Below are 70,511 nucleotides of genomic sequence, written 5' to 3'. Positions count from 1 at the left end.
TTTGATAAACGATTACAGAGCAAAATGATTTTGTCTTGTTTTAACATGAAACTGGTCCTTGGGTCCCCATTTGGTCCACATTTTGCTCTATGTATTGTGTGTTGGGATGCTGAAAATTTATGGAGTATTTATGGACACACCCGAAATGAAGTTAATTTGAACAGTTCTTATGCTAGTTAGCTAAATGTGGCTAGTTAAATTTGACTACTCTTGACCACTGTAGCAACAGACAGTGATTTCTTTATTGAGTTTTATTAGCTAAACAACAAGCTTTCACCACGCATATGGTTAGATGGCTAGCTATCTAGGTGCATGGTTTAGGCTAACTTGTGGTGCTTTGATTAGCTAGCTAACTTGAGGCATGTGGAATAGCTAGTGAGCTATGTCAATGTTGGAAGCTACAGTAGTTAAGAGTAGTAAAGAGGTTCACTGACCACATTTGGCTAGTTAGCCTAAGAGCTTTCCAAGCCAACATGATTTCAAATGATGTTTGTCCACAAAACATGATGGCACTTTTGTTTTTTTGTTTTGTTTTGTTTTTTGGGTAGACTTCTTTTCAGTTATCTAGAGGGTACTAGAATGTCATTCTGGATCATCCCAGCCAAATATATACCCCGAATTTGTGTGTAAACTTTCTATTTTCTTACTTTTGCCCCTCGTCCTGCTCCTCCATATCTGACGATGGCGATGGTGCCCCTGAGGTCAATTGTTCTGTTCAAATGTTCGTAGTCACTCACTTTCCCCTGGTTAGCATACACCAGCCTTCCCTGAGTACAACACAGAATTATAATAGTAAAGTAGTAGTGCAAGATAAATTGATAGATGACCAAATCAAAGGTCTTGGTCTTGGTCATAAGGTTTTATGAGCTGTGATAATCATACAAGCCAAATAAACATTACAATACATTATTTTTACCCCCATAACAACTTGCAGTAACATAAACTAGGTAGAGGTTAGATGAGTGAGGTTGATTTTATTGTACTGTTATAAATTGTGAATTACAGTACAGATGTAATAACTTCCAAGGTCTCTCAGGACATTCCAGAAAACAATAGTGTCTAGTAAAGTCTGTTATCATCCTGCTATCTCTTATTCAATAGCTTGAGTTACACTGAAAGTGTCTCTTATGGTGGAAAGGTCAGAACGTGAAGTTTCATAAGAATTGTTCAAAGACACAACATGGTAGATAAGATGAATGACTAAAGAAACAGTGAGAAAGATGACTTAACATAAAATAACATCCATTTATGCCTTCATGTAGAAACTAGGGATGAATGACATGGGCGAAATATAATACTGGAGTTTAGTGGCTGTACGGTGTCCTCCACAAATAGTGGCAACCTGAGTAAACATCCTTTTGAACCTTTATTCAAAATACTAACGAAAACCTAATCTTTATTTCTAGAAAAAATATCACAAAATAAATAATCTCTCAAATCTATGTAAGCACAATTGTTGGCAGTCCTTCATTTGATACTTTATACAGCCTTCCTTTGCAAAGATAACAGCTCTGAGTCTTCTGGTGTACGTATGGCAAAAGATCTGAGACCATTCCTCCATACAGAACCTCTCCAGAACCAACAGATTCTGAGGTCCACAATGTGGACTCCCCTCTTCAGCTCATTTCACAGGTTCTCTATGGGGTTCAGCTTAGGGGACCTAGCTGGTCATGGGAAAACCTTGTTTCTTTGTCACTGAACCATTTCTGTGTGATTTTGAGGTGTGTTTTGGATCATTGTCCTGCTGGAAGATCCAAAGACGGTTTGTGTGTCCTGGCTCAGACAGGCAGGTTTTGATTTAATATCTGCTGGTATCTGATGGAGTCCATGATACATTGTATCTCAACAAGTTGACCAGGAGCCTTGGAAGAAAAACAGTTCCACAACATCACATGTCCACCACCATACTTCACAGTGAGGATAGGGTACTTTTCTGTCTACGCCAAACTCATTTCCAATGTTTGGTGCCAAAAAGCTCTATTTTGACCATAGAACCCAGTCCACTGACAGGTCCAGTAACATCTGGCAATTGCTTGAGTTTGTTGGTCCTTGACAGCAGTGGATTACATCTGGCAACTCCCCCAGCTTGTGGTTATGTAGGTGGCATCTGATTGTAGCTTGGGAAATATTCTAACCCCATGACCTAACTAATATCTGCAATTCCCCATCTGTGAACCTCAGAGATTCTTTGTCCACTTGACCAATCCTCCTCACTGTGCGTGGGTCAGTACAGACATACCTCCTCCAGTTGTCTCCATCTTTAGTTGTTTCAAACGCCTTAATTGCTGCCCTAATACTAGAAGCTGTGAAGCAAGAGCTAAGGCTAAATCCCATTATGCATTTATGCTTATTTTTATTCATAACTTCCAGTAAATTATTATGGGCAATTTCACCACTACATATTGGGGCCGTTTACTGATTCACAGACAGTAAAACTCCACTGCCTGTGAGTGAAACTGTCCCTAATACAAACACAACTGCCAGCTCTTTCCAACTGACTTACATCACATTAATATTAATATAACATTAGGTCTACATACAGCCTAGGAAGGGTACCTTGGCATGTCCAGCAGGTCCATAGGCAGCGTATGGCTGCACCACCTCCGGGTCATCCTGCTCTGGATAGTATGCCTTCTCTTTCTCCTGCACTGTGTGCAGCACAGCATCATCAGGATTCACTAAATTTTGAATAAATAAAAAGACCCATTAGAATTTTTTTACAACCCCTATTCCAATGAAGTTGGGACATTGTGTAAAACATAAATAAAAACAGAACACTATGATTTGCAAATCCTTTTCAACCTATATTCAGTTGAATACACTACAAAGACAAGATATTTAATGTTCAAATGGATAAACTTTATTGTTTTTTGCAAATGTTCATTCATTTTAAATTTGATGCCTGCAACACATTCCAAAGAAGTTGGGACAGGGGCAACAAAAGACTGGGAAGGTTGAGGAATGCTCAACATGGAACATTCCACAGGTGAACAGGTTAATTGGAAACAGGTGAGTGTCATGATTGGTATAAGGGAGCATCCCTGAAAGGCTCAGTTGTTCACAAGCAAGGATGGGGCTTAGTGAACAACTGCATGAGCAAATGGTCAAACAGTTTAAGAATGTTCCTCAACGTGCAATTGCAAGAAATTTAGGGATTTCATCATCTACAGTTCATAATATCATCAAAAGATTCAGAAAATCTGGAGAAATCTCTGCAAGGCAGAAAACCAACACTGAATGCCCGTGACCTTCGATCCCTCAGGTGGCACTGCATTAAAAACCGACATCATTCTGTAACGGATATTCCCACATGGGCTCAACACTTCAGAAAACCATTGTCAGTGAACACAGTTCGTCGCTCCATCTACAAGTGCAAGTTAAAACTCTACCATGCCGCCGGCTTCTCTGGGCCTGAGCTCATCTGAGATGGACTGACGCAAAGTGGAAAAGTGTCCTATGGTCTGACGAGTCCACATTTCAAATTGTTTTTGGAAATCATGGACGTCGTGTCCTCCGGGCCAAAGAGGAAAAGGACTGTCCGGATTTTTATCAGCGCAAAGTTCAAAGCCAGCATCTCTGATGGTACGGGGGTGTGTTAGTGCCCATGGCATGGGTAATATGCACATCTGTGAAGGCACCATTAATGCTGAAAGGTACATACAGGTTTTGGAGCAACATCTGCTGCCATCCAAGCAACGTCTTTTTCAGGGACGTCCCTGTTTATTTCAGCAAGACAATGCCAAGCCACATACTGCACGTGTTACAACAGCGTGGCTTCATAGTAAAAGAGTGCAGGTGCTAGACTGGCCTGCCTGCAGTCCAGACCTGTCTCCCATTGAAAATGTGTGGCGCATTATGAAGCGCAAAATACGACAGCGGAGACCCCGGACTGCTGAGCAACTGAAGTTGTACATCAAGCAAGAATGGGAAAGAATTCCACCTACAAAGCTTCAACAATTAGTGTCTTCAGTTCCCAAATGCTTATTGAGTGTTGTTAAAAGGAAAGGTGATGTAACACAGTGGGAAACACGCCCCTGTTCCAACTTCTTTGGAACGTGTTGCAGGCATCAAATTCAAAATGAGTGAATATTTGCAAAAAACAATAAAGTTTATCCGTTTGAATATTAAATATCTTTTCTTTGTAGTGTATTCAATTGAATATAAATTTAAAATGATTTGCAAATCATCGTATTCTGTTTTTCTTTATGTTTTACACAACATCTCAACTTCATTGGAATTGGGGTTGTACATCATTTTCTATGAGATTACTACTCAGGGACATACTTTGTCAGCCAGTTTTCCTCAGATTAGCCCAGCCCTGGAGACACTTTCATTTACGCAAAACTTTGGTCAAATTACATGATTTGTTGGGTGATGTGAAAATAAGTTAACATGTCATAATAAACATGATATATATTTAATAAAATAATATGTACATAATAAAACATAAAATATACCATTTTGGAGTTTTTTTCTGGGTATTCCTTTAAAGGACTCACATCATGGAAAACCAAATTTTCTTAACTATTTTTGAAACAACACATTTTGTTGTAGTATGTAAACACAGTTTCAACGCCTACTACTGACCTCCCAGGCCATACAGTCCATATGTGTGCAAAAACAGCATATCGCTGATACAAAACCTTGTATCTCCAACATGGTAACTTTACAGGACAAAGAAAAAACCTACTTTATTTTTAATGTAAGTCAATTTCAATGTAAGAGTGGAGGGAGGTGCACACAGGTGGATTATATCCTTAGCAGGAGATGCCACCTAAAGGAGATTGGAGATTGTAAAGTGGTACCAGGGGAAAGTGTAGCAAGGCAGCATAGGGTGGTTGTCTGTAGAATGAGATTAGAAACAAAGACGAGGAAGAGAGTGAAGACAGAGCCAAAGATTAGATGGTGGAAGCTGAAGGAGGAGGATGGTTGCAGGCAGTTCAGGGAAAAATTGCAACAGGCCCTTGGGGGCAGTGAGGAGCTACCTGAGGACTGGGAAACAGCTAAGTTGGTGAGAGAAACTGGCAAAAATGTGTTGGTTGTTTCATCTGGTCAGAGGAAAGAAGACAAGGAAAGTTGGTGGTGGAATGAGGAAGTCCAGGAGAGTATTCAGAAGAAGAAGGCAGCTAAGAAAAAGTGGGATAACCAGAGAGATGAAGGAAGTAGGCAGGAGTACCGTGAGGCTAGTCGCATAGCGAAAAGAATGGTGGCAAAGGCAAAGGCTCAGGCCTATGATGAGCTGTATGAGAGGCTGGACAGTAAAGAAGGAGTAAAGGACTTGTATCGTTTGGCTAAACAGAGAGATAGAGCTGGAAAGGATGTACAGCAGGTTAGGCTGATAAAGGATAGAGAGGGAAATGTACTAGTGAGTGAACAGAGAGTGTTGAGTAGATGGAAGGAGTACTTTGAAGAACTAATGAATGAGGAAAACGAGAGAGAGAGGAGGACAACGGGGGGAGAGATAGTGGATCAGGAAGTGCAGAGAATTAGTAAGGTGGAAGTGAGGGCAGCTTTAAAAAGGATGAAGAATGGAAAGTCAGTTGGTCCAGATGACATACCTGTGGAGGTATGGAGATGTTTAGGAGAGGATGCAGTGGACTTTTTAACCAAGTTGTTTAACAAAATCCTGGAGAGTGAGAGGATGCCTGATGAGTGGAGAAGCAGTGTACTGGTCCCCATTTTTAAGAACAAGGGTGATGTGCAGAGCTGCAGTAACTACAGAGGTATAAAGTTGATGAGCCACACCATGAAGGTATGGGAAAGAGTTGTTGAAGCAAGGCTAAGGCGAGAGGTTCAGATCAGTGAGCAGCAGTTTAGTTTCATGCCCAGAAAGAGTATCACAGATGCAATTTTTGCATTGAGTGTATTGGTAGAGAAGTACAGAGAAGGTCAGAAGGAGCTACATTGTGTCTTTGGGGATCTAGAGAAGGCATATGATAGGGTGACAAGAGAGGAACTGTGGTACTGTATGAGGAAGTCAGGTGTAGCTGAAAAGTATGTTAGGGTGGTGCAGGACATGTATGAGGATAGTGAGACCGGGGTGAGGTGTGCCGTTGGAGTGACAAATGGTTTCAAGGTGAAGGTGGGGTTACATCAGGGATCAGCTTTGAGCCCCTTCTTGTTTGCAATAGTGATGGAAAGGTTGACAGATGAGGTCAGGCAGGAGGCTCCATGGACCATGATGTTTGCAGATGACATTGTAATCTGTGGTGAGAGTAGAGAGCAGGTGGAAGAGAATCTGGAGAGGTGGAGGTTTGCACTGGAGAGGAGAGGAATGAAGGTCAGTAGAGACAAGACGGAATACATGTGTGTGAATGAGAGGGAGGCAGGGAAAGGTGAAGATGCAAGGAGTAGAGGTCATAAAGGTGGATGACTTCAAATATCTTGGGTCAACCATCCAGAGCAATGGACAGTGTAGAAAAGAGGTGAAGAAGAAGGTGCAGGCAGGATGGAGTGGGTGGAGACAGGTGTCAGGACTGATGTGTGACAGAAGGATAGCAGCAAGATTGAAAGGGAAGGTTTACAAGACAGCAGTGAGTCCTGCTATGATGTATGGTTGGAGACTGTGGCTCTGTCTAAAAGACAGGAGGCTGAGCTGGAGGTGGCGGAGATGAAGATGCTGAGATTTTTGTTGGGAGTGACAAGGATGGACAAGATTAGAAATGAGCAGATCAGAGGGACAGTGAAGGTGGAGCAATTTGGAGAAAAAGCCAGAGAGGCCAGGTTGAGATGGTTTGGACATGTGTTGAGGAGGAATAGTGGATATATTGGTCAAAGATTGTTGGAGATGGAGCTGCCGGGTAGAAGAAGAAGAGGTAGACCTCAGAGAAGGTTTATGGATGTAGTGAAGGTGGACATGGAGATGGTTGGTGTAAGAGTAGAGGAGGCAGTGGATAGGGCAAAATGGAGGCAGATGATCCGCTGTGGCTACCCCTAAAGGGAGCAGCCGAAAGAAGAAGAAGGTCATTTCTTTTGATCCATTCATCATGAAATTTACACTCAATGTGAAAACCAACAACTGAAAAATGTCAAAAATGGAGATGAAAGGTTTTCTTCCCGACAATAACGATATACTGAATTCTTTGATTTTGTGATGTCATGAAAAAAAAATTATTTACATATAACGATCACTTTAGACTATAGTACTTTAGCTCCGCCCACTCATGCTGAAGTGTTTCAGCCTGAACAGCTTTTTGAATGAGGCAGCCGATCAGAACAAGGGTTATTTACATACATTAGGCACAGCAAGAAAACACACACACTTTCTACGCTGCTTATCCTTTAGGGTCACAGGGGGAGCTGGAGCCTCCTGCAGTCACTGGGCAGAAGGCCAGAAACACCCTGAACAGGTAGCCAGTCAGTAACAAAACAGGCTGTTAAGTAAATTTCATTTAAAGGATACAGAAAGGGTGGAAAATGGTGAAGCTTCAATGAATTACAACTGTTTTTGGTGCATAAAACAAGACTATGTGCCCTTTAAGGTTTACAGTGCAACTGGACAGTAGCTTAAAGGGCCCATATCCTACTTTTTTCTTGTATTCAAATTTTCCCGCTGACTTTACTTTGTAATGCTTTTGAGGTTTTATGTATGACAGCCAAACAGTCATAAATCACTTTTACAAGGCCATTCCAACCTCTCTTTGTTACTGACTGGTATATGTAAATGAGCTGTGCTCTGATTAGCTTCAGTGTGAATGGGCGGAGTTAAACCACTGTAGGCAGAATGGGCAGATATAGGGAAATGCATTCATGGCATCACAAAGACAAATTCAAAGCAGGCTGTTTTTGCAGCTTAATTATCATATATAGACGGTATGGAGTGGGGGGGTGAATGATACTGTTAAAGTTATTTTCATATAACATCAAACTTTTTCAAAGCCAAAAAAGGAAGAAAAAATCAGTTCTTCTCAATATCGAGGCCTTTAATTTTTCTATTTCTCTGTTACTGTGCAAATTAACTAAGGATTAACAGGTTAAAGCTGTGATTTGAGAGTATGTACATCTATATAATTGTCTAATCTATGATCTATAATTGTTAATCCAAACAGGAAATACAGACCATTTTATACATAATCCCTAATTTCAAGGCACTAGACACTAATTGGACTGTTGTTTCTCAGCCTGCTGTTTGTTGATGCCTCGTTGGTTCATGCCCAAGAGCGTTAAGGCCAAGAGTTGATTCTAGATGTGCTGTTTGCCAAATATCAAAGACTACCATGAAGAGATAAAGAACAATAACAACTGATTTCTGGACTAGTAGCATTAAACTCAGGACTCACCCACAGTGACCTTATTAGGCGTATCCTTGTTAGGAAAGGACAGATAGACCCTGTAATCCTCCCTCCATGCAGCGTCCAGACCACTATCCTTATCCTGCCACCTTCTCAACATGAACTGAACTGTAGCTTCATCCCCGGCAGTTGTGGCCATGTGGGGCACCTTGGTTAGCTCCCTATACGAAAAGAAGCATTCTTAGCTTGTCAGAGTCATGTTGCTATATTAAAGATGACTCCCACCAATTATTCAAAATATCTGTAGAATTTAATCATGAATATGTAAACAAAGTCATTCGGAGTGGTTTGATGTGAAGTGCTGCATTGTAGAGAAGCTTATTGACTCTTTACAGTAGTGGTGATGGGAACCAGACATTATGTTGTCTACAACTCAATATAGTAATTTTATTCACTATCCAGAACCACCATTGAACCTACACGTGCCTTTTAAGTTTTTATATGGAATGTTGATGTTGGTAAAATATTGGTACGTTACATAAATATGCTTTCTTTGGTCTTAAAACCACCTGTATGCACCTATCTGCCATGAATGGATAAAAAAAATATGTTTTAGGCCAAAACGTGGTCTCAAATCTTATGTAAAACAAACAAGCAGGCACCAGGAAACCTATTCATTCTGGCACTAAATTTCTGTGAGGGAGCTTTTTGAGGCATTAAACTCCTCTGTCTGGTTCCTATCACCACCACTGTAAACAATGCGGACTCAAGCTCTCTAGAATGGAGCATTTCATATCAAGCCACTCTGAATGACTTTGATAACATATTAATGATTTAATAATGCCAAAATTTTCCAAAATCCATGCAATTCCCATTTAATTTAAAAGACACTTGAGGTAGCAATCATCTGGTCTACCTTGGCGTCCATCAGTTTTGGCATTCATGCTATTTATTTAAACCCATTGACCTTCTGCCATGCATAATCACTACAGCACACCCTGATGAGCATTACTTTGAATTCATTCACTTGAATGACCATTTAATTGGGAACTAATTCCCAACTTAATACTCACTTCAGGTTCTCCTCAATCCTCATGTTGTCCACCTCAGCGATGAACTTCTGGATGAAGTCCTCATCCACATCATGAGACAGTTCCTGCACCCACTCGGGTGCTGAGCTGCCCTTCTGGATGCCAAAGTGGCCGATCAGGATCCCCACGGTGAGGACGGCCAAGCCTGCGAAACCAAACAACAGCAGCTTCTTCAGCATCCTGGAGGTTCCTCACCACGGCGCTGCCAAGGAGTTACCACGTCTGCTGTGAGCACGGATTTGTGCCCCTCCAAACAGAGCCTGGTGCTTCTATGCTGGAAGGTAGTGTTGAAAGAGTGACGTATGGAATGTCGTGGTTATGGTCAAGGTCAAGTGTCAAGGGAGGGTGAAAGGTATGATGAACAGGTGATCCTAAAAAGCTCATCCACGATAAGGATCAATCTGGCCAGGTCATAAAGTTTACTAATTAACAGAGGGGGGTTAAACTGCATAAACTCATGTTCAAGTGTAAGTCTGGTTACAATGAAACCATGGCTTGAGTAGAGTTATATCATAGGGTCTTAAACTCACTGACCTCTTTATAGTGGTGGTGATGGAACCAGGGGCGTGATGTCTACAACACAAATACAGCCATTATAGCCACCAGTGAACCTACTGAGTTTATACAGAATGTTGATGGTAAAACTTTGGTAAATCTGCAAAAAAAAAACCAAAACATTCTAGGAACCATATCTGCATAAAGGTAATGTGATTAAATATCGACTCAAACAAATGCAAAGATAGCTATGAATAACAACCTGAGGGAAAATGTACCAGGTTCTCAAGTACAGAGTTCCCTATAGACTTGCAGTCCAACTCCTCAGAACATTCAGTACATCTATCTACACTGAACTTAAGTTTATGTTTTATTCTCCTTTTTAGGGGTCATTTTAGTCTAAAACAAAATACTAAGCTTAAAATTTAGAGGTAACTACAACAATAAAGCAGAACAGAATAACATTAAATACATTAATGAAAACCAAGGAAAAGGTAGATTCATTTCATCACCAAGAAGTGGAATTATTATTTGAAAATTCCCAGAATTCCCAGAAAGTCCCTCAAACTACATTCAGGTGTATGAAACTGAGGAAATGCACTTACTGTCCTCCTCTGTGGACTTTTAAGTTGGACTTTACCCCCTGAAAACACAGACAGGGTGAAAATACACACCAGCTCTGTTCAAGCAGATGGCAGCCTTTACAGCCTGAGGACATAAACAAACCGTCTCCTTCTCTTTTAGCGTTTTATGGCTTTTAAAATGAGCATATTTTTGCACATTTCTGGGAGTGTAAACATGTTCTTAGGGGTCTGCATTTTCCCAGAGGTCACATCGTGGCACACATGCCCTTTGTGAATAATTGCTTCGCTTTTGTTGTCGCTAGCTATCTAACACTTAGCTTGCTAACTAGCTAGGCAGCAGAGCTCCAACTAGAGGTTTACTGCAGAAGGCCAAGTTTGAATGTATTGTCTAAGCTGGTCTGAGCTAGTTTATGCTGGTCTGTTGCTGGTTTAACTGATCACCCTGCATGGTCATGCTGGTTTACCAGTATAATAATTTCCATTGCTGCTGACCAGCATACTGACATCCAAAGGACAACATATCGCTGTTGTAGGAAGAAAACCTTGTATCTCCAAAATGATGACTTTGCAGGCGAAGGAAAAACCTACTTTACTTTTAATATAAGTCAACGGAGCCAGACGGAGCCTTTCAATCATTGTGAAAGTTTGACACAATTTAAAGGAGAGAAGGTAGTTTCAAATAGAAAATGACAAACATGGAAGTACAAGGTTTTGTTCCGACAACAGCGATATGCTGGCTTTGTTGGGAACCAGGCATGCTGGTCTATGTTGTTATGCTGGCAGGGATGTAATGGACAAAATTGGTGCTTGATCAAATTTCTGCTCCTAAAGTCTGTAGTTACATCTACTCATCCCTTAGTGCTCCAGAGAGTCAATTAATGCTAATACAGTAATGGAACAGCCCCTAAGATAACATCGGGAATCTTTCAAAAGTAAGTGGTACATTGACAAGGCCTTTAAAAAACTGTGCTAAAATAAAAACACTAAACCGTCGTCTTTTATTGAAATGTACAACCAGTGTCTTTTAATAAGCAAATGTATTTGGAAGAAGCATAGATGAAAAACAGTTTATGGTATTATCTAATTTACATATCATCACTGTCCAAAACACACACACACAGATATATATATATATATTTCTTGGGAGATGACTGGAGACTCCACACCCTCCTGGTATTTTGTTTAGACCGTGTGGATCACCAGGATGGATGCAATTTGGGGGAAGGGGTGTCTGTGTGGTGTCTGCCACAGGCCCCGCATGGCCGTGAGGAGCTTAGAGGGTGTAGCCATACGAAGTAGCTCTCTGAGCGTGTCATTCACCCAGTTTGTTGTGACTGTTGTTGTCGCTGGGTGGTTTAGTTTGTAGTTAATTAGAGTAAATGTGTGGTTGGTAGGTGGTTGGTTAGTGTAGTGGCTAACACCTTTGCCTTCTACACTGTAGACTGGGGTTCAATCCCCACTTGGGTAAACACCCTACACTACACCAATAAGGGTCCTTGGGCAAGACTCCTAACACCACCTTGGCCCCCCCTGTGTAAAATGATCAAGTTGTAAGTTGCTCTGGATAAGAGCGTCAGCAAAATGCCGTAAATGAAATGAAATGTAACTGAGGCTGGGCTACAGTGTCTATTCCCACGGATGTCATGTCCTTCCATGTTACCCCCCTCTCTGTATTTCATGCTGGGCTGGGCATTTCTTGCGGCATGTTGAAATACCTGTTATTTAAAAGAGCATTTGCCCGTATGCCCAATGTTTTCTGCATCTTCCGCAGGTTAAACGCTAATCTCCGCATCACTTTGGCCCAGAAGGTCCCCAGTTTAACATGCCTGCTCTACACCTATGCTACATTATTGACATTATCTAGATTTTTTATGGCCAAATACAGGATTGAGTGTTCAGAAAAGTGAAGTAAAACTTCCATCTAAACTCCCAAAGTATAACCATAACGCGAATTACTTTACATCTAAATCCCTGAACTGTCAGAAAGTAATTTAGTCAGTTTGAGACTTTTATTTTGAAAGCCAACATGCCGCCATTGCTTCTTACGCTTATTTTTAAACGCACAGCGCGATTCTGCTGTAATATTTTCACATTTCTTTAGTAAAAAATGACTTAACCTAGAATGAAGTGCTGCAGATAATTTAATATTCATTTATAGTTTTGAATGTTTTGTCCTCCTATGATGTAAAAGCTCAGCGCTGTTTGCGGTTTTGGACCGTCAGCTCTCACTTCACCTCCAGCTCCCAGACGAACTGCAGTGAGTGATATCGATTCATTTTTACCATATTTCTCTAGTTATGGTCTATAATTGAACAGGTAGAGCAGCTGGTCTGAGATTATGTCCGCAAAAAGCCCTTCATGTGTGAAATGTAGGCAGCTTTGCTGTCATTGTGGCTGTTGAGTTCAGTCAGGCAGCTCTTCCATATGGCACATCCAAATTTTAGTCACTTTGAAAAAAGCATTGCATGTATACACTGTTTAAATGTTTCAATACCATTCAGCCCCAGTCCATATATGAAAACTCAGCTACACACTGAATAATTGTTTTGTGATGTCATGAAAAGCGACACCTTTATTGCTTTATTTTATATACCTGCCTGCTCAATCTATAGCAAATTAGCCCCGCCCATTTATGCTGAAGAAGTGTTTCAGCCTGGACTTCTTTCTGAACTAGGCACTGTTCAGGTCAGCCAGTCAAAACCAAGCTCATTTACATGTACATTACATGTGCAGTAATAAAAATAGCCTGTTTGATTCTAAGAGTAAGTAGAGGTTGGCAAATAGTCATCCTGTATGCTAATGCTAATGCTAAAGAAAGCATGTCTACCCATCTGAAATTGGAGATTAGTACAAAAATTTGACAGCATATAATGTTAATGTAGCATTAGCCTACTTAAATAAGGAATTCAATGTATCGAAAGTTTTCCATACATTGTGCACCACTAATTTTCGTCTTTGTTTGTGTTTCTTTCTGGTCTCAGCAGTTCCTCACAGTCTCCCTGTAGACCATGTGCCTCTTGGCTCTCCTTGTGTGGGTTACAACAGCTTTAGCTGGAGTTCCACATGCCAGCAGAGAAGATGGGCCTTTGTTTCCACAAGCAACCAATGGACAGCCATTCCCATGGAACAAGATGAGGCTTCCACAGGCTGCCTCGCCCCTTCATTACGACCTCCTCATCCACCCCAATCTCACTAGCTTAGACTTTGCTGGAAGTGTGAAGATCCAAGTGGAGGCCCATGAGGAAACCAACACCATTGTACTCCACAGCAAAGATCTTAACATTACCAAGGCAGCACTGCTGGCTTCAGCTGAAGGTGAAGGTCAGATTGTGAAAGTGCTGGAGTATCCGGCCTACCAGCAAATCGCTCTTGTCAGCGATAGCACAGTGCTGAAGAAAGGTGGCATTTACTTTATCGAGCTGGAGTTTGTAGCCAAACTCTCTGACAGCTTCAACGGGTTTTACAGAAGCACATACCGGACCAGGGAAGGGGAAGAGAGGTAAGGAGCCTTACACACCAACATGGCCCTATCAAAAGAATGAGTGAGTGGGTATGGATCCTAATATAGAGTGCTTTCTAGGAATTAATGATACATACATTCTCAGTTTTTTGGGGAGATTTTTGATGCTGCGGTTTTCACTGTTTTCTGTGTTAACAATATTTTGGTTCTACAGAGGTCTAATCATGTATTACATAATAGGTTTGATATGTCTTGGTTTCCTAAAAGGTATTTATAATGATTTTCTCTTTTCAAACCCAAAAGCAAAGGTGTGTGTAACTGCTGTAATTACATACAACTTCATCACCTTTGTCTGCTAATTGGCTAGTCTGTTCCATGCTGTCCACTCCTTTTCTGCCACGAGTGGCCTTTTTTTGTAGCATAGTTATAACATCCATCCAAGTAGTAAGTTGAAGTGGATGAGTACATGTTTAAAAGGAACTGAAACTGGGCCGTGTTCTCCGACCACAATAATTACACATTTTTATTACACTGATGCTCGTGTTTGTAGGATTCTGGCCACCACCCAGTTTGAGCCGACCAGCGCTCGTGCTGCTTTCCCCTGTTTCGATGAGCCAACCTTCAAAGCTAACTTCTCCATCCGCATCCGCCGAGAGAGCAGACACATCTCCATTTCCAACATGCCAAAGGTACGACTCATGAACATCATTACCACCTGCTACTGTCATGATGGAAAATTAGTATAATTGCTATATTATATTCAGTATCTATAATGAAACTAATATATAAAGTATGTAAATTCAACAGTGAGCAATTGAAATCTGGAACCACCCACAATTCCTTGTTTAAGGGTTTAGTATTAGCTGATGCAGTTAGACTATATGACGCTCCAGCCACACTAGGAAAACTCTCTTCTGATAATGTACTTTGAAGTTGGGAGGAAGTTTTGAAAAGTTTTGAAAAACAGCTTCAGGGTGGATTTTTGACAGCTGTACAGGAAGCTCACTGGTGCTGCTTTTGTGTATATAACGTCAGATTTTTTTACATTTTTCAGTTTTTGGCATAATTGGAAAATGCCTGTTGTCCTTTACATTGTATGTAAATTTCATGATGAACGGACCAACAGAAATGGCCCAAAATGACGTCTGTTGACTTACATTAAAAGTGAAGTATGTTTTTTTCCTTCTCCTGTAAAGTTACCATTTTGGAGATACAAGGTTTTCTTCCGACACCAGCGATATGTTTTGTTTTTGTTTATTGTTTTGTTTTTTTTTTGCTAGCTGGTGAACTTAGAAAGGAGTTGGAGTTAATGTTAATGTTATAAAGATAGCGAACACACTTCAAACAGCCCACCCCAAAAATCCCAAGCAGTTGAAGGTTTTCAAAACTTATTCACCTTTTGATACATCTTCAGAAGGTTCCTTTAATAGGAAATATTAGCTTTATAGTGCATGAAGCTTTGTAATAAGATATATAATATAATGAGAGATGGGTTTGAATCCTGCTCTGTATCTGTAAGGTTTTATTTTCTCTCAGCTGAGGACGCTGGCACTTCCTGACAGCCTAGTTGAGGACCAGTTTGACGTCACTGTGAAGATGAGCACATACCTGGTTGCCTTCATCGTGTGTGACTTCCTTTCCATCAGCAAGAACACCGAGCATGGGGTCAAGGTCTGAACTGCTTCAGCAAATCTCTCCGTTTCAGAAACGCTATAGCAGTGGTCACCAACCCTCCAACCCTAATAAACCCCACATCAACCATCTAATCTCTGCCTTCAAGCAATTAGAAATCCTTGATTAGCTGAAGGAGATGTGGTAGATTTGGAGGTGAAACCTGCAGGTCGGTAGGTCTTCAGGAGGAGGGTTGATGACTAGTGCATTCCACAGTTTGATTTTGCTAACACAGATGAATCCTTTCAGTGTCCTACCCTAAAAAACTTCAGAATTTTTAGAATTTGTTTTGTGGTGGAAATCGTGACAAAAAATGAATTTGAGCCTCTGAGTCTTTATCAAAGTGAGTAACAGGTTTATTAAAAAGCGAACATGACAAAAAATGGATTCTCTCTCCCTTTCCTACATCTTTCCTAGCTGTGTGTTGTGCTTCTTATACCCTTCTGTCATTCCCCCGCCCTTACGTTCCTTTCATGGCAGTAAGCATTAGTCAGCATTATTCTCAATTGTACACCATTCTCTTACATGTTTATCTTATACGAACTGTTTACAGCGAGCAGCCAAGCAAAACATCCAGATTCGACCCGTAGCCTTATGGCTAGGCGCCACTGCCTTGCTGCCTCTATCTTCACACTCTGCTTCTGTTCTCATAGCGAGGTCACTTCCACTTATCTCCTGAGACACAAAACAATCCCGCTACCTCTCGGCCACTGTGACATTTAGAATCATCCTTAAGCATAATAGCTCAAAAGGCATATTTCAACACTATTAAATACATTTCCATGACAGTTTCTATGCTCATTGTCCATTTTATCAGCTCCACTTACTATATAGGAGCACTTTGTAGTTCTACAATTACAGACTGGCAGCATCCTGTGACCACTGATGAAGGACTGGAGGATGACCAACACAAACTGTGCAGCAGTAACGTCTGTGTTACTGCAGTGCTGAGAGTGATACACTACCCAAATAGTACCTGCTCTGTGAGGGTCCATGTGGGTCCTGACCACTGAAGAACAGGGTTAAAAGGGGCTAACAAAGTATCAGAGAAACAGATGGACTACAGTCTGCAACTGTAGAACTACAAATTGCTCCTATATAGTAAATGGAGCTGGTAAAGTGGACAGTGAGTGTAGAAACAAAGAGATGGTCATAATGTTATGCCTGATTGGTGTATAATCATACATTCTTAAAAATAAAGATACCAAAAGTGGTTTGGAGTGATGGCAAAGAACAGTCCACATTTCTGCCCCAATCCCAGTGTCTGGGATTTTTGCAACGCAGTCCAAAAACAAAAACATCTCATCATTGAAACCACCGTTTTGTAATTTAGACAAAGGAAAATTATTATGCAAAAATAGAAAAATTATTATGCAAAAATTGTACTATACTGCCTACAGCTGTCACCTAAAATCAATAGAAATGCACAGTTAAAACAAGTTGAGACACCACTGGGTTTGTCCTAAAGTTAGGACAGTATTTAATATATGTTTTCTAGTTAGAATGTTTCTATAATACTGTTTTCTTATTTGGATTAAAATAATGAACTTCAGAACTGTAATCATCATCATCGTTGACCGCTTAATCCAGATAGGGTCGTGGTAGAAGTTGGGAGAGCAGAGAATTGCAGATGACCCTGTCCCCTGCAACTTCCTCCAGCTCATTCCCAGGGACCCCAAGCCACTCCCAGGCCAACTTCAAGATTCAAGATTCAAGAGTTTTATTGTCATGTGCACAGCAGAACAGGCAGTTGCACTGTACAATGAACACATGCGTATGTGCAAATATGTAGAGCAGCTGTTCATAAAGTACATCAAAGAACAGATGTAAACAGTAAACAATGTTGTTCTGTGCAGGTAATAGATGTAAACAGTAAACAATGTTGTTCTGTGCAGTAATAGATGTAAACAGTATTGTTCTAACAGCAGCAGTACAGTGTAGGTAAGGTGTAGTTGTTGAGTGCAAGGTTAAATCAGTTCAGAATAGGAAGGGGAAAGTGGTAGTAAGTGAGGTATTCACCAGCCTGATGGCTTATGAATAGGAACTTTTGGTCAGTCTAGTTGTCCTGGACTTCACACTCCTGTAATGTCTGCCTGAAGGTAGGAGTGTGAAGAGTCTGTGCTGGGGGTGTGCACTGTCCCTGATGATGTTTTGTGCCCTTCTGATGACCCTGGTGTGATAAATGTCCTGTAGTGAGGGGAAGGCTGCTCCTGAGATGGACTGTGCAGTTTTGATCACACGCTGGAGAGCCTTCCTGTCCTGAGCAGTGCAGTTTCCATACCAGACTGTGATGGAGCTGGTAAGAACACTCTTGATCGTATTCCTGTAGAACAGTCACTGCTGGGACTTGCTGATGATGAGGTGTGTATTGTGAGACCAGGTGAGATCCTCACTGATGTGGATGCCGAGGAATTTGAAGGTTTTCACCCTCCCCAACTCTGTCTCACCAACATACAGGGGTGTGTGTAGCTCCCGCTTCCTCCTTGGATCATTTCCTTGGTTTTGTCTGCATTCAAGGAAAGATTGTTGTTATCATACCATGCCACCAGCTCAGCCACCTCCTTCCTGTATGCTGACTCATCCCCACCAGTGATCAGTCCAACGGCTGTATCATCAGCAAACTTGATGATGCTGGTGTTGTTCTGGGAGGCCACGCAGTCATATGTGAAGAGTGTGTACAGAAGGGGGCTCAGCACACAGCACTCTGTGCTCACTGTTCTTGTGCTGGATGTGTGGCTGCCGACTCTGACTTACTGGGGTCTATCTGATAGAAAGTTCAGCACCCAGTTACAGAGGGCAGGTGTCAGTCCGAGGGTGAGGAGCTTTTCTGAGAGTTTATGTGTGATGACCCTCCAGCCTCCACACACAATGCCCTCCTGACCTTGGCTACACCTTGACACCCTGTCCATGAATATCACGAACAGGAGTGGAGACAGGGCACAACCCTGTTGGAGTCCGACGGTAACACTGAAAGGGTCCGACTTAATGCTGAGTATACGAACACAGCTCTTACTCTGGGAGTATAGAGATCAAATGGCCTGGAGTAGTAGCCACAGTACCCTATACTGCCGGAGGACTTCCCACAAGATATCTCAGGGAACCTGGTCGTAAGCCTTCTCCAAATCCACAAATCACATATAGACTGGGTTGGCAAACACCCATGCCCCCTCAACAATCCGCGAGAGGGTGAAAAGCTGGTCCATTGTTCCACAGCCAGGACGGAATCCGCATTGTTCCTCCTCAATCTGAGGTTCAACTATCGGTCGGAGTCTCCTTTCCAGCACCTTAGCATAGACTTTCCCAGGGAGGCTGAGCAGTGTGATACCCCTATAGTTGGTACACACCCTCCGGTCCCCTTTTTTAAAAATGGGGACCATCACCCCGCTCTGCCAGTCTAAGGGTACTGTTCCTGAGGTCCATGCAATATTGCAGAGGCACCTCAGCCACGACAGCCCCACAATATCCAGAGCCTTAAGCATCTCTGGACAAATCTCATCCACCCCCGGTGCCTTGCCACTGAAGAGCTTTCCAACTACCTCAGTGACCTCCACCAGGGAAATGGAGCTTGACATGCCAGAGGCCTCCGGCCCTGACTCCTGAGAGGGAGGCATATCTCCCGGATTAAGGAGTTCTTCAAAGTGCTCTTTCCACTGACTGACAATATCCTCATTTGAAGTCAGAGTTTCTCCACCCTTGCCAAATACAGCTTGGGCGCAGTCACCCCGACCACTCCTGAGTCGCCGGACAGTTGTTCAGAACCTCCTTGAAGCTGACCGAAAGTCTTTTTCCATGGCTTCACCAAATTCCTCCCACGCCATGGATTTTGCTTTTGCCACCGTTGCGGCTGTCACTTTTTTTGCCTCTCTGTACCTCTCTGCTGAGTCGGGAGTCCTTCAGGCCATCCAGTCCCTAAAGGCCTATTTCTTCAGCTTGACGGCCCCCCTCACCTACGTTGTCCACCAGGGGGTTCTGGGTTTACCGCCCCCACAGGCACCCACAAGCTTTTGGCCACAGCTATGGCTAGCAGCTTCCACAGTGGAGGTTTTGAACAGGGTCCATTCAGACTACATGTCCCCTACCGCCCCCAGGACATGAGAAAAACTCTCCTGGAGGTGGGAGTTGAAATCATTCTGATCAGGGGCCTCTGACAGTCATTCCCAGCACACCCTCACTATTCGCTTGGGCCTACCGGGTCTGACCATCAGTTTTCCTTGCCATATGATCCATCTCACCACCAGATGGTGATCAGTTGACAGCTCAGCACCTCTCTCTACCCGAGTGTGCAGAACATATGGTCCCAACATATAGTCCAATAACAATTCACCATTCGGGTTTAGATCGGGCAGGCCGTTCTTCCCAATCACGCCTCTCCAGGTCTCCCAGTCATTGCCAACATGAGCATTGAAGTCTCCCAGTAAGACTATGGAGTTTGTAGGCAGGACCCTTTCCAGAACCCTGCCTACTTGCTCCAAGAAGGCTGAATACTCTGACATGTTGTGTAGTGCATAAGCACACACTACAGTCAGATTTTTCCTCTCTGCAATTTTAATTCGCATTGAGGCAACCCTCTCGTCCACCCGGATTAACTCCTACTGCATGGCCGCCACCCGGGGACTCGTGAGTATCCCCATACCCGCCCAGCGCCTCTCACCCTGTGCAACCCCTTAGTAGCAGAGGGACCAACCCCTATCAAGGAGTTTGGTTCCAGAGCCGACACTGTGGGTGGAGGTGAGCCCAACTATATCTAGTTGGTACCTCTCAACCTCCCACAGAAGCTCCGGCTCCTTCCCCCCCAGTGAGGTTATGTTCCACATGCCAAGATCCAGTTTCTGCCACAAGGGCCTAGGCCGCCAAGGGCCCCCCTGCCTGTGCAGCACTGCACAACTCCCCCATGCTGGACCTTGCAGGTGGTGGGCCCATATGGTCCCCCCACATTGCCTCTTCGGGCTGAGCCTGGCCAGGTTACATGGGCTGCCCGGCCACCAGGCGCTCGCCGGAAGACACTACCCCCAGGCCTGGCTCCAGGGGTAGGTCCCAGTGACCCTACCCAGGCAGGGTACACATTGTTCTGTGCCTGTTTTTCATGGTGGGTTTTTTGGATCGTGTTAGTCTGGGTCTTCGCTCCAGACCTGTTCGCCCTGGGAGACCCTACCAGGAGCATATTGCTCCCGACGGCTTAGCTCTGAAGATCCCTAGACCACACAAGCCCTTCCGCCACAACAAGGCCCCAATCCAGGAAGGGAACTGTAATAATATTATTGTAATAATATTAGCCTAAATTCAGTCCTAACTGAAGGTGTCATGGTGATTAAACAGATAAGATTTCAGAGTGAAAATGTTTGTATAATATGGGCCCAGTTTTGTAAATTAGATGTGTGTGAAGACCTTTTAAAAGTTTAAAGATCCTCCATAAAATGTAAAGATTCTAAAGTTTGTCCTGCAACCATTTATCCAAGCTGAATTCAATTTAGGAACTGACTATGGGTCAGATTAACAAGCCTGTTTTATGAAGTATTTTCATCATTACAGAATCCTTCAGCCCAGAACAAGGCATAATCAGTGCTGAGAAAGCAAGACTCAACCAATTTTTAGATAAAGACTGAACAAAGGTTTGGAACAACTTATACTTTCATTAGAAACTCGCCACTGATAATCTAGAAGGCTTGAAATTGAGGCCTCCTTGTGGGTGTTCCTGAAACAAAGGCAAAGTGTCCTTACAGTTCTGCACTTTTATCAGCATCTATATGTGCTGGATATTTAGCAGTATTGTTGATTTGCTGTTTTGATGTGGCTGTGGTCAGATCTCAGTGTACACCGTACCAGAGAAGATAGACCAGGCGGAGTTGGCACTGGATGCTGCAGTAAGGCTGCTGGACTTCTATGATGATTATTTTGATGTTCCCTACCCTCTCCCTAAACTAGGTAAATATATGTAGAGCTGTCTCAGATGTATTATTATCAGCTATGTTATTATTTTATTCAAGCTTTTACTTATGTTTTTGTTGTAGCTACGAATTGTGGGTATAAGAATTGTGGGTATATGCTGTTGTATATACACTATATTGCCAAAAGTATTTGCTCGTCTGCCTTCACACACCTATGAACTACAGTGACATCCCATTCTTAATCCATAGGGTTTAATATGGATTATTAATATGGCTCACACTCTCCGCTCTAATTCATCCCAAAGGTCAGGACTTGACTGGTGCCAGTCAGTCAAGTTCTTCCACATCAAACTCGCTCATCCATGTCTTTATGGACCTTGCTTTGTGCACTGGTGTGCAGTCATGTTGGAATAGAAAGGGGCCATCCCCAAACTGTTCCCACAAAGTTGGGAACTTGAAATTATCCAAAATCTCTTGGTCTGCTGAAGCATTAAGAATTCCTTTCACTGGAACAAAGGGGCCAAGCCCAACTCCTGAAAAACAACCCCACACCATAATCCCCCCTTCACCAAACTTTACACTTGGCTCAATGCAGTCAGACAAGTACTGCTCCCCTGGCAACCGCCTAACCCAGACTCATCCATCAGATTGCCAGGTGGAGAAGCGTGATTCGTCACTCCAGAAAACACAAGTGCTTTACACCACTGCGTTCAACGCTTTGATTTGTACTTGGTGATGTAAGGCTTGAATGCATCTGCTCGGCCATGGAAACCCATTCCATGAAGCTCTCTATACTGTTCTTAAGCTCTGAAGGCCAATGAAGTGTGGCCCAGTTTGAAACCAGAGTGAGACTTTAGCCATTTTCTCCTATTTCTCAAATTTGGCTCCTGAGAAATAAAACTCAGATTTTCTCATGTTGTCACACATGTAGCTTAGCTCTTTAGTGTCTGACTTGTCTCAGTCCAGTCTTAGCTAAGTAATATCTCCATAAGAAAAGTGTAAGATCTTATTATCATCAGTGCAGAATGAGAACTCCTGCTTTTCTCATTCATCAGATCCGTTTGTCTCTTTTTTCTCCTAGATCTTGTTGCAATCCCAGACTTCCAGTCTGGTGCTATGGAGAACTGGGGACTGACCACTTACAGAGAGTCTGCCCTGCTGTTCGACCCCCACAAGTCCTCCGCCTCTGACAAGCTGGACATTACCACAGTCATAGCACATGAGCTCGCCCACCAGGTTAGAACCATAAACCTGTCCAGGGCCCAGTGTCCCAAATGCATTTTAATGTTAAGATCATCTTAACTGGTAGAGAGAATGTTCAGTGTGACGTTCGCTCTACCATTCAAGAATCACCAAAGAAGCTTTCGGTTTGGTGCCATAAAATGTTTTAAAAAAGGGCTGTGTGGTATTGTCAGTGGTTTGGAAACCTGGTGACGATGGAGTGGTGGAATGATCTCTGGCTAAATGAGGGATTCGCCAACTTCATGGAGTTTGTATCTGTTAACTTCACCAACCCTGAGCTGCAAGTGGTGAGGCATCTTTTATTTGTTCTTTTTAAACCACAGTACCTGTTTGCTTCGACCATAAACATTAGAATTTGAATTGCAGTTATTGATGGCTATGACAAGAACAAGCATCTCATTCTATATTACTTAGTTCTCACTTGTGGCTCATTGAAAGATTGAAATTTTGTCAAAAGTGCAGTTTCAAAACTTTCAATCTGTAACACCTTGGTGTTATGTAAATAACTTTGTAATTTGTGTAATTTATGAAGGAAACTCAAAAACTTGTACATGTACATATAATTCATTACACAGCTGATGAGGTCATTATATCATTATGTAATGAATTACATTACAAAGTGAACATCATTGTCGCTTTTTTTTTTTCCCACCTATAATTGCATTGTCGCTGTTCTGAGGTCAGCTGAGCTGATTGGGTTGCTGTTTACACATTAAATTTTATAAAAATGCCAAGGACCTCTGTGTTGGACATGCTAGTAACATGATGGTTGCTGACAACAAACTGAAGGCTTGAAGCAATGGTGGATAGCAGCAGTTGCTAAGCAGTGACTAGAAGAACATAGATAAGGTCGGAGCTTGCAAAAGATTTTGTTTGGCCGTAGAGACAGAGACACTGAATGATGATTTATGCTATGGCTTTTGAATGAAAGCCTCTTTTGTCTGTCTATCTGTTTGTTCACGCGTTCCAGGAGAACTATTTCTTGGGAACGTGCTTTGTGGCGATGGAGGTGGATTCTTTAAGCTCCTCCCACCCTGTGTCCACCCCTGTGGAGAACCCGTCTCAGATCCAGGAAATGTTTGATGGCGTTTCTTATGAAAAGGTACAACAGCAGAAGAAAATGGTTCTTTTAAAGTGATACTTCAACCAAAAATCACATTTACACAGTTTTCTAATTTAGCCAAATTGAGGTTGATCAGCCAAAACATGTTTGGTGTCTGAAGTTTGCTTCTTTAGTTATGAGGCAAATGTAGCTAGGGCTGGGTAATGTTAAAATATTTTTGATATCTATTGTAAAACCAGTACATTACTTTTGATACCATTTTGTGAACGCTGTGTTTACTTCCACAAATAATGGTAGTCTGTATCCACCACTTAGTGGTGTACACTAATACAAACAGCTTGCAACCTATTTTGTCATTTTTCAGGGTGCTTGTATTCTGCACATGCTGAGGGAGTTTCTGACCCCAGACCACTTTAAATCTGGCATCGTTAGGTATCTAAAACAATACAGCTACCAAAACACGGTCAACACTCACCTGTGGGAAAGTCTGATCACTGTAAGTGCATGTTTAGTCTAATTTATTACACTTTTAACACTTGCTTGGCGAGTTTAAAGGGATTTTCAAGCCTGACATTTGCACTTAATGTTATTAGTCATGTCATGCAGTGTTCAGTAGTTCCTCAGCCCCCTCAGGTTTGACAGAATTCCTGATTTTGTGTCATTTGCCTGTTTTCATATACACCACACAATCATTGGGAATCCCTGTCGTATCAACTGGTCCTAACTGCTATAGCAGGACCATGAGGGTCATTACGGTTCACCTGGTTCTGTGCATGGTTTCTAGGCCACGGTGCTGTTTATATCATGGTTCTGAATAGAAATATTTAACTTTGAACCTCAGATTTTCTTTTATTGCACATAACTTTAAGTGTATGTTTAATGAAAGATGTGTAAAAAAAAAAAAAAACTGATCAGTTGTTTTGCCTGTGCTGTCGGCAGTTTGTACAGATGGCTTGACTAAGCCTGCATGTTCTGTAATCAAATAAGGAACTGCACACGCTACAAGACAAATAAATATTTGCGCTTTTGCATTGTGTGTTTTGTGAACTGAACCATAGGCTGTCAAACCCCTGTTTTAGTTCATAACAGCTACACCTTCAGGATACATAATCAGAGTCTCAATCTACAAACTACCACATCACTAATGTAACATGAGATTAGGCAGAAGCAGTTAAATAAAGCAATTTTTTGCAGCTGGAAGCCTTTTGTCAGATCTACCTATGGTACTAAAATGCTTTATATTTAACACACTATCATTTTCGGCAAACTGATCATCGCAGAAATTTTGCTTTATCTGTTTAACCCTTTATAATCCCAGGCTTATTACATACTAAAGCTTAAAATTCAGTAACTAACTTCAGTGAAAACTGCCTGAGCTATTCTTAGGTTATAGAAGTTGTGTAATATAACTTTGGGCCCACCGGTGAGCACTGTCCATTTAAGGAGTTAACAATGTAGATAATGTAGTTAACATCTGTATCACAAATTGTCATTTCCTTTGTTTTGCTTTTCCTTAGACATAAAATTGACAGAACATACAGATTAATGTTGGACCATTTGTTATTATTCATATCTCTTAGTCAATTGTTAACATTTTGCTTTTAATAACGCCCCAGATTTTGGATCTAACAAAGCCAAAGACACGTTGTCATGTGTTGGCAAATTTGCCTATTGGCAGGTCAGCTGATGGGAATGTTGGATCACCACTGTAAGCAACATGTGGTGAAATATTGCATGTAGGATTGCTCAGTCATTATGGTTTTGTAGCAAGGCTCTATAAACTGCTATCTTATCAGATATGATAATCACATATGCACAGTATCTCCTGTGGAGATGATTGTCTTTGTTACGTAAAATGACATAGTAATTTATTAAATTTAATGTCTTCTGCCAGAAGCAGCACTCTGAGGAAAAGCTGGATGTCAAGGCGATGATGGAGACGTGGACACTGCAAGAAGGCTTCCCCCTGGTCACAGTGGAGGTCAAAGGTCACCAAGTGCGCCTACGTCAGGAGCGGTACCTGAAGTGTGAGGACCCCTCCCAAACCTCAGGGTGAATATAGCAGATTTGCTGGATATTTTGCTGGACAGTTTGTATAATAAAATGCCTGGAATATGCTGCCATAGTCTTGGATACAGGTCTCTGTTTAGTCAGGGTGTGTTTGTTTGTTATAGTGCTGTAGTAACTGATCTTGTTTTGGAAACAGGTTTCTTTGGCACATCCCGCTGACCTACATCACCAGTAACTCAGCAGCCATCCATCGCTTTCTGCTAAAGACTAAGACAGGTGTGTACAGAAGTTTCTGCTTAATAACACAAACGCTACATTTTAACATTTCTAAATAGTTCAGCAAAGAAAATGGACAAAAGTAGAGGCTTTATTTTAGCTCTGCTATGCTAATGTACTTTTGTGTAATACATAAATAAAAACAGAATACAATGATTTGCAAATCATTTTCAACCTATATTCAATTGAATACACTACAAAGACAAGATATTTAATGTTCAAACAGATAAACTTTATTGTTTTTTGCAAATATTCACTCATTTTGAATTTGATGCCTGCAACACGTTCCAAAGAAGTTGGGACAGGGGCAACAAAAGACACATATCAACAACACCCAGAAACGCCGCCGGCTTCTCTGGGCCCGAGCTCATCTGAGATGGACTGACGGAAAGTGGAAAAATGTCCTGTGGTCTGACGAGTCCACATTTCAAAGTGTTTTTGGAAATCATGGATGTCGTGTCCTCCGGGCCAAAGAGGAAAAGGACTGTTCGGATTGTTATCAGCGCAAAGTTCAAAAGCCAGCATCTCTGATGATTTGCAAATCATATTTTGTTTGTATTTATTTTTTACACAATGTCCCAACTTCATTGGAATTGGGGTTGTAACAACAACTCAACATGGTTTGTGGCAAATGTGCGATGTTAGGCACTGTGCTCTTTAGTGCAGCATAAGCTTCCATACTTCTTAGTTGGGAAAACTATCAAACAATTTAAAATCAACTTCAACTAAATGTAATCACTTTTTGTTCAAATAAAGGTGCCAAAATGTTAGGTTATTAATAAAAAATGTGTCTTGCTGCTCTCAGATGTGCTGTACCTGCCTGAAGAAGTGGACTGGGTGAAGTTTAACGTGGGCATGAGCGGATATTACATCATCCACTATGAGGGGTCGGGCTGGGACGACCTCATCACTCTGCTCAAACACAACCACACCGCCCTCAGCAGCAACGACCTGGCCAGCCTCGTCAATAATGTCTTCCAGTTGGTCAGGTTAGCCATCTGCTGGGCTTTGCTTGGCCAGGTGTTCTTGGATGCAAATATAATCTGTGTTCCTGATCCTGTGGTTGAATTAATTTCTCTGGGTTTCTCTTGATAAAACTTGTGAAGATTTGTCTAGTCTAATCTAATAAACTGTATCAAGATGAAATATTTTGAGATACCCTTTGCTCTTGTTGGTCAGTGTGGGGAAGCTGCCACTGGACAAAGCTCTGGACCTGTCGCTGTATCTGTGCCATGAAACTGAGATCATGCCTGTGATGCAGGGCTTCAGTGAACTTGTCCCGCTCTACAAACTGATAGAGAAAAGGGACATGGAGGCGCTGGAGAACCAGATGAAGGTCAGACATGGGAAGAATAGTTTTAGATTAAAATTCATTTCCTACTTTCATTAATTACTATTAGTATTTATTGATATTATTTTCTAGTCGCAGCTCATTGAAATAATTAAGCAGGTTTGAGTATTTCTTTAACTGCACAACTCCTGGGATTTTCATGCACAACAGTCTCTAGAGTTTACTCAGAAAAAGGACAAACATACAGTAGGTGGCATTTCTGTGGACGGAAACAACTTGTTGATGATAGAAGAGGAAAAATGGTGAATGGACAGACTGGATTGACTTGACAGAAAGGCTACAGTAACTCAGATAACTACTCCATACAATTTTGGTGAGCATTTCAGAATGCACAACACCTCAAACCTTGAGGTGTATGGGCTACAACAGGAGAAGACCACGTCAGGTTCCACTTCTGTCAGCAAAAAACAAAAAGCTAAGGCTGTGGTGGGCACAAACTCACCAAAACTGGACAGTTGAAGATTGGAGAAACGTAGCCTGGTTAGATTAATCTGAATTTCTGCTGAAGTAGTGTCAGAATTTGGCACCAACAGCCTTGTGTCAACAATCCAGGCTGATGGAGGTGGTGTAATGGTGTGGGGAATGCTGTCTTGGTACACTTTGGGTCTTTTATTACCAATCAATCATTGCTTGAATGCCACAGCTTATGGATGTGTCTCAAAACCTAGTGAGCTCTCCACACTGACAGCATTTTACCTCACAATATGCACAATCCTGACAAGTAGGCTGTCCCAGTTCTTAGATACCTCAAATATGCTGCCTACTAAGGTACCTTATTTTGGCTGAATATCGAAAGAGCATCAGGATGTTTCCTTAGCTGCTAAGGCAATTCCGTGATGCAACTTGGCGCAACTTTCATTGGAAGGTGGTAGATGGAATCGATTCGGCAAATAGTGAAGTCATTTTTAAATGTAAGTTATTCTGATTTTCTGTGGTATTTTATTTGTTTTCTTGTCATACATTTGCATAAATGGTCAATTTTTGCTATTTGTGTTCGTTAGTGAGCATTTTCCAGTTTTCAGAACACCAAAAAAAAAAAAAAAACACCAGCCAGCATGCCAACGGATTTTGAAGCATCAGGATATTGTATTCAGTAGCCAGCTGGCTAACAAACTTGCTGGCTAACAACTTAGCAGGAGGTTTTGTCAAACGTTAATGAAGAGATAGCGCTATTATTATTATTATTATTATTATTAATAGTTTTACTGGCCGTGTTTAAAGGAAAGTTTACCTCAGAGAAACTTTGTAACTATGTAAATCTTGCCTGTTCAAGAGCAGCAAGTAGCACTTGTCTTAAATTTCGTCGTCTGACCACAGCGCATCAAAATTCCTGTCTATTCCGTTGTAAGTAAACATCGGTGGCATGCAGTGGGTGGGAATCATAGCTGCCTTACTAGAGGATCTCATTTATCTGTCTTATAAGAATAGATGGCAGTTGGAACGCTGCCAATTCAGGCAGTTGCCTATGTAGACAGCGGCTACTTAGAGAGCTCACTAGGTTTTTTTGGAACACACCCTGTTTGAGTGTTGTTGTACATCCCTCCATGGCCACAATTTACCATCATCAAATGACTGTTTCCAGCATGATAATGCACCATGGCACAAAACTAAAGTCTCAAACTTTTATGAACATGACAATGGGTTCAGTATTCTTCACTTTTGGGATGTAGTAGAAGAGGAGATTTGCAGAATTAAAGTGCACCTAAAAAATCTGCAGGAACTGCATGATGCAGACATGGCAACCTGGACCAGAATCTCAAAAGAATGTTTCCAACATCTTGAGAAATCTATGCCATGAAGAACTGAGAATGATTTGAGAACAAAGGGAGGCTCTAGCCAGTGTTAGTATAGTGCTCCTAACAAAGGGGTCAGTGAGTGTAAATGAGGGTTTAAAAGTATTGACTGTTTATTATTTTCTTAACAACTCTGTTCAGGGCTACATCATGCACCTGTTCCATGAGCTCATAGATGGGCAGGCATGGACTGACGATGGTTCAGTGTCTGAGAGGATGCTGCGCAGCTACCTGCTCCTCTTCGCCTGCTTGAGGGGTCACCCGCACTGCGTCTCCACCGCCACCCAGCTCTTCAACAAGTGGAAGGAGTCTAACGGCAACATGAGGTCAGACATCAGCTTTTACAATATGATCCTTATACCTTTAACTCTTTAACGCTTGTTTATAATTAGGGCTGTAATGGTACACAAGTCATGGTTCAGTTCACACCACAGTTTGGACATCGCAGTTTGGTATAATGGCCTTGAGCGCAGCATTGCATTCCTTAGCGTCATCAGTTTGACATTCGCCATTTCTTTTCATCAATTAGTATTCTCTCCATACAGTACTCAGCATGCACTGCAGGAAGAGAAGCATTTGAGAAGCATCGGCTCATGATGAATGCTGACTATTTATTGGCTCCCTACCAAAAATCTGATTGAATCAGGCTGTGCTTTATGTAAATGAGATGTGAAGGAGGTACTGTTACATTGAAACAAAATGGTTGCTTTATATTTACTTGATTCAGATCTGTACTTCGGCTCCACATGAATGAAATATGTCACGTTGACATAATTACTAAGTATTTTCTTTATCTACTCTTTTTAAGCCGATGTAATGTAACTGTTATTACTACCTGGTGTTGAACAGAAGAGGATCGGTTCGGATCGATTTTTAAGCTTGGGTTGAGTTTTTCCTTGCCATGGTCACTCTGACGATTTTCACTGGGACTCGGACCTGGATTTTCTGAGAATATGTACACATTTAAGTCACTTAAAGTCATAAAAAAAATTTTGCAGTTTAGATCGGCACTTGATTTCATGCACTGAATCTGGTTGAAGCTGAAGCTGATTGCATAGATAGATACTTTATTGATGCAGACAGAAATTTAGCAAAGAGAAAAAGTAAGAAAAAAGTGCAAAAACAGTACACAAAACAAAGAGCTACTGGAAAGGCTGCCACTCACAGTGGTGCCGGAATTATTTATCAACTCTTTGATCTCCACTCATTTCCATGTCGTACATCAGTTTTCAAAATCAGATGCAGTAGAGTTCATATGTCATTAACCACGGTCAATTTTGCTCAACATCACTGTCTGGAATGATGATGTTGTGTTTGTTTTTCCTTCACAGTCTCCCTAACGACGTCAGCCGTGCAGTGTTCACGGTTGGTGCTCGCACTGAGGAGGGCTGGGACTTCCTGTTCAAGAAGTACCGCGAGTCCCTTTCTACGTCACTAAAGAGCCGAATCAAATCTGCCCTGTCCTCCTCTCCGCTCACTCACAAACTCAAATGGTGAGACAGTTGAGTAAGCTGGTAAGAAGTCCCATAGTCTTGTTAGCATCATATTCCCGTAACTCTGTACAACCTTCCTCTTTTCTCCTCACTGTAGGATGATGGAGCAGAGCTTGGAGGGCTCGGTGATGAAGATGCAGGATCTTCCGTATGTTGTGACGTCAGTCAGCAACAACCCTAAAGGCTATAAACACGCATGGGACTTCCTGAGGGCCAACTGGCGCTTGCTGGTAAAGAAGTGAGTGGATGCTATAGAGCGCATGTGTCAGGCTCTAGCCGTCGTGGCACAAAACACTGCAGACTGCCTCATTAAATTCAGCTCTACAACTAATTAGCAAGACCTCCAGGAACTGAATTCAGAGTGTTAGATCAGGGTAAATGCTAATCTCCGAAGCACTTTGGCCTGGAAGTTCTCTAGTTTGACATACTTGGTATATAGTATCAGAAACCACTAAAGTAGGTCTATTTGGTATTACAACTTGAACGACTGAACATGGTTTAAGGAAAGTATGTGATGATTTAGGCACACAGTTTGAATGATGTGCTATATGCTTGCATTACTTGTTGGCTACATTAGGTCTAATGTAAAGAAACAAACTTCAGACGCTAAACATGTCTAGGCTGCTTGTTTTGAGGAAAAGTAGAAAAATGCTTAAATTAGAATTTTCGTGAAACCATTTCTTTTCAGTGACGTCCTCATGGGCTTTTACAGGCTATGAATTATGTGAAAAGTCTGCTAATGTCCCTCCACATTACCTTTGTCTCCAGGTTTGACCTCGGTTCTCACTCCATTGCACACATGGTAACAGGTGTGACCAGTCAGTACTCCACCAGAGAGATGCTGGAAGAGGTGCGCATCACAATGTTTGGTGTCAATTGTGGATTGCTGTTGTATGTATTTCCTATGCTAGATAAAAAAAAGAACTTTTAGTGTAATATAGAAGTACCGAAATTATCTGTCTACTAGAGAACAAAAATGAGAAGAAATTTCAACACTTATAGTACAGCTATCTAGCTAATTCTCCTAATGCTGCCCTCATTTGCTCATATCCCTGATAGCAGAGAATAGTGCATCACTGTTGGCCCACTGATGGCAAAGCTGGTGATCCCCTGGCATTTTGCGAAGCGTTTTACTGGTGGCACACAAGTGGTTAAGCAGAGTTTTCACCCACAGTTCAATTTACTGATTTTTTTTTCTTCATACCTTTTTTAATTATACTTTGTAAATGACTTTAATAAATAATTTTATTCATTTTTATATCAGGACTAGTTTTTTTTCAGTTGATTGTAATGTTTGTCTTTTATTTTGCTTATTTTCTAAAATAAAAGCATTGCTTAAAATCTGTTTGAGGAGATTAAAAACTAGGTAGTGTTTGTATGCAGGACAGTAGTCTGGGTGGTCTGAGGGGGCACCAGCAGTGGCAAACAGTAACAAGTCATAAACTCAGTGAACCAAGTTGTTTCCAAAGATTTCCCTTGTAATCACACCTATAACGGACATTCATGTACAACCCCATTTCCAAAAAAGTTGGGACGCTGTGCAAAATGTAAATAAAAACAAATTGCAATGATGTGCAAACCATTTAAACACTATTTCATTGAAAACAGTATAAAGGCAACACATTAAATGTTGAAACCGAGAAACTAATCCTTTTTGAAAAATATTTGCACATTTTGAATTTGATGCCAACAACACGTTCCAAAAAAGTTAGGACAGGGGCAATAAATGGCTGGTAATGTTGTGTAATGCTGAAAAAAAATCATCTGGTGGTTGATTGGCAACAGGTCAGTAACATGATAATAACATTAAAAGATTCAGAGAATCTGGAGAAAACTCTGTATGTGTAAGGGTCAAAGCCAAAAACCAGTATTTGCTGGCTGTGATCTTTGGGCCCTCAGGCAGCACTGCATTAAAACCAGACATGATTCTGTAGTGGAAATCACTGCATGCACTCAGAAACACTTCTCAAAACCACTGTCTGTGAAAGCAGACACTGCATCCACAAATGCAAGTTAAAACTCTAAAACACAAAGAAGAAAGCAGATATAAACAGGATCCAGAAATGCTGCCACCTTCTCTGGACCTGGGCTCATTTAAAATAGACTGAGGGGAAGTGGAAAAGTGTCCTGTGGTCCAATGAATCAACAACTGAAATTCTTTTTGGAAATCCTGGATACTGTGTCCTCCAGGCTAAAGACCACTCAGCTTGCTATCAGTGCACAGTTCAAAAGCCAGTATTCATGATGGTTTAGGGGGGCATTAGTGCACATGATGTGGGTTACATGCTCATCTGTGAAGGCACCATTAATGCTGAACGATATATACATGTTTTGGCAACATATGCTGCCGTCCAGATGAGGTTTTTTCAGGGAAGGCCTTGATTATTTCAGTAAGATGTTAAACCACATTCTGCATGTATTACAGCAGCATTTCTCCATATTAAGAGTCCGGCCGCTGGACTGGCCTGACTGTAGTCCAGACCTGTCACCCACTGAGAACGTTTGGTTCATTATGAAATGAAAAATAATAAATGAGCCCCCGAAACTGATGAGCAGCTGAAATCCTGTAAAAAACCAGATCAGGAAAAGATTTCACTTTCAAAACTACAGCAGTGTCTCCTCAGTTCCCAAACACTTACAGAGTGTTAAAAGAATTGATGAAAGACAGCGGTAAACGGGTCCCCGTCCCAACTTTTTTGGAACATGTTGGCACTGAATTCATAATGGGCAAAAGTTTTTCAAAAAACAATAAAATTCCTCAGTTTCAACATTTGATTTGTTGTCTTTGTAGCTTTTCCTTTAAAAATATGATTTACATGATTTACACATCATTGCATTCTATTTTAATTTACATTCTGCAGCGTCCCAACATTTTTGGAAATGGGGTTGTACAACTGAGACACATATTTACTGTAATTTGTGTTATTTTGTTCTGTTACAAGTGAATGGCCAGACTTCTGCGATTTCCAGGTAAAAGGTGCACAGTGCCACCTAGTGTACTGAAACAGGAGTTGCTCAAAACTCAATCATTTGCTGATATCAGATCAAGAAACAGAGCTGCATAATCAAAATATCTGAAACATGCATTTTTAATATTGAAGATTTTAGTAATTATGATTATATTAGCCACACTGTGCTACACGCTACATGCCATAATGCATGTGTTTCTCTTCCGTCCATCAGATTCGGGAATTTTTCGGTTCCTTAACTACTGAGACAGGCATTGAGCTGCGCTGCATCCAGCAGGCTCTGGAGAACGTGGAGCAGAACATTCGCTGGATGGACAAGAACCTCCCTCTGCTCCAAGCCTGGCTGGACAAGAAACATCCAGAACCAGCACAGCTAGATGACCAGTGCCAACACTCTGAGCTATGAAACCCTTGACTGTACAAGACCCGACCTGACCTGAGCCAAGAACTTGTACCGAATGACTGAACCAAGAAGCTACAAACACTGTGCTCCATTTGTTTGAGAAATAGTACCTGCTGAATGGTGAAGTTTGCTAAATTATGTGATTGGTTTGAAGGACACACTGCTGTTTCATTATTTCTTTCACAATAGCTGCATAATTGAAGATGTAAACAAAATCAACCAGAGTGGTTTGGTGTGAAATTCTCTGTTCTACAGGAACTTACAGTAAAAATTGTTTACAGTGGTGGTGATGGGAACCAGACGTCCACCTCTAACAGCTCCCTCACACAAGGTTATTATATTAAACGCTTAATTGTGCATTCACACAGTAGACTAGCGTAGGTGGGTCATGACACTGTATGACAGATTGCTGGACAAAGGTAGGGGGCTTGTGCTACTCTTTGTAGCTATGCTAACCTACTTTTGTCCATTTTTATAGATAGCAGTGTGTAGAAGACTGTTAGAGGTTACTGAACAACAACACACAGTTTGAGGCCAGTTTAAAATTATTTAGACATGCAGTTTGTACATGATGCTAAAGGGTTAATTACAGATAAGCCTCTGTTGCTTGTTAGCTACATTAGCCTCATAGCTCCAGTGAAAAATAAGCAAAATTCAGACACTTCATTGTGATATAAGTGGAAAATAATGTAAATGTTGTTATTTCACCAGCTGTCCTTGGTTTTCTCACCTTGTCTGTGAAATGAAGGCCTTTAAAATCCACTTTCTGGAGGAGGGTGGGCTAGAAAAGTCTCTTGTGGTACACCATATGTACTGTTCCTCATTTGAGGGCGATTATTGTTCAGGGTAATGCTGTGTTGTAGAAAAGGTAGTTCTAGGTATCTTTTATTATTTAATTTTTTTGTTTATTTTTTTGTCATACTTCTCTAAGACGCGCCAACATCAACTACTGCTTTTTGCTTGTTTGTGTGTTGAGGGTTTAATTTTTCTTAAAGTTTTCATGATTTATCTGTTTTAAAAGCACCTTCTGGAATGTGAATCTTTATGCTGAGATATTAAATAAAACATTTGGATGGGTTAATATTTGTAAAATATTTGGATATCTTACTCATAAAAATGAACAGATACCAACATCGAATACCAGGTGATATCACGCGATGTAAGCTGAGTGTTTGTTGCCGTGCTAATAAACTACGACTCAAGCTGGCAGTGAACGAAGGTCTGCTCTCACAGTGAATAATGGCTCACATCGCAGTCAGACAGAAAATCCCTTTAAATATTCCATCTTGGCAGATTCCTGTCAGATATAGCCTGTTTTTAAACACAATTACAATCACAGCCACTTCCCCAAATGAGTGGAGACATGTAGGCTAACAAAACAAATAAAAAAAGTCAGTGATTGCTACTAAAATCTGTAAATGCATACACCCTTTCTTTGGGCCATATCTTCTTCGCTGTCCGCCTTTTTAGTTTGTTGATGCGCTGCTTGACTTCTTCCAACACGGTGGCCACATCCCACTTCTGACACTAATGTAGTGTCAGCATAGAAGAAGACGCGGAAAACTTTGTGCATACAGACAAATACTCTTTTAATTTGCACAGGCACTTCAACAGGCAGCAAGAAATGCCCAGCCCAGTACTCCTCCAACACATTATACAGGGAGGGATAATATAGGAAGACAGGACATCCAAGGAGCGTAAACACTTCCAACACATGGTAATCCACCCTCAGTTGCAGTTAATCTAAATACAAACTAAACCAGCCACAACAACAACAGCCATAACAAACTGACCAGCTGCCACATTATTATTATAATTAATATTATCATCATGTTGTAATATAAGACTATATAGTCTTTTAAATATACTACGTAAGTAAGGATGTTAGTTTTATTTTTCTTGTTGGGGGAAACTTGATTAAGGCAACTTGGGGCTAAATCGAGAAGCCATTAGAACATTGTAGAATTGTATCCGAATATTTCAGTAAGGGAATATGTCAGTAAGGGGGATGTTTCCAACTAATATTAATAGAGCATATGTTTTTTTCAGAACAGTGTAGTAAAACGTGTTCCATCTTAAGTCCCAAAGCATAGCCATAACTCTAAATATTTTACATTTAAATACCTGAGCTGTATTGTAGTCAAATTCTGACTTTTATTTTGAAAGACCAAAACGGCGCCTTCGCTTTTGACGTTCACTTTTTAAACGCACAATGCACAGATTCTGCTGTAATATTGTAATATTTTACTAGAAAAATGAATTCGTGTATGACACAGTGCTGCATATTAATTTAATATTAATTTATATTTCATGTTTTTTTCCTCCCATGATGCTCAGCGGTGTTCTTATTTTCACTTTCACTGTTTTCCACCATCAGCTCCATTTCCAGCTCCCAGACAAACTGCAGTGAGTAATTTTAATGTGTTTTTCCATATTTCTGCAAATTGAACCTGTAGAGCAGTTGGTCTGAGATCAGGTCCGCAAAACAAGCCCTTCATGTTTAAAATAAGACAGTTGACTGTCGCTGTGTCTGTCAGTCAGTCAGCCGACTTGCATGAGTATCTAATTTACATGGCTTGTAAAGTCATTTTATCACAAAATTGCAATCAAGAAATGACAGAAAAGAGGAGGTTAAGCATGAGATGATTTACCAACGCTAAGTCTGTATGTTTCTCACAGTTGGAAAACCTGTAATGGTGTGTTTAGAGGAAGAACACGTGCAGTAACTCGGTGCTCGTGCAGTTATGATACTACAGTGAATCATTAAAGGGCTCATATCACATGTAAAAATAAATAATAAAAGAATAAAAATAGCCATGTGATATGGTGTTCCATGTGAACAGTTTCGATTTCAAATCATACCGTTCATTTCCATATAAGCAACCTAAGCTCCAAAAACAGCCCATACTGCGTAAGTATTTGTGATGTCATGAAAAGTAACACGTTCACATATGCTCAGCCTATAGCGATTTAGCTCCGCCCATTCATGCTGAAGTTATAAAGTGTTACAGCCTTGACTGCTTTCCGAACAAGGCACAGTACAGGGCAGCCAATCAGAGCAGAGCTCATTTGCATATGCATCTTAAAGGCAGTAACAGAAAACAACCTGTTTGATTCTTAGAGTAAGGTTGGAAAAGGTCATGCTCTATGCTAATGCTAATGCTAAGAAGCGCACCCCTGCCCATCTGATTCGGAATGCAATGTTGATGTAAGGAACAGAATGTAAGCATATTGACAAAGCATTGAATTTTCCATACATTGTGCACTACTAACTGTCTTTGTTTGTGTCTCTTTCTGGTCTCAGCAGTTCCTCATAGTCTCCCTGTAGGCCATGTGCCTCTTGGCTCTCCTTGTGTGGGTTACAACAGCTTTAGCTGGAGTTCCACATGCCAGCAGAGAAGATGGGCCTTTGTTTCCACAGGCAACCAATGGACAGCCATTCCCATGGAACAAGATGAGACTTCCACAGGCTGCTTCCCCCCTCCACTACGACCTCCTCATCCACCCCAATCTCACTAGCTTAGACTTTGCTGGAAGTGTGAAGATCCAAGTGGAGGCCCATGAGGAAACCAACACCATTGTACTCCACAGCAAAGATCTTAACATTACCAAGGCAGCACTGCTGGCTTCACCTGAAGGTGAAGGTCAGATTGTGAAAGTGCTGGAGTATCCGGCCTACCAGCAAATCGCTCTTGTCAGCGATAGCACAGTGCTGAAGAAGGGTGGCGTTTACTTTATCGAGCTGGAGTTTGTAGCCAAACTCTCTGACAGCTTCAACGGGTTTTACAAAAGCACATACCAGACCAGGGAAGGGGAAGAGAGGTAAGGAGCCTTACACACCAACATGGCCCTATCAAAAGAATGAGTGAATGGGTATGGATCCTAATATAGAGTGCTTTCTAGGAATTAATGATACATACATTCTCAGATTTTCAGTGTTTTGTGTTAACATTATTTTGGTTCTACAGAGGTCTAATCATGTCCTACATAATAGGTTCGACACTTCAAAGGCATTTATACCATATATCTCGAATGCCACTAGCATTGTGGACGACCCCGTCCATCCCTCACATTGACTTTTTTCACCGCTGCCGTCTGGCAGAAGGTACTATTTGAATAGTCCACTCCTCGCTGTCCACTCCTCTCCACTAGTGCCCAATTGTTTAGCATGTTGGGCAAAATACATCATAGTGTGATGGCTGAATATATTGTCCTAAATGTATTCAGGAATGTATGTACGTAAAAAAGTAACACATTCAAAATCCATTTAGGATATATCTCAATTAAGCAGACGGGAAAAACTCTGCTGTTGTCGTTTTTATTTTATTAAAACCACAGTCCAGTACTAAGTCCAGTACTAAGCTTATTGTTGTTGAGCATGTGAGGAAACTGTTTAGTTCCATCACTCCTCAAAAGACTTTAGTAATGCTGAGACTAATAACTGTCTCATCTGTTTGGTTTGTCGGTCTACTCAGGCTTTAGCAGAAATTTAGTGTTTGTAAAGAAGCTATTTTTTGAGTTCATCTTTCCTCTGTGTGGTGATTTAAAAATATAAATGAACAAGTATTTGTGGTGTTTTTCCTAAGGATGGTGAATATTTTTTAAATTTAGTGGGTAAGTATTCTAAAAGTATTGTTCTACAAAATGTGAAAAGTAACTGTATTGTGAATATTGCCTGGATACTGGAGACAGTATCTGGTACTTTCTGTATTACATATTTTCATTACACTGATGCTCGTGTTTGTAGGATTCTGGCCTCCACCCAGTTTGAGGCGACCAGTGCTCGTTTAGCTTTCCCCTGTTTCGATGAGCCAGCCTTCAAAGCTAACTTCTCCATCCGCATCCGCCGAGAGAGCAGACACATCTCCATCTCCAACATGCCAAAGGTACGACCCATAAACATTGGCAGATGCTGGATATCTTACTTGGGGATCGTGCATTGCAGAAAAACTTACCGACTCAGATATCTTTACAGTGTTGGTGATAGGACAAATACATCTTAATGATGTAATTATGCAGAAATAAAAAAACAACAAAACATCTGTTTTAACCAAAGATGTATTACCCAGTAAATGCTAGAAATGACTGAATATCTATTATGAAACTAATATGTAAATTTTGTAGTTACAGAAATGTGTAACTGAAGTCTGGAACTACCCACAATTTCTTGTTTAAGGAGTTATTGATAACTGATTCATTTATGCAACACAGATTTTAAAAAATTATTCAATCCTTACGATACATGAAGCTCTGTAATATAAAGTAATAAGATATATAGTAAGATACTGGTTTGAATCCTGCTCTGTATCTGTTATTTTCTCTCAGCTGAGGACACTGGCACTTCCTGATGGCCTGTTTGAGGACCAGTTTGACGTCACTGTGAAGATGAGCACGTACCTGGTGGCCTTCATCGTGTGTGACTTCCTTTCCATCAGCAAGAACACCGAGCATGGGGTCAAGGTCTGAACTGCCTCAGCAAATCTCTCCATTTCAGAAACACTATAGCAGTGGTCACCAACCCTCCAACCCTAATCAACCCCACATCAACCATCTAATCTCTGCCTTCAGAAGTCTTTAATTAGCTGAAGGAAATATGCTAGATTTGACACCTGCAGGTCACCAGGAGGAGGGTTGGTGATTATGGCACTATAGGGTGATTTTCCTAACACAGATAAATCTTTACCTGTCTTATCCTAAAAAACATTTTAAAACATTTTCTACAATTAGATTTGAGTTATGAACAGAAAGCAGAACAAATGTGACCCTGTGTTCTTAAAAATAAAGAAGTGGTTTGGAGTGATGTCAAAGAACAGTCCACGTTTCTGCTCTTACCCAGCTCCCAACACACATGAACCAGGTATTCAGTGTTCTTAATAGCTTAGTTAGGACCTGAGATAGAGGAAATATGTGGACCGTCTGACTCTGAGGACTGGTAGGAACATCTTGTGATTCCCGAAAGGACCTTTCAGAGGATGGTTCTTTAAAGAATCAGTTTTGTGCATGATTTGTGCAAATGTGAAGAACCTTTTTAATTACTTGAACAACCTCCCCAAAATATAAAGATTGTAGGGGGGCTGCCGAATAGTGCAGCCATTTAAGCGTTGACCCTGCAGGAGATGCCTGGTGGTGCCACAGCCATCTGTGGCTGGGAGTCCAAGGACCACAATTGGCCTTACTCTCCCTGGGTGTATAGGATGCCCCCCGTCTCCCCCCATCCTCCAGCATAATGCTAGCCAACTAAGGCTTCTCTCAGCTGACATAACAGATCTGGCAGTTGTCGTTTTCCTCCGAGTGCATTTGGCTGTCCAATGACGTTGTGTTAATGCCAAGAAGTGCTGGTGGTATCGTGTGATTGGGGAAGTCCTAACTAGTAAGTGGAACTGGATACGATAAATTGGGGCAAATAAAAAACAAAAGATTGTTGTCCAAGAACTAAGTGGGAACCTTTATGACTGAATGGGTCAGTTTACCAGACTAAAGAAAGACTTGTCACTGAAAATCTAGAAGGCTTTATATTATTTTATATTGAGGCCTCTTTGTGGCCATTCTTGAAAAGAAGGCAAAGTGTCCTTACAGTTCTGCACTTTCATCAATATGACTTTGGTTCTCTGGATATTTAGCTGTCTTGTTTACTTGCTGTGTTGTTGATGTGGCTGTGGTCAGATCTCAGTGTACACCGTACCAGAGAAGATAGACCAGGCCGAGTTTGCGCTGGATGCTGCAGTGAGGCTGCTGGACTTCTATGATGATTACTTTGACATTCCCTATCCTCTCCCTAAGCAAGGTTAGGAGTTATCTCAGACTGCTATCTTATTTGTTTATTTTTATTATACCTATTATTTGTGTTGTTGTTACAGCTACAGTGAATTGTGGGCTATGTGCCATAGTACTGAGCTAAATTTATTCTACAGTAATAAAATTTGTTGTTACTAAAGAATGAACTTTATTGTAACTTTACCCACACATTATTTTGTCTTGAACTGTTTTTTTTTCTTGTTCACCTTTTGTAATGAATATCAGGCAATTATATATTCATTCAGATCACTCTGCATTTGCTTTAACACTGTGTATCCCTTTCTTCTCTTAGATCTTGCTGCAGTCCCAGACTTCCAGGCTGGAGCTATGGAGAACTGGGGACTGACGACTTATAGAGAGTCCGCCCTGCTCTTCGACCTCCAGAAGTCCTCTGCCTCCAACAAGCTGGCCATCACTACTATCATAGCGCATGAGCTTGCCCATCAGGTTAGAATCAAAAAACCTGTCCTGAGCCTAGTTTCCCTAATGCATTTTAATGTTAAGATCATCTTAGCTGGTAGAGAGAGTGCTCAATGTGATACTCACTCTACTATTTAAGAATCAGCAAAGAAGCTTTTAGGAAACCTAGCAATAGCCCATGAGCTGTTCTGTGATTAGTGAAGTGTTGGGCATTATGGGAAATAACATCACGGCACTTGAATGGATAAAACACACCAGTGTGTGGTTTTGACAGTGGTTTGGAAACCTGGTGACGATGCAGTGGTGGAATGATCTCTGGCTGAAGGAGGGATTCGCCAAGTTCATGGAATTTGTGTCTGTTAACATCACCAACCCTGAGCTGCAAGTGGTGAGGCACCTTTTACTTATTCGTTTTAAACCATAGCATCTGTTTGCTTTGCCCTTAAACCTTAGAATTTGCGGTTACTGCTGGCAAAGCACGCATCTCATTTTAAATGAATTTTTTCTCACTTATGAACTATGAACTCTCAACTATGGCGCCTTTGTGTTATGTAATTAACTTTGTAATTAACTGTGGTATAGCACATGGTATAGCAACAAAAAACAGCAATAACAATAGAATTCTAAAGCCTAAATAGCACTAGATGTCTGGAGTTCGTGTCACTTTGTGAAATAAGAATGATCAATACTGGACTAGAAAATCAGCAAATGAACTAAACTATTTTGGTGCAGTTAGCCATCTAGCTGACTTCCCAACCATCTACAGTAACACAAAAGTTAATTCTACCAGACAGCTGTACACTCTCCGAGCATTTTAATAAGAACTCATTCATATTCCTACACATTCATGCAGTGATCTAATTAGCCAACGGTGTAATCATATAGATATGGGCCTATTCGTTTCAGGGAAGGTTCACATCAATCATCAGAATGGGGATTTCAGTGATTCTGACTGTGATATGATCGTTGGTGCCAGACGGGCTGGTTTTAGTAATTCTCTAACTGCTGATCTCCTGTGATTTTCACATACAAAGGTCTCTGAAATTTACTCATAATGGTGCAATAAAGAAAAAACATCCAGTGAGTGGCAATTCTGTGGACAGAAACACCTTCTTGATGAGAGGTCAACAAAGAATGGCCAGACTTCGAGCTGACAGAAAGGCTACAGTAACTTCGATAACCACTCTGTACCATTGTGATGAGCAGAAAAGCATCTCAGAATGCACAACATGTCAAACCTTGAGGTGGATGGGCTACAACAGTAAAAGACCGTGTTGGGTTCCACTTCTGTCAGCCAAGAATGGAAAGCTGAGACTGCATGGGCACAGGCTCACCAGAATTAGACAGCTGAAGATTGGAAAAATGTAGCCCAGTCAAGGAAATCTCGATTTCTGCACACAGTTGGCAGAGGCACACAGTTGGCAGGGTCAGAACTTGGCACCAACAGCGCGAATCAATAGTCACTTGTCAACAGGCTGCTGAAGGTGGTGTAATGGTGTGGCAAACTTTGGGCCCATTAATACCAATGAGTCATGGCTTGAATGATGCAGTTTATCCAGTTTCTACTGGCTACTAAAATCTGCCATAATTGCATGATGCAATCATGGCAACTTGGCCATGAATCTCAAAGGTATATGTCCAACATCTTGTGGAATCCATGCCACAAAGGATTGAGGCTGTTTTGAGCGCAAAGGGAGGCCCCACCCAATATAAGTGTATAATTCCTAATAAAGTGCTCAGTGAGGGTGTATTTACATAGCGTGGATAATTGGTGCAGTTGGTGGAATTGGGGTGAATGATGTGTTTCTGCATCGCATCGTCAAGGAACTAGCATAGCAGTTAGCAATCTCGCTAATCACTAATATAGCCAGCTACAGAGCTTAAAATTAGCAGTTACTGGAGCTAATCTAAAGCATGCTAACTTAACTTAAAAAACAAATTATGTAGTTTGCATTTCACAAGCATAATCTGTTTAGTGTCTTCCTTTCTCTTAAGCATCCGTCAGCTCATTCCTTGAGGAATCCAGTGGTGGAGGAAAGCGCTGAACTGTTCATGCAGCAGCTTCATGAACCTTTCTGAGGACAACTGTCAACCAAATGTTTGAATAGTAATTTGCATGATGATATGCAGCTGAATAAGTGCTGTGGTTTCTGAATGAAAGTCCCTCTTGTCCATCTGTCTGTATGTCTATGTTCACGCGCTCCAGGAGGACTCTTTCCTGCGAAAGTGCTTTGAGGCGATGGAAGTGGATTCTTTAAGCTCCTCCCACCCTGTGTCCACCCCTGTGGAGAACCCGGCTCAGATCCAGGAAATGTTCGATGATGTGTCTTATGAAAAGGTATGAGAGCAGAAGACCAAAAGTGGGTGTGTCTTAAGCCAGAAATGGGTCTGAGGTGCTTTTGATATGTGTAGAATCATTAACACATATATTTACTTCCGCAAATAATGGAAGTCAGCCACCTCTTAGCATTTTCCAAATAGACTGCAACCTATTTTGTCATTTTTCAGGGTGCTTGCATTCTGCACATGCTGAGGGAGTTTCTGACCCCGGACCACTTTACATCTGGCATCGTTCACTATCTGAAACAATACAGCTACCAAAACACGGTCAACACTCACCTGTGGGAAAGTCTGACCACTGTAAGTGCATGTTTTGTCTAATTTATTGCACTTTAACACTTGAACAACACTTAAAAGGACTTTCCAGCCTGAAACTTGCATTTGATATTATTTAACATGTTGTGCAGCGTTTTGTAGTGCGTCAGGTTTGACAGAATTCCTGATTTTGTATCATTTGCATGTTTTCAACCATCAATGTTCTCTTCATACCAGCATGCATTACGCAAATGCGTCACACAATCATTGGGAATCCCTGTGTTATCAACCAATCTGCTGTAGCTACTAGAGGTGTAACGGTCCCCCTGGTTCTGTACATGGTTTCTAGGCCATTTTATTTTATTACACACACAATACAATGTGCCAACCAGTTTGTTTGCCTGTGCCATTGGTAGCCTTTGCCATCCGTAGAATGTGCTGTGAACAGCCTGTGCTATTGGTAGCCTCATACTGGTAGGTCATCATACACAAATAGCATAGCGTATACATAGCAGCCTGTGTTGTCAGTTGCCTGTAGCCTGTGTTGTTGTGTTGTAACGTGTTGTGTTTTGGCAGATGTGCCTATTGGCAGGCCAGCTAAAGGATGGACGGATTACTGTCTAAAACTTCTGCTAGTAATATGTGTGTAAACTGTGTAGGATTGCTCAGTGGCTCTATAAACCACCATCTTATGAAGTTCAATTTAAAATGTATAAACTTTTTTTATTTATTTATTTTATTTAATGTTTTCTACCAGAAGAAGCAGCACTCTGAGGACGATCTAGACATTAAGGCGATGATGGAGACATGGACACTGCAGGAAGGCTTCCCACTCATCACAGTGGATGTCAAGGGTCGTGAAGTGCGCCTAAACCAGGAGCGGTACCTGAAGGGCGAGGACCCCTCCCGAACTTCTGGGTGAATATAGCAGAGATATAGTTATTCCGTCTAATACTCTGTCAGGAGACCATGAGTTTCATCTCTGATGATGTTGAAGCCGTCTGCAGCCAGTAAAACAGAGAATAATGATGACCCTCCCTAACTCTCCTCCATCACTAAGCTCAATGCAACATCGGTGTCTGTTGGTTGACGTCCCGGAAGTAGCAATTAGCATTCTCGTCCAAGTGTATTGAGCTGTTCAGAGATGTTGTTTTAGTGGCAGTTTGAGATGATGTGGCGCCACTATACATGCCAGTCTTCTCCCATCTTGGTCACACCATGTAATAAGAGGAGACCCAACTAGCGAATCTCAGTTAGCTGGATATGCTAAACATTAGATGTCTAGAGTTATTGCTGTAAAATGCATTTACAATATTATATATTTATGTAATGAATGCCATTCACAATCCATTGGTCTTTGTGCATTGGTCAGTTGTGCAAGCCCTCCTAGTTGGTCAAGAATCACGTCCACACAAAACAGGAAATCACAGATTGGTTGGCGAGAGTTAAATGTCCATCGCAGCGGTTGCTGTGGCTACCTCTGTAATCTCCGTACTCTGTTTAGCTATACCCCTGAACCGCCGAACACTAGACTTTCCTTGTCCACTTAAAACAGACACCACACTAAGAAGTCCCTCTTTACGTCCCAACCACAGCTTTTAATTGAGTGCCTTGCTGACAGTGACAATGCAATTGCAAACATTTCCATTTTGGCATGAAATGCAACTGTAAATAGTGACTGTTATTCCGTTTTCAGGTACATGAGGTTAATGAAAATGAAAATGAAATGAAATGTCAAAAGTCCTTTGCTTTGCCATATTAAATTTTCCACTCATTACACACAGAAATGCAAACACAAAATTTTAATTTGAATCATGTCTTTAATAACACACTCACATAGCAAATGCAAAATTAGCATTTCATTTTCAAATTAAAATTTGAATTCGCATGGATGAAGGTTTCTATGTTTAGTCAGGGCATGATTGTTTGTATAGTGCTGTAGTAACTGATGTAATTGATGTTTTTTTGGAAACAGGTTTCTTTGGCACGTCCCGCTAACCTACGTCACCAGTAACTTGGCCACTGTCCATCGGTTTCTCCTGAAGACTAAGACAGGTGTGTACAGATGTTTCTGCTTAACAACACAAACAATGCATTTCAACATTTCTAAATAGTTTAGCAAAGAAAATGGACAAAAGTAGAGGCTTTAAAACGGCTGCTGTTACTGTTTTTAGCTCTGCTAATGTACTTTTGTTCTTTTTTATAGATAACAGCATATCATACAATATCAGAAACTACATGAGCAAATTTATTACTTAACAACTCAACATGGTCAACATGTGGTGCCACTATACATGCCTCAGATGTAATCAAACAATTTAAAAACAACTTCAATTAGATTTAATCACATTTTGTTCATATAAAGTTGCTGTCATTACAGGTTTTTAATACAAAATGTCTCTTGCTGCTCTCAGATGTGCTGTACCTGCCTGAAGAAGTGGACTGGGTGAAGTTTAACGTGGACATGAGCGGATATTACATCGTCCACTATGAGGGGTCGGGCTGGGACGACCTCATCACTCTGCTCAAACACAACCACACCGCCCTCAGCAGCAACGACCGGGCCAGCCTCGTCAATAATGTCTTCCAGTTGGTCAGGTTAGCCGTCTGCTGGGCTTTGCTTGGCCAGGTGTTCTTAGACGCAAATATCTAATTTCTCATTCAAAACTCATTTCTCTGGGTTTCTCTTGAGAAAATTGTTCTTTCGCTTCACTTGGTGAAGATTTGTCTATTATAATCTAAAAATATTGAAGCAGGCTTAAACTGTATCCAGGTTATATGTTTCAGTATAACCGTTGCTCTTGTTGGTCAGTGTGGGGAAGCTACCGCTGGACAAAGCTCTTGACCTGACGCTGTATCTGAGCCATGAGACGGAGATCATGCCTGTGATGCAGGGCTTCAGTGAACTTGTCCCGCTCTACAAACTGATGGAGAAAAGGGACATGGAGGCGCTGGAGAACCAGATGAAGGTCAGACATGGAAATGTCCTATCTCTGAACAGAAAAAGTATTATAAACACTGTTTTTATAGCTATCTAGTTTTAGATCAAAATGCATTTCTTACTTGTACTACTACTAGCATTTATTTATATTATTTCCTAGTCACAGCTCATTGAAGCAAGTAGATGGGTTGGTTTTAGTATTTCTGTAACTGCTGATCTCCTGGGATTTTAATGCACAACAGTCACTACCATCAAGGTGAGCAGAAAAGCATCTCAGAATTCACAACACCTACCTCAAACCTTGAGGTGGGTGGGCAACAACAGCAGAAGACCAAGTTGGGTTCCATTTCTGTCAGCCAAGAACAGAAAGCTGAGGCAGTAGTGGGCACAACCTTACCGAAACTGGACAGTTGAAGATTGGAAAAATGTAGCCTGGTCTGATAAATCTCGATTTCTGCTGAGGCACACAGGTGGTAGGGTCAGAATTTGGCACCAACAGCATGAATATATGGACCCAGCCTGCCTTGTGTCAACAGTCCAGGCTGGGAGAGGTGGTGTAATGGTGGGGGGAATGTTTTCTTGGCACACTTTGGGCCAAAATTTACCCATCTTCTAATGGCTACTTCCTGCATAATAATAATGCACCATGTCTCAAAGCAAAATTCAAACTGGTTTCATGAACATGACAGTGAGTTCAGTATTCTTCAGTGGCCTTCCCAGTCACCAGATCTGGATCCAGTACAACACCTTTGGGATGTGGTAGGACGGGAGATTCACGTCCTAAAAGGTCATTCTGCAGGAATTGCATGATGCAGTCATGTCAAGATGTTTTAGAATCTCAAAGGAATGTTTCCAACGTCTTGTGGAACTCCTGAGTATATATGGGGTAAATTATGAAATTCAAACAAAGGGTATTATTTAGCTTTGATTCTCAGTTTAAAAGTATTGGCTGTTTATTATTTTCTTAATAACTCTATTCAGGGCTACATCATGCATCTGTTCCGTGGGCTGATAGACCGGCAGGCGTGGACTGATGACGGTTCAGCGTCTGAGCGGATGCTGCGCAGCTACCTGCTCCTCTTCGCCTGTGTGAGGGGTCACCCGCCCTGTGTCTCCACCGCCACCCAGCTCTTCAACAAGTGGAAGAAGTCTGACGGCAACATGAGGTGAGAGACCAACACTTATGAAATGATCCTTACCCTAAAATTGATTTGTTATATTGCTAAAATGATGAGATTTAATTTGTCATTCTGAGAGGTTTGATGTAAAATGGTTTATTCTAGAATCAGAATTGTTCATAGTGATGGTGATTGGAGCCCCATATTGGAGCCATTTAATGCCTCTAAAAAAAAAGCTACACAGAAAGTTATTAAATAAAATGTTTATGAGTATGCTGTAAAGAATTCAGTCAGTAAGTGTCTCTGCAATAAACCATTTCACCTCAGACCACTCTGAATAACCATGTTTACATGTCAATCACTGAATTTTACACAAATATTGATCAAATTTGTTGTATTATGAAATGTTCTTTAGCACAGCATTCCATTCTTCAGCTTCATCAGTTTGGCAGAATGCACAATTTGCATTTTCATCAATCAGCGTTCTCTCTGCAGAAACAGAAGCATTTGAGAAGGATCAGCTCATGACGAATGCTGACTTTTTATTGGCTCCCTACCAAAATGTTTGCATAAATTAGGACATGCTTCCTGTAAATGATATGTGAATGAGGTACTGGTACTCTGGAAAAAAGGTTGCTTTAAATTGACTTAATTCTACATGAATGAAACATGTTACATCGACATAATTAATACGTGTAAGTACTTAAGTACCTACTTATGTTGATGTAATTTGAATGTTATTATTTCACAGGGTAGAATATTGGATATGAATTGTAAAGTCATATTCTCTATTCATAATGCTCTTGTTGTGTTATTGTCTTGCTATCTTGTGTCGACCAGAGGAAGATGGGTTCTGCCTTTAAGTCTTAGTTGAGCTTTTCGTTGCCACAGTCACCTTTGGTGACTCATACTGGGGCTTGGACCGGGATTTTCTGTAAATCTGCTCTGTGAGGACACCTACTGTAAAAGCACTGTATAAATAAATTAGGACTTGACTTGAATTGATGAACACACTTGAGTCATGAAAATCAGCAGCTTTTTTACAGTGTAGGCTGATACTTGTTTTCACGCACTGAAGATGATTGAAGCAGAAGCTGACTGCACTCAGATCCCCACTGAGTTCCATGTCATATGAAAGTATTTTTATTTATTTATTTATTTTTCCCGATTTTCTGCCCAACTCGTCTCCAATTCCACTAGTTAGGACTCCCCCAATCACATGATACTATCAACATTAGGAGGGTGAAGGCTAGCACAGGCTTCCTCAGAGATCTGTGAAACCAACCACCACTTCTTTTCGAACTGCCGCTCACACAATGTTGCCAGACAGCCGAATGCGCTCAGAGGAAAGATGACAGGGCCAACGCTTAGATGGTTGCACCACTTGGGAGCTGTCCTATGAAAGTTTGATGAATCAGATGCAAAGGAGTTCATACGCCATTAAACGCAGACAGATCTGCTCAACTTTGATTAATAATGGCCAATATGTCTGTCTGTCTTTCTGGGATGATAATGTTCAGTTTGTTTTTCCTTCACAGTCTTCCTATCGACATCAGCCATGCGGTGTTTACAGTTGGTGCTCGCACTGAGGAGGGTTGGGACTTCCTGTTCAAGAAGTACCGCGAGTCCCTTTCTACGTCACTAAAGAGCCGAATCAAATCTGCCCTGTCCTCCTCTCCGCTCGCTCACAAACTCATATGGTGAGACAGTTGAGTAAGCTGGTAAGAAGTCCCATAGTCTTAGCGTCATATTCCCATAACTCTGTACAACCTTCCTCTTTTCTCCTCACTGTAGGATGATGAAGCAGAGTTTGGAGGGGTCACTGATGAAGACGCAGGACCTTCCGTATGTTGTGACGTCAGTCAGCAACAACCCTAAAGGCTATAAACACGCCTGGGACTTCCTGAGGGCCAACTGGCACTCGCTGGTGAAGAAGTGAGTGAGAACATTGCCTGGAAGCACCTGTCTAGACGTTTGAGCTACTGAATGTTTTGCTTTAAAGTGATAGTCAAGAAAAAGCCTAATTTACAATGTTTTCCCAAAAAGAGAGGTTAATCTAAGAAACAAACAAAAATACAAACAAAATACAATCTTCATGATCACATTTTAGTTATACTTACATACTTTCCCCCATGTTTATAGGCAACCATATGCCAAAGTAAGTCTATTTGGTATTACTGACCAACTCAACATGATTTAAGGCTAGTATGGGATGATTTAGGCACAGCTTGCATTAGGGGTTACATTTCTTGTTAACTACATTAGCCTCGTAACTCAGATGTAAAGAAGTCATCTTCAAACCAAATATGTCTAATCTGCTCCACTACATTGGGAGTAAAGGTGTAATAATGCTTAAATTTCCGGCAAACCATTTCTTTTAGTGACATCCTTTGAATTATGTGAAAAGTCTGCTAATGTCCGTCCACATGGCCTTTGTCTTCAGGTTTGACCTCGGCTCTCACTCCATTGCACACATGGTAACAGGTGTGACCAGTCAGTACTCCACCAGAGAGATGCTGGAAGAGGTGTGTATCACAATGTTTGTTCCAGGTTCTACTATGGCTGAAAGTCTTACAGCAACGTATTTGTCCATATTCTCCAATATTGATACTTTTGGATTGCTATTGTGTGTATTTCTTTATGCTAGATAAAAAAGTTCTATTACAAAGTGGTTAGGTCCAGTCCTAAAATCCTGGCTGAGCCATGTTTGAAGCTGTTGTAAAATACATGATGTGCACACATCTATGGCCGCCTCACAGCAACTGAGTTTTTTATCACTGCACCATGTCGTGAAAAATCCTTGTGCTGTTAATGGTGGTAATCGAGTGTACTGATGATTAGGTATATAACTGTGGTTATATCTCCACTGTGCTACATGCTACATGCCAGAACACGTGTCTCTTCTGTGCATTAGATTCAGGAATTCTTCGGTTCCTTAACTGCTGAGACGGGCGCTGAGCTGCGTTGCATTCAGCAGGCTCTGGAGAATGTGGAGGAGAACATTCGCTGGATGGAAAAGAACCTCCTGCTGCTCCAAGCCTGGCTGGACAAAAACCATCCAGAACCAGCCCAGCTAGATGACCATTTCAAACACTCAGAGCTGTGAAGCCCTTGACCGCACAAGACTGTACTAGATGACTGAACCGAGAAGCTACAGTGTGCTCCATATGTTTGAGAAATATGTTTGAGGACCTGCTGAATGATGAACTCTGCTGAAATGTGTGATTAGTTTGAGGGACACACTGCTGTTCCACCATTTTTTCAAAATATCTGCTTAAATTAATGGTTAAGATACACACAAAGTCATTCAGAGTGGTTTGGTGTGAAACTCTCTTCTTATTCACAGTGGTGGTGATGGCAACCAGACGTCCTCCTCTTAACTCACAGCACTCATAAATGCTTATGAGTAGTCTGCCTGATGTCTGTTTTCCAAAGGTTTTGCAGAGATTTGGGTCTAAAACGTATTTTCTATGCATTCATGGTGGTGGGGTACATTCAGGACATTATTAGGCAAAATTACCATCACCAGTATTACATATAAAACCTCAGAAGACACCTGTAGGTTCACTGGTGGTCTTGGATAATAAATAATATAGCTATATTTGTGTTGTAGACATGGTGACGCCTGGTTCTTATAACCACCATTGTAAAGAAATCTGAATTTCTCTGCAGTGAACCATCAACCACATTGAATAATAAAATATCAGTGGAATTCCCCTCAAAACTAACTCTTCTTACTTCAGAGTAACTTTTTGTAAGAATTTGAAGAACGTGAGGAAAAAAAATGAAACTGGCCATCATTGCTGTCATTTTTTGCAGCAGATTGAGGCTTTAAAAAAAAAGGTAGAAAAACGGCTGTAATTAACCACAGAAAATGTGAGAAGACTGAAAGAATCAAAACAAAACAGCAAAACAGTTCACACAGTAGACTAGCTTAGGTGGTTTCTGATACTGTGACAAAGTTTTTAGCTATGCTAACATACTTTGTCCATTTTATAGATAACAGTGTGTCATACAGTGGCAGAAACCACATGAACATGTCAAACAGAGATGACTGAACAAACTTACATGGCATGAAGTAAGTGTGAAATGATTTAGGTAGTCAGTTTATATGATGCTAAATGGCTAATTCCACATAAGCCTCCACTGCTTGTTAGCTATATTAGCCTCATAGCTCCAGTGCAAAAGTAGCACACCAAATGTGACTTTGCTGATTGACGACATTACGGTGTACGAGGAAAATAGAGTAAATAACATTTTTCACCAACTGTTTCTTTGATTTTCTTACATTTTCTGTGATTAAATACAAGCATTTCAATCCGCTTTCTGGAGGATGGTGGGTTTGAGAATGTCTCTGGTGGTACACCGTATGTGCTGTTCCTCATTTGAGGACGGTTTTTGTTCAGGGTAAAACTGTCATAGAGAAGGTAGTTCTGTAATTCTTATTTTGCATTATTTTTATTTTTATTTTTTGTAGTACTTCTCTGAGACGCACCAAGAAGAGCTGCTGTATTTTGCTTGTTTTTTGTGTGTTTTTCTTTTTCTTACAGTTTTCATTATTTGTCAGTTTTAAAAGGACCTTCCGGGATGTGAGTCTTCATGCTGATATGCTAAATTAAACATTTGGATAATTTAAGATGTAAAATTGTTGGAAATAAAATGTGTCCGAATTGGAATTCAAGCGTACTTCGAGTCTGTTTTTCCTAGTTAGCACCGAAAACTTCATCGTTTTACACATTCTGATTTCCGCAAGCAAAGAGCTCATTTGCCTACTGTAGCTTTCAGGGCTCCAAATTAGTTTAAAGAATTTTTAAAAATTCTTCATTCTTATTTCCATTATAATAATAATTTCAAATCCGTGTTAGCTGTTAATAACATTATTTATTTGTTCCTTGTAGCCGACTAGCTTAATATTCATGTCTTGCCTCCAGATTCCCAGATGTTTCTGGATCAAACATTAATGCTTGCCTGCTTAATGCTTGTTTGGTATGGGTGCAGCTGGACACCTAGTGTCCAGAACCAGCATCCAAAACACAACATATGGTGATCGTGCTGGTGACCAGCTATGCTGTTATTTTCTAGCAGTTTTCTTTTGTTAAGTCACTATTTTTGGAGAAGTTTTTCTTTGGACAGTGTTTCTTTGGACATATGCACCAAAGACCTGCAACACGTTAGCAATAAATATTACCTTCTTTCACTGATTTGAAAAACAGTTAAAAACGTTGTTCTTTAGCATTTATCTGGCTTTTATTATTTTCCTTACTTTTACTGGAATGCTACTTTTAAGTTATTTTTTCATATTGTACTTTTACTGTATTTTTAAATGCTTTTCATTGTTCTTGTTTTCTTTTTTGTTACACACTGTCAGAACATGCACACTTGTAAATATAGAAAATTCACTGGCAAATAAACATGACTGAAGCAAGTTGAAGGCTGTTTCCAAGCAACTTTAGCATATTAGCATAGCCCATGTTACAATGTTTGGAGTACATTTAGACGCACCTCCTTATTCAGTCTACAGTAATTTAGCCTCCCCTCCTTCACGCTGAAGTTTTAAGGAGTGTTGTAGTCTGGACTGCTTTTGATTGAGTCGAAGGAGAGCCAATCAGAAAGGAGCTTATTTACATATATCAATCTTAAAGGCAAGCTGTTTCGACCATCTTCTACGTTTTCCTTCTTAATCCTCAAAAAAAACCAGACAAACCTCTAAATATTTCACATCAAAATACCTGAACGGTCAGACAGCTAGCTGGTCAGCTAGAGACTTTTATTTTGAAAGCCAAAATGGCGGCTTCGCTTCATACATTCACTGTTTAAACACAACGCACAGATTCTGCTTTAATATCCTCACATTTTATTAATAAAAATGAGTTCGTGTATAATAAAGTGCTGCATATTAATTTAATGTTAATTTATGTTTTTAATGTTTTTTTTTCCTCCCATGATACAAAAGCTCAGCGCTGTGTTTATTTTCACTTTCACTATTTTCAGCTCTCACTCCACTTCCAGCTTCCAGACAAACTGCAGTGAGTGATATTAATGCTTTTGTTCATATTTCTGTAGTCATATTGTGTAGAATAACCTGTAGAGCAGCTGCTCTGAGATTAGGTTCGTGAGAAGCGCTTCAGGTGTGAAAAGTAGACCGATTCGCTGCGTCACTGTGGCTGTTCGGTCCAGTCAGTCAGGCACTGGGCTCTTCCATATGGCCTGAAGGTGAAAGTAGATGTTTTATCACAGAATTACAGTTCAGAGGAGGTTAAATGTTGGTTAAAACGACGAATTCAAAGCATGTACGTCTGTAATTTCCTCACAGTTGTGGATGAAGTTCACTGGCGTGGTTAAAGGAAGTAAAGGTGCAGAAGCTCAGGGCTCAGTAAAGAGCCCATCTTATGCAAATCTGAACTTTCTTCATTTGTTTCTTAAATAATGTTGTATGGAAATGTTTCAGTTTCAAAACGTGGCGTTAAGCCCATATAGAAACTAGGATGCAAATACAGCCCCTACTGAACCTACTCAATGAGTTGTCTGTGTGATGTGATGAAGAAAATACTGAATGAGGCCTAATACAGGGCAGCCAATCAGAACAGAGACCACTTACTTATATGTACTTAAGCCACAGTAACAAAACTGCCTGTTTAGTTCTGAGGGTAAGTGGCGGTTGGAAAATCATTATATCAACATGAACTGAAACTGGATATACAGCCTTTAGAAGCACTTGTTACTGCCGTCCAGTGCTAAACAGTGTTAAAGTCTTAGAATTGTCTATTTTCACTAATACAAAGTTCTAAGTATAGGCCTAACTATCGCCATCACAGTGTTTTTAAAACAACAGAAAATACCTTGAATTGATTGTTTCCAGTAGCCTGAGGTCTCATACATGAGAGCAAAAGTTTACATCCCTACTCTGCAATAGCAAAACATTTTATGTTAAAGGATATTTAATGAAAGATCAGATTTCCCAATTGTCCCTTCACAAAAGGCAAGAAATATGGTAAAAACGTATATATGGAAAAACGGTAGTAACATAATTGAACACACACCCCCCAAAACGTCCTCCACCATGTTTTACTGTGAGCATGGTCGTCTTCTCTTCATAGGCAGTTTCTTATATTTGTGTGATTTATGACCAAAAAGTTTATGACCAAAAAACTCACGAGACCATGTAATATTCCACAATTCATCTAGTTTGTAAATATGCACTTCACCATACTCACGAGTACTGTCTTGTGTCTAGAGGTTAGCAATGACTTCATGCATGCTTTTCTCCCAAACACTTCACCGTGGAGATGTGGGGCTGCTCTCCATTCGCCCCGTGCTGTTTGCTTTGGATTCTCGCAGAGCTCTTGAACAGTTATCCTGTCAGTTTTTTGGTTATTTTTCTTGATCTTTCACTTTTGGGTAGCTACTTCATGTATCCATGTTTCTTCAATTGATGGATTATGGCCTTTCATGGTTTCAACCAGTATGCCAGAAAATTTGGATATCTTTGTACATCCCTCTTCAGCTTTATGAAATGGTAGTCATTTCTTTTTGAGGTCTTCTGACTGTTTACTGTTCCCATCTTGAAACTTGCTTGAGACTGGACACCTAATTACTGCACCTGCAAATCTAAACAGCAAGCCTGATCTAACACCTGTTGCCAGTCATCAAGCATTTAGTGCTGCCATTGGTTTTAAAAGCTTAGACGCCTAATTTTATATATTCAAGCTAAATACTTTGAATGATATCAAAGGGGATGCAAACTTTTGAACTTGCTGTTAAACATGAAGTGACTTAGATTGAGCTGCTCCAACATGGAAGTTATAATATGAAAGGTTTTCAGAGGAAAAGATGAGAATGTCTACTGTTATTCTGAAGATTAATGGAATAATAGAAGTAGATTTTTAGATTAATTGCAGATAATTTAAGGGGGCTTCAGACCTTTGCACATAAATGTATATAGCGGACTAAAACAATGCTTAATGCAATTTGGACTGAAATCAAATTTTGGGTCCAAAATGTGATTCACCTGTAGACATTGTCAGTTTAGTGTTAACCTACTTAAATAAGGAATTCAGTGTATTGATGGTGTGAATTATGGAAGAAGATTGAATTTTCCTTACATCATGTAGCCCTAACTGTAGTCTTTGTTCATGTCTCTTCCAGGTCTCAGCAGTTCCTGGCTCCTAGTCTCACTGTAGGCCATGTACCTTTTGGCTCTTCTTGTGTGGGTTTCAACAGCTTTGGCTGGAGTTCCACATGCCAGCAGAGAAGATGAGCCTTCTTTCCCAGTAGCAACCAATGGACAGCCATTCCCATGGAACAAGATGAGGCTTCCACAGGCTGTTTTGCCCCTCCACTACGACCTCCTCATCCACCCCAATCTCACTAGCTTAGACTTTGCTGGAAGTGTGAAGATCCAAGTGGAGGCCCATGAAGAAACCAACACCATTGTACTCCACAGCAAAGATCTCAACGTCACCAAGGCAGCACTGCTGGCTTCATCTGAAGGTGAAGGTCAGATTGTGAAGGTGCTGGAGTATCCGGCCTACCACCAAATTGCTCTTGTGAGCGATAGCACAGTGCTGAAGAAAGGTCGTGTGTATGTTATTGAGCTGGACTTTGTGGCCAAACTCTCCGAGAGCTTCCACGGGTTTTACAAAAGTACATACCGGACCACGGAAGGAGAAGAGAGGTGAGGAGTCTTACACATCAAGAGAACCCCAGCAAAGAATAGAGGGAATGAGCATGGATTCTAACATAGATTGGTTTCTAGGGGTGTAATGATACATATATTTTCAGGCTGATTATGTTGTTTTCCATTTTTTATGTCTTAAAAACTTTGAAAGTTTGACTCTCCAGGGGTCTAGTCATGTACAAGTAGATTCCACATTTTATGGTTTCCCACCAGCATCTATACATGAATTCCAGTGCTCCTCTGTATTAATGACAGAAAACATCTCATGGTTTATAAAACCCATTCCCTCATGCACATTTACTCTGGTATTTGACTGTAATTAAGTGGGAATGGGTTGAATGTAAATGTGATCTTAAATTCCGGTAAAATTAGCACAGCAATCAGTCGACAATGTGACATCTTTCTATGATGTTTTAGTTAAAAAGCTGAGGTTTTTAGTTGCAAAAACATCACATAATGATGCAACCAGGCCAGCAAAACAAAATGTTTGTTGGCTGTTCATGCTGAGGACCTTTTCAGGAATTTCATGGCATGTATGAACATGTACATCCTGTTAAAATACCAACTAATCATATGTTGGATCTTCAGTATAGCAATCTGAAGTTTCTCCACAAGGGGGTGATATTAGCACACGTTTTTTTCTGTGTGTCATTTAAAAGCAAGGAGAAGCCACCTACATGAGTTTGTGAATGCACTTGTTTGCAGAATAACCTTTCAGAGGTGAGGCAATTTTCAAAAGTACCAAGTACTGTAGTTTTTTTGCGGGATGATTTCCCCCCCATTTACTCTGATAGATTACATCCAGATGCCTGGTTTTGTTCGACTGTGGCATTCAAGAGAGTGATTAACGCATCAAGGATTAAAACATGTTCTTGTAATACAATAATTGCATATTTTAATTACATTTATGCTCGTGTTTGTAGGGTTCTGGCCTCCACCCAGTTTGAGGCGACCAGTGCTCGCGCAGCTTTCCCCTGTTTCGATGAACCGGCCTTCAAAGCCAACTTCTCCATCCGCATCCGCCGAGAGAGCAGACATATCTCCATCTCCAACATGCCAAAGGTTCAATCAATAAACCTTAGTAGATGCTGGGTATCTTACCTAGGGATCATGGCAAAGTTATATAATTTATATATATATATATATATATATATATATATATATATATATATATATATATATATATATATATATGTGTGTGTGTGTGTGTGTAATTTTTTTCTCTTTAATAGGCAATATTAGCTTCATAATATGTAAAGCTTTATAATATTGGTCATGGGGCTGAATTCTGCTCTGTATCTAACAGCTTATTTTATTTTCTCTCAGCTGAGGACGGTGGCACTTCCTGACGGCCTGTTTGAGGACCAGTTTGACGTCACTGTGAAGATGAGCACATACCTGGTGGCCTTCATCGTGTGTGACTTCCTTTCCATCAGCAAGAACACCGAGCATGGGGTCAAGGTCTGAACTGCTTAGCTAACTGAATAGCTTGTTTTAAAAAACAAATTTAACTTGACTGGCCTAAAAACCTATTGATTTTTTTTCTATTATTTAGTTTTCATTTGTGCCCAGAAAACTAAACACATAAAACTTAACATTCACCAAAAATGACTTCTTAGAGTGATACCATGGTTTTGTCCTTACAGCCCCCAGACAGTCCATATTTTGCTTTAAATTACACTGGTAAAAATCTGACTGGCACAAATAATGTCCCACAAAGTCCCACATTGCCCCTCAGACATACGTAAAGACTCGCATACATAATCTCACAAAAGTGAGTACACCCCCTCACATTTTTGCAAATATTTTATTATATCTTTTCATGGGACAAAACTATAGAAATGAAACATGTAGTAGTAGACAAAGTAGCTTGTACAGCAGTGTAGATTTACTGTCCTCTGAAAATAACTTAATGTTTAAAAAGCTGGCAATACAAGTGAGTACAACTCACAGTGAACATGTCCAAATTGTGCCCAGTCGTGTTGCTGTCCGACCCTGGTGTCATGTGACTCGTTAGAGTTACAAGGTTCCAGGTATGAATGGGGAGCAGGGCTGTTAAATTCTGTGTTTTTTGTACAATTCGCTCATACTGGCCACTGGATATTGGCATCTCATGGCAAAGAACTCTCTGAGGATGTGAGAAATAGAATTGTTGATCTCCACAAAGATGGCCTGGGCTATAAGAAGATTGTTAACACCCTGAAACTGAGCTATAGCACAGTGGCCAAAGTCATACAGCAATTTTCCAGGATAGGTTCTACTCTGAACAGGCCTCGCCAGGGTCAACCAAAGAAGTTGAGTCCATGTGTTCAGCGTCATATCCAGAGGTTGGCTTCAAAAAATAGACGTAGTGCTGCTAGTATTGCTGCAGAGGTTGAAAAAGTGGGAGGTCAGCCTGTCAGTGTTCAGAACATATGACACAAAATGCATCAACTCTGCATGGCCGTCATCCCAGAAGGAAGCCTATTCTGAAGGTGATGCACAAGAAAGCCGGCAAACAGTTTGCTGAATACAAGCAGTCCCAGAACATGGATTACTGGAACCATGTCCTGTGATCTGACAAGACTAAGATAAACTTGTTTGGCTCAGATGGTGTCCAGCATGTGTGGTGGCACCCTGGTGAGGAGTACCAAGACTCTACAGTCAAGCATGGTGGTGGTAGCATCATGGTCTGGAGCTGCATGAGTGCTGCCAGCACTGGGGAGCTGCAGTTCCTTGAGGGAAACATGAATTCCAACATGTACTGTGACATTCGGAAGCGGAGCATGATCCCCTGCCTTCAGAAACTGCTTCGCATAGCAGTTTTCCAACAGAATAACGACCCCAAACACACCTCTAAGATGATGACAACTGCCTTGTTAAAGGTAAGGGTGTTGGACTGGCCAAGTATATCTCAAGACCCAATTGAGCACCTGTGGGGCATCGTCAAGCAGAATGAGGAGGAGCGCAAGGTGTCTAACATCCACCAGCTCTGTGATGTGATCATGGAGGAGTGGAAGAGGATTCCAGTAGCAACCTGTGCAACTCTGGTGAATTCCATGCCCAAGAGGATTAAGGCAGTGCTAGATAATAATGGTGGTCACACAAAATATTGACACTTTGAGCAAAATTTGGACAGTGTTCACTGTGAGGTATACCCACTTGTGTTGCCAGCTATTTAGACATTAATGGCTAAACTACTATACAAGCTGTGCACTGCATACTTTAAGTTATATCCAAGTTTAATTTCTATAGTGTTATAAAATATAAGAAAATATATGCAGAAATGTGAGGGGTGTACTCACTTTTGTGAGACACTTTATATGCCAAATATTAGCAACCACCTGGGATACCTCTACAATGGAGTAGCAACATCTTAGCAACCACCTGGGATGCTATAGCAACAGCCTAACAACACCTTAGCAGCCCCCTGGGATATTATAACAGTAACCTAGCAACACCTTAGCAATCGCCTGGTATACCATAACAACAATGTAGCAACACCTTAGCAACCACCTGGTTGTTTCGTCTCTGTGCCCATTGTGCCCATACAGTTCTGCACGTTCATCACTCTGTACAGGCATAACTTTAATGCGCTGGATATTTAGCAGTGTTGATTATTTGCTGTGTTGTTGATGTGGCTGTGGTCAGATCTCAGTGTACACCGTACCAGAGAAGATAGACCAGGCCGAGTTTGCACTGGACGCTGCAGTGAGGCTGCTGGACTTCTATGATGATTACTTTGACATTCCATATCCTCTCCCTAAGCAAGGTAAATTCATTGTAGAGCTCTTTCAGACTACTATATTTGACTATAGAGATGTTATGTTTTACCGAGTAATTGTGAATAACAAGTATATACAGATGAATGTAAAAGTTTTATTTATTCAAACGGACATATCTTCTCTTAGATCTTGCTGCAATCCCAGACTTCCAATCAGGTGCTATGGAGAACTGGGGACTGACCACTTACAGAGAGACCGCTCTGCTCTTTGACCCCCACAAGTCTTCCGCCTCTGACAAGCTGGGCATCACTATGGTTATAGCACATGAGCTTGCCCACCAGGTTAGAACCATAACACATCAGTCCAGAACCATTTTAGACATATTGGTTTTAAATTAATTTAGACATAATGGTTTTAAAATTAAGTGGCTAAAATCAACACATCAACTTGCAACTTGAAAGTCTGCAAAAGTTGAGTGGACAAAATCTAGCAGCAAAACAGGAGTGCCATTTTTAAAGAAGAGGCTGTGTTATTTTGGCAGTGGTTTGGTAACCTGGTGACGATGCAGTGGTGGAATGATCTTTGGCTGAATGAGGGATTCGCCAAGTTCATGGAGTTTGTGTCTGTAAACATCACCAACCCTGAGCTGCAAGTGGTGAGGCATCTTATATTTTTCTTTTTAAATCACCTGTTTGCTCAGACCTGAAAAAAGGTCCAGCATGATATTTAGATCTTAAATGCAAAATGAACATTATACTTAAGGTATAAGGACAATAGTAGATAATTCACTCACATTCTCAGAAGAATCAAGAACTTCACCAAGTTTTCTTTGAATTCTTATTCAGTGCACTCACCTTAGATTCATCTGCTTAAAGAAAGGATTCAAAAACCCACATTACAAAATATTCTTCTGCACGTTGTGTGCAATTACACATTTTCACCAGAGAGGTCTCCAAATGCCCAAAACTTACATAGTGCAGCTTCAAGATATTAACGTATATATTGTTTAATATATTGTAAAATTATTTGGTTTTTGCTAAACATCCAGCTGAAGAAGTGCTGTGATTTCTGAATAAAAGCCACGTCTGTCTGTCTGACTTTTCACATTCTCTAGGAGGACTATTTCATGGGGAAGTGCTTTGAGGCAATGGAGGTAGATTGTTTAGGCTCCTCCCACCCTGTGTCCACCCCTGTGGAGAACCCGGCTCAGATCCAGGAAATGTTTGATGACGTGTCTTATGATAAGGTAGGAAAACTAAGCTAAACTTACGTCAGTGTAACTAGGGCCGGGTACCAATGCATTACTTTCAATACAGAGTCCTGAAAGGTACTTTTTACAATACCTTTTTTTTTTTTTTTTTTTTTATACAAGCCAAAAATGGGTGTGGCATAAGTCAGGAATGAGCATGGGGTGCTGGACAGGTGTATATTAAATACTGCAATGTATTGCACACTAATCAACATGCTCTGTTTGCTCATTTTTCAGGGTGCTTGTATCCTGCACATGCTGAGGGAGTTCCTGACTCCTGTCCACTTTAAGTCTGGCATTGTCCGATACCTGAAAAAATACAGCTACCAGAACACGGTCAACACACACCTGTGGGAAAGTCTGACCACTGTAAGTGCACTTGTTGTTTGCCTGTGCTGTCAGTAGCCTGTACCTTTGGTGGCCTGTGCTATTTGTAGCTTTTGCCATTGGTAGAAATTCAGATCATTGTCTAGAAAGTCTGTAAGCAGCATGTGCGTAAACTGTGGTCATAGGATTGCTCAATCATTATGATGTTGTAACATAGCTTCCTAAGCTGCTATCTTATCTAAAAAATAATCTTAATGATCAAAGGCAATCTGATATGCAAGGTATCTTCACGAGGAGTATATTATTATGTAAAGTGATGTACTAATTTATTGAATTTATTTAATATCTTCTGCCAGAAGCAGCACTTGGAGGACGAGCTGGACGTTAAGGTGATTATGGAGACGTGGACACTGCAGGAAGGCTTTCCCCTTATCACAGTGGAAGTCAAAGGTCGTGAAGTGCGCCTAAGTCAGGAGCGGTACTTGAAGGGCGGCGATCCCTCCAAGACCTCTGGGTGAATATAACAGAGATTGTTATACCCTCTAATTTTATTTTTATTTTTTTCATTCTAAGAGTGTCGCAACCACCTAAGCACTCCCTCTGTCATAAGGAGGTTGTGTGTTTGTTGCCCAAAGATGCCACAGCCATCTGTAACTGGGCAGTCCTGGTTTTGCATCTCAGTTAGCTAAATATGTTAATTATTATGTTAAAGGTTTCTTTGGCACGTCCCGCTGACATACGTCACCAGTAACTCGGCCATGGTCCATCGCTTTCTGCTGAAGACTAAGACAGGTGTGTATAGATGCTTCTGCTTAACAACCCAAACAATGCAATTCAGCATTGCTAAATCAGTAGTTTATCAAATGAAATGGACAGAATTTAAGGTGGCTGCTACTACTGTGCCAATGTACTTTTGCCCATTTGTGTAGATAATAGTGTTGTACATGGTCAGAAACCACATAAGCAAGTCTATTAGAGATTACTGAACAACTCCACACACGTTAGGTCTGCAGTTGGCACAAAGATATGCACAAACACTAAGGACATTTCACCAAATCTAGATTTAATCACATTTTGTTCATATAAAGTTGCTGTCATTACAGGTTCTTAATACAAAATGTTTCTTGCTGCTCTCAGATGTGCTGTACCTGCCTGAAGAAGTGGACTGGGTGAAGTTTAACGTGGACATGAGCGGATATTACATCGTCCACTATGAGGGGTCGGGCTGGGACAACCTCATCACTCTGCTCAAACACAACCACACCGCCCTCAGCAGCAATGACCGGGCCAGCCTCATCAACAATGTCTTTCAGTTGGTCAGGTTAGCCATCTGCCGGGCCTTGCTTGGCCAGGTGTTCTTGGACTCCAATATAATGATTGAACTAATTTCCCTGAGTTTCTCTCAAGAAAATTGTTCTTGCTCTTTGCTTATTGAAGATTTGTCTAGTGTGAACTAATAAAATTTGAATAGGCTTAAACTGTATCCAGATTAAATATTTTGAGATACCTTTTGCTCTTGTTGGTCAGTGTGGGGAAACTACCGCTGGACAAAGCTCTGGACCTGACGCTGTATCTGAGCCACGAGACAGAGATCATGCCTGTGACGCAGGGCCTCAGTGAGCTCGTCCCGCTCTACAAACTGATGGAGAAAAGGGACATGGAGGTGCTGGAGAACCAGATGAAGGTCAGACATGGGAAGAACTTTTTTATGGAATTTTATATGGATGAAACTGTTTGGACCTCATCACCTGTTTCTGCATAGAAAAGGTAGAAAAAAGGCTGTTTTTAAAGATGCCTAGTTTCAGGCCGAAAATAATGTTCTACTGAAAGTTATTCATATTTATTTATATATTGATAAATTCTGTTGAAATGGCAGATTCTAAACTTTCAATTTGTACCTAATTTGTTTATGGTTGAAATTTCTTAATAACCCTGTTCAGGGCTACATCGTGCACCTGTTCCATGAGCTCATAGATGGGCAGGCGTGGACTGACGACGGTTCAGTATCTGAGAGGATGCTGCGCAGCTACCTGCTCCTCTTTGCCTGCGTGAGGGGTCACCCTCCCTGCGTCTCCACTGCCACCCAGCTCTTCAACAAGTGGAAGGAGTCCGACGGCAACATGAGGTCAGACATCAGCTCTTATGATCCTTAGCTCCTTCTCTTTTCAACCCATATTGCTGGTATTATCCTGTAGTCTTGTTGATTTGAATATTTAAACACAGTCATTTGATGTGGTTTGAAGTTAGCTGCTTTTTTCAGGAGAAACTTACCACAGTTGTTCACAGTGGTGGTGATGGAAACCAAACGTCTGAAGAGTTTAATACCTCTAAATAATAACAGAAAGTTATTACATGAAATTCTTATGAATGTTTTTTATGATAGCTTTTGCATGATGTGCTTGTTAACTAACAAAAAATATAATCAAAATAATCTACAATTCCAATAATAATAAAAAAATGAGTACCCATGGCAATCCACTACAAAAGTGAATGTACTTATTTTACATACACATTAGTATAAACAAATGTTTCAACTATTCCATATTCCATATAAGGTCATATTACACTGTGCTTTTGTATTACACCACTGACATTGCCCATAATAATACAAAACACCACATGTGCAGACATCGCAGTAATAAAATAGTGTTATTTCATGTGAAAATAATCACTTTACACAATCATATCATTCTATCACCTTGACATAACTGAGACGTTTATGAATCTCACATTTTATCTCTATTTTAGCACTATATAGTTTGGTCAGTAGGGGGAGCAGTGCATTCACTGCCCGGCCTCAATCTCCACCAACATGCACAGCCATTGGCTCACGAGTTGTGGAATGCTGTCATTTTATTGTTTTTTTTTTCTCAAACAACTGCATGAAGTGGAGTGTGCTTCATGTAAATGATATGTAAATTAAGTGCTGATAGGCTGGCGCTTGATTTCACGCACTGAAGCTGAGTTTTACAAATCAGATGCAAATTACTTGCGCCTCATTAAAAGCAGTCAGATCTGCACAGCTTGGATGAATAAAAACCAATGTGTTCCTGTACTGAAAGAATTTCTCTCTGTCTGTTTGATTTCCTTCACAGTCTCCCTAATGACATCAGCCTTGCTGTGTTTGCGGTTGGTGCTCGCACCGAGGAGGGCTGGGACTTCATGTTCGAGAAGTACCGCGAATCCCTTTATACGTCACTGAAGAGCCGAATTAAATCTGCCCTGTCCATCTCTCCTCTTGCTCACAAACTCAAATGGTGAGGCTTCAGCCTTGAAGCATCACCCTTGATAAAAAAAAAAAACAAAAAAAAAACAGCATAGACCAGCGTAGCTGGTCAAAACCAGTATACTTTGTTTTGGATGCTGTTATGCAGGTCAGCCAACATGATCATGGTTAGTGACGAGCTAAACCAGCACCAGACCAGCATGACACCTGCATAAACCTGCTTAGCCCAGCTCAGACCAGCACGGAATTCATGGAAATCTGTCATTCTGTCCAACCTTCTTCTTCTCTCCCTCACTGTAGGATGATGGAGCAGAGTTTGGAGGGCTCGGTGATGAAGATGCAGGACCTACCGTACGTCGTGACATCAATCAGCAGGAACCCTAAAGGCTATAAACACGCCTGGGACTTCCTGAGGGCCAACTGGCACTCGCTTGTGAAAAAGTGAGTGGAAACATCGTAGCTCTAAAAGCCCATCTGGACGTTGAACAGACTGAATCTGTTTGAGCTACTGATTACTTGCCAGAACATGATAATAGGCTTTAAAAGTTCAGGTAAAAACCATCTAATTTACAATGCTATCCTCAAATGTAATCAGTTAGCAACTACACACGTAATGTCCAAAGTATGATTTATTTCAGTTTTGCAGTGGAGCTATGAGGCGAATACAGGGATCCCTGGGGCTAATGTTTTATGCTAACCTGTGGTTTACAAGCTTCCATTACTTGTTTGCTACATTAGCCTCGTAGCTCAAATGTACAGAATCAAGCTTCAGACACCAAACATATTTAGGCTGTCGCCTTGAGTTTGGAGAAAGGTAGAAAAATGCTTAAATATGAATTTTCATCAAACCATTTCTTATCACAGTGATGTCCCGATAATAATCTTTGAAATATGTGAAAAGTCTGCTAATGTCCCTCCACCTTGACCTTTATCTTCAGGTTCGACCTCGGCTCTCACTCCATTGCACACATGGTAACAGGTGTGACCAGTCAGTACTCTACCAGAGAGATGCTGGAAGAGGTGTGTATCAAAATGTTTGATCCAGGCTCTACGATGGCCAAAAAAATTTATAACAATTTATTTCTCCGTCCAGTATTAATAAGTGCTTTCTATTGTGTGTATTTCTTATGCGCAGTACAAATAGTATTTTAAAAGTCTGAAAAACTTACTTTGGCTGCTAATTGGTCATTAATGTTAGCCTGTTAACTCACCTTATGTACTTTACTATACTTACTATACTATACTTTAGTATATTACTAACATTTTCCCCCTTTGTAAAAAGTGCCAGTAATTCAGTCTATACTTACACGTTAGCCTCGATTGCACAGATTGTAAATCATAACCTCCAAAAGCAAGTTATAATAAATAATTACTTGCACTGACCACTGAAACTTTTACCATGATGAAAGGGTAAAGTTGATGTCCTTAAACTCAGGGACCAAAAGTGTTTCCTAAGGCTCCTCTAGTAAAGAGGACGTTCAGCTGTAAAGTCTGCAGCATGTTCCTTAACATATGAAGGCAGCATAGTTATCATGCTATATATTCCGTTACAGGTGAATGGCTAGACTTCTCATTACATGTAACAACCTTATATACTAGAACAATAGTTGCTCAAAACTGAGGCCTTTGGTTTCAGTAATTATGGTTATACCACCCATCCACAATGCTACACTTCACATGCCATAACACATCTCTCCTCTGTCCATCAGATTCGGGAATTCTTCCGTTCCTTAACTGCTGAGACGGGCGCTGAGCTGCGCTGCATCCAACAGGCCCTGGAGAACGTGGAAGAGAACATTCGCTGGATGGACAAGAATCTCCCTCTGCTCCAAGCCTGGTTGGACAAGAACCATCCAGAACCAGCCCAGCTAGACGACCAGTTCAAACACACAGAGCTGTGAAGCCCTTGACCGCACAAGACCCGACCTGACCTGAGCCAACAGCTCGTACTGAACGACCGTACGAAGAAAATAAAAACGTATTTGAGAAATAGGGCCTGCTGAATGGTGAAATTGGCTGAAATGTGTGTGATTGGTATGGACACACTGCTGGTCTTCAAAAAAGTATCTGCACCATTTTTTCCAAAATCTTTGCAAAATTATACGGTTGAGATGTAAACAAAGTCATTCAGAGTGGGTGGATGGGAAATTCTTCATTGTAGAAAAACTTCAGAAAAGTCAGAATTGTTCACAGTGGTAGTGAATCAGACGTCCACCTCTAAATAAATATAAACTGGCCAAGAACATGCTGCCTGATTAAGTAAATAAAACGGCTTGTTTGTGTTGTAGACATTGTGACCCCTGGTTCCTATCACCACCACTGTAAGAAGTCAGTGGGCTTTTCTGCAATGAACCATAAACCAGCCTGCATGATTACAGCTCAACAACTGAGTAATGGAGAAAATTTGATGGAATTCCTTCAAAAGTAACGAAGTACATTTTTGAACAAATTTGAAGAAGATTAATCATTGCCATCATATTTTTGAAGGTCAAGGCTTTTTATAAAAAAAAAAAAAATATGAAAAGCCAAAAAGGAGGAAAACGTTGGTCTTTTACCACAGAAAAGTTGAGGAAATGAAAAGAATAGTCTGGCAGAACAATCTACACAGTACACTTGTTTACAAAAACTGTACGACAGACTGCTGGACAAAACAGGCTGCTACTACTGTTTGTAGCTATGCTAGCATATTTCAGCTCATATTTACAGACAACGGTGTGTAATACAGTGTCAGAAACCGCATAGACACGTCAATTAGAGATTCATGAAGGACTCTACACAGTTTGAGGCAAGTGTGAAATGACTTAGACATGCAGTTTTCATGATGCTAAGTGGCTAATTACTCACAAGCCTCTATTGCTTGTTAGCTACATTAGCATCATAGCTCCAATGCAAAAGGAATGAAATTCAGAAACTACATTACGGTATAAATGTGATTATTTCACCAACTATACAATTAATTTTCCTCACCTTTTCTGTGATGAAACACAGGCTTTTAAAATGCACTTTCTAGTCCTCGTTTGAGGATGGTTTTTAGTTCAGGGTTAAACTGTGTCACAGAGAAGATGGTTTTTTAAATATTATTATTTTTGTTAGACTTCTCTGAGACACACCAATACCAGCTACTGTGTTTTCTTAACTTGTGTGCTGTTTTAAATTCCTTACAGTTTTCATGATTTATCAGTTTTAAAAGAACCTTCTACAAAGTAAATGTCTTCATGCTGAAATCGGAAATAAAACATTTGGATAGGTTAAGATCTGAAACCTGACCAACTTGGAAGTAATGTGCACTTTGTCTGTATTTCTCATATTGATCACTGAAAACATTAGCATTTTCTCTATGCTGCTGTAATCCAACGTATGCAAATGTATTCTGACCAACTGTACTTATGGAAAACCAAAATTTGCTCCCTTTTGTTGTGGTATATAAACACAGAGTGCGTTTACATGCACTCAATTTGATCGTGATTCCTGCAGTTTTCTGATTATTCAAATGGTCGTGTAAACAGCATGTGATTTTCTTGTAAGATTTTAGCTTAGTAATCTAATTTCTCAGTGCATGTAAACTCTTACTCTGTTTTTCTCATCCTGCACATGTGCAACAACAGGCAGCGGTACGAGAACGGGTTTATGAGGAGCCTGGCCACTTCCTATTTCCTCCGTTATATCAAAAACAGGACTGCTAACCAGCAGAGGGCACTCGCGAGTGAGGCCTCAATGAATGGGAGTAAATGGAGCCCAACAATCTAAAAACGAAAAGTTAAAATCAGAAAGTAGAAGGATGTATTTCACTAAAAACAAAGAAACCGTACCAATATATTTCCCTTTTTCTACAGCAAACAGGTTTTGGTTCAGCAGGAGGTGAGCTTTACTGCTACTGAGTGCTGATTGATGGGCGAGCGGAGCAGCTCATTGGCTGTTCGCGCTCACTGGCTGTTCGCGCTCACTGGCATATATGAGGCGGTGTTTTAAACTCCTATAGCTCGAGTTTAAAACATAGCAGTGGTGTTAAAATGTTTTATGCTGTTCTGTCCCACTGAAACCAACTACATGCTTGACAAAATGAATTTAAATATCCTGCATCTTCAAGATGATTTTTAGGTTTCATATTTTAAAGTGGCACAATGTTTTTACATTAATGTCACATCTTTTTGCAAAGCAGAAATCAGATTACTGTCTGACTGATGTAGACCCGGAGTTTTCCATTATCTGATTACTCAAGTGCATGTAAACTCGATCGGATTACTGACAAAACTAATTTTCTGAATTCTGAACATCCAATTACATTTTCTTTTAAACACAATGTAGTCAATTTAGCCAGGTAACCGAAGCCCAAAGCCAAGTCTGTCCAGCAGGAAAAGAGCTGAGAGACATTACTACTGGACAATCCTCAACGTTAAACCCATAATAAATGTTCATTTGCTGAATTATAACACCTTTTGGGGGAGCAGGGGGAAGGAAAATGTTGATTGTCTGAACAATCTGGACAATCTTTATTTTTTGCCAATATGTAAAACTCAGCAAATAAACAGAAAACGTGCAAGGAGATTTGAAAAAAAACAAATCTGTAAGTAGAGGATCTTCTTTTCCCTTGGACAATCAACAAAACATGTCATTTGCATACGAGTGTACGTGCATATATTTATATTTATGGCCCCCTTTCGAAGACAAAAGCAGCAGAACCTCTCAGATCTCAAAACAGAATTTTATTGGCTCCGATTGCTCAGATGTGTTTTGTCTGAGCCAGCAGGTGGCACTACTGTAACATCAAAAGTCTGTTGAGATGCAAGAACCCTAATACAATATAATACAGCTAAACTGGCTTATACAAGTCAGAAGCGTTTGAAAAAGATGAACTATATACATTATAATGGCAGATTTCAGAGAAGTTTGGTTTCTGTTCATACGCATTTAAAGCCTATGTACAGTAAACAAATGTAAACACCTTACGTGTAATAGACGTAACGGTGAGCATGTTACACATGCTGAATGTACACGTGGATCCGCAAAGACTGGTCCAGCACTTATTCTCAAATATACCCACCCTTGTCCAACAATCACTGGCTGCTGGTTCATACTGTGCAGGAAAACGTGCCAAGCGCTGTAAGATAAGGAGATAGTTGAAGAGGCTCCATAAAGTCATGGTCAGGTAAAACAGAGTTTTGGTCTGTGAGGTAATGTTGGTTCAGGGTGATAAAGTCTCTACTCAGGATGTTCCCTGTCTGTGTATGCAGGACGGGCAGCAGTGCAGCGTGTCGTGGATGAAGAGATCGCAATCCGTACAGAAAACACTGCTGCAGGCCGGACATGTGAATACCTGCAGAGAAATTAAGAAACCGAGAACAACGATTTGGTGTGAAACGAGATAGAGTTTCTTACAGTGGTGGTGATAGGAACCAGAAATCCACCTCTGGTTCCCTCATAGAAAGTTACATGAAATGGTCA

General features: G+C 40.9%; 5 protein-coding genes across 10 annotated transcripts in view; 3 read left to right on the top strand and 2 right to left on the bottom strand.

The window, feature by feature from the left end:
* Positions 1-9,611, bottom strand: part of naaladl1 (N-acetylated alpha-linked acidic dipeptidase like 1) — a 22,628-nt gene extending 13,017 nt beyond the window's left edge. Inside the window, exons 1-4 of the mRNA XM_017709638.2 lie at positions 9,305-9,611; positions 8,280-8,452; positions 2,557-2,678; positions 648-767 (exon numbers count right to left, since the gene is read on the bottom strand). Of these exons, the coding sequence (XP_017565127.1) occupies positions 648-767; positions 2,557-2,678; positions 8,280-8,452; positions 9,305-9,501 (612 nt within the window). The 5' untranslated portion in view covers positions 9,502-9,611. The remainder of the gene's footprint in view (positions 1-647; positions 768-2,556; positions 2,679-8,279; positions 8,453-9,304) is intronic.
* Positions 9,612-12,435: 2,824 nt separating this feature from the next.
* Positions 12,436-35,098, top strand: LOC108434504 (endoplasmic reticulum aminopeptidase 1-like). 3 transcript variants are annotated; one of them, XR_005129255.1, is made up of 18 exons: positions 12,436-12,658; positions 13,386-13,900; positions 14,412-14,550; positions 15,398-15,532; positions 21,334-21,454; positions 22,499-22,653; positions 22,833-22,946; positions 23,630-23,761; positions 24,087-24,218; positions 25,617-25,774; positions 25,929-26,008; positions 26,814-26,997; positions 27,188-27,344; positions 29,294-29,478; positions 30,484-30,645; positions 30,743-30,875; positions 31,414-31,495; positions 33,829-33,865. XR_005129255.1 is itself a non-coding variant. In XM_017709683.2 (18 exons), the coding sequence occupies exons 2-18, from the start codon at positions 13,410-13,412 to the stop codon at positions 34,018-34,020; spliced, it is 2,757 nt and encodes a 918-aa protein (XP_017565172.2). In that variant the 5' UTR covers positions 12,436-12,658; positions 13,386-13,409; the 3' UTR covers positions 34,021-35,098. The 3 variants fall into 3 exon arrangements, 2 of the variants coding, with proteins under 2 accessions (XP_017565172.2, XP_017565171.2); XM_017709683.2 differs by having other exon boundaries at positions 25,620-25,774; positions 30,743-30,883; positions 33,829-35,098; XM_017709682.2 differs by having other exon boundaries at positions 30,743-30,883; positions 33,829-35,098.
* A 1,191-nt stretch (positions 35,099-36,289) lies between these two features.
* LOC108434502 (endoplasmic reticulum aminopeptidase 1-like) lies at positions 36,290-52,567 on the top strand. 3 transcript variants are annotated; one of them, XM_017709678.2, is made up of 18 exons: positions 36,290-36,423; positions 37,325-37,839; positions 38,765-38,903; positions 39,343-39,477; positions 40,681-40,801; positions 41,105-41,259; positions 41,507-41,620; positions 43,439-43,570; positions 43,741-43,872; positions 44,585-44,745; positions 45,803-45,882; positions 46,242-46,425; positions 46,640-46,796; positions 47,750-47,934; positions 49,425-49,586; positions 49,681-49,821; positions 50,330-50,411; positions 50,801-52,567. In XM_017709678.2, exons 2-18 carry the CDS (start codon positions 37,349-37,351, stop codon positions 50,990-50,992), a joined length of 2,763 nt encoding a protein of 920 aa, XP_017565167.1. In that variant the 5' UTR covers positions 36,290-36,423; positions 37,325-37,348; the 3' UTR covers positions 50,993-52,567. The 3 variants fall into 3 exon arrangements, with proteins under 3 accessions (XP_017565167.1, XP_017565168.1, XP_017565166.1); XM_017709679.2 differs by having other exon boundaries at positions 36,321-36,423; positions 37,322-37,839; positions 44,588-44,745; XM_017709677.2 differs by having other exon boundaries at positions 36,321-36,423; positions 37,322-37,839.
* A 1,180-nt stretch (positions 52,568-53,747) lies between these two features.
* On the top strand, positions 53,748-68,534 carry LOC108434503 (endoplasmic reticulum aminopeptidase 1-like). 2 transcript variants are annotated; one of them, XM_017709681.2, is made up of 18 exons: positions 53,748-53,912; positions 56,032-56,560; positions 57,487-57,625; positions 57,890-58,024; positions 60,194-60,314; positions 60,454-60,608; positions 60,809-60,922; positions 61,382-61,513; positions 61,754-61,885; positions 62,203-62,357; positions 62,556-62,635; positions 62,981-63,164; positions 63,371-63,527; positions 63,784-63,968; positions 64,939-65,100; positions 65,370-65,510; positions 66,008-66,089; positions 66,779-68,534. In XM_017709681.2, exons 2-18 carry the CDS (start codon positions 56,070-56,072, stop codon positions 66,968-66,970), a joined length of 2,757 nt encoding a protein of 918 aa, XP_017565170.1. In that variant the 5' UTR covers positions 53,748-53,912; positions 56,032-56,069; the 3' UTR covers positions 66,971-68,534. The 2 variants fall into 2 exon arrangements, with proteins under 2 accessions (XP_017565170.1, XP_017565169.1); XM_017709680.2 differs by having other exon boundaries at positions 53,749-53,912; positions 62,200-62,357.
* Positions 68,535-69,752: 1,218 nt separating this feature from the next.
* Positions 69,753-70,511, bottom strand: part of gtf2h2 (general transcription factor IIH, polypeptide 2) — a 13,817-nt gene continuing 13,058 nt past the window's right edge. Inside the window, exon 15 of the mRNA XM_017709675.2 lies at positions 69,753-70,383. Within this exon, the coding sequence (XP_017565164.1) occupies positions 70,273-70,383 (111 nt within the window). The 3' untranslated portion in view covers positions 69,753-70,272. The remainder of the gene's footprint in view (positions 70,384-70,511) is intronic.

This window comes from Pygocentrus nattereri, chromosome 20 (genome assembly GCF_015220715.1).
Source record: "Pygocentrus nattereri isolate fPygNat1 chromosome 20, fPygNat1.pri, whole genome shotgun sequence".
Lineage (NCBI taxonomy): Eukaryota > Metazoa > Chordata > Actinopteri > Characiformes > Serrasalmidae > Pygocentrus > Pygocentrus nattereri.
The sequence above is the reverse complement of the archived record's forward strand: the minus strand, read 5'-3'. Positions and strand labels throughout refer to the sequence as shown.

Coding starts and splice junctions, on each gene's coding strand:
- LOC108434502 (XM_017709678.2), top strand. CDS start 37,349: ATGTGCCTCTTGGCTCTCCTTGTGTGGGTTACAACAGCTTTAGCTGGA. Junction 37,840..38,764: donor ACCAGGGAAGGGGAAGAGAG/GTAAGGAGCCTT, acceptor TCGTGTTTGTAG/GATTCTGGCCTCCACCCAGT. Junction 38,904..39,342: donor CCATCTCCAACATGCCAAAG/GTACGACCCATA, acceptor ATTTTCTCTCAG/CTGAGGACACTGGCACTTCC.
- LOC108434503 (XM_017709680.2), top strand. CDS start 56,070: ATGTACCTTTTGGCTCTTCTTGTGTGGGTTTCAACAGCTTTGGCTGGA. Junction 58,025..60,193: donor ACACCGAGCATGGGGTCAAG/GTCTGAACTGCT, acceptor GGCTGTGGTCAG/ATCTCAGTGTACACCGTACC. Junction 63,165..63,370: donor AATGTCTTTCAGTTGGTCAG/GTTAGCCATCTG, acceptor CTTGTTGGTCAG/TGTGGGGAAACTACCGCTGG.
- LOC108434504 (XM_017709682.2), top strand. CDS start 13,410: ATGTGCCTCTTGGCTCTCCTTGTGTGGGTTACAACAGCTTTAGCTGGA. Junction 15,533..21,333: donor ACACCGAGCATGGGGTCAAG/GTCTGAACTGCT, acceptor GGCTGTGGTCAG/ATCTCAGTGTACACCGTACC. Junction 30,646..30,742: donor CTCACTCACAAACTCAAATG/GTGAGACAGTTG, acceptor TCCTCACTGTAG/GATGATGGAGCAGAGCTTGG.